Genomic DNA, 72089 nt, shown 5'->3' with positions numbered 1-72089 from the left:
AAGTAAGGCTGGAGGATATGCAAGTTAAAAACTACCTCACCTGGAAGGGCTGCTTAGGGTCTTGGGCTGGTGAGAGTAGGGATGGATGAGTGGACCAGGGAGGCAGAGAGTGTAGTCCCTGTGGAAAGGGGAAAGTATTGCTGATGTAGCCAGCGGAAGTGCTGGAGAATGACATTTTTGATGTGCAGGCTTGTGGAGTAATGGATAAGGACCATGGGAACTCTATCCCTGTTCTGACTGAGGGAAGAGGAAGGGGTAAGAGCAGACATGCAGAGCATAGAGGAGATGTGGGTGAGATGGACTGTTTTCAATAGGAGGGAAGAACCTGCAGAAATTGGAAATTAATGTGGAGAAGTATAAGATCATACATATTACTCTTTATAGATGGGAAGAGCATTGCATTTTTAAACTAAGCAATTGCTAGATTTGCACAGGTCAGATGGCAGAGTACTGTGTACAGTTTTAGTCCTCTGATTTTAAGAAAGCATGTCCTACAATTTGGAAGTAGAAAATGTGCTAATTTTCAGCTTGTGAGCATTGGCTTCTCACAAACACCTAAACAACTTGGACTAGCATTCCTTGGTGTTTGCATGAAGGATAATCTTACTGAAACGTACAAGGTTCTTAGAGGCAAAAACAAGGTGAATGTTGAGATATTTCCTCTTGAGGGAGAGTCTCAAAAGAGACTAGTTATAAGATGACGGAGGCAGTGGGTAGCTTGGCCAATATACTGCAGTGTGTGTTTGTAGGTGGGGAGCACACTCTTTTGCCTTGTCATGTTTTCTTCATCATGACTGATTTTCAGTAGAGGTTGCTATCCCTCCACCTCCTCCTATTAAAAACTGGAGGGAAGTTATGGAACATAGTGGTTAGCACAAGACTTTACAATACAGGCGATCTGGGTTCACCTCCCACTGCTGCCTGTACATTCTCCCTTTGACTGTATAGGTTTCGTCTGGGTGCTCCAGTTCCTTCACACAGTCCAGTGATGTAGGTTAATTGGTCATTATAAATTGTTGTGTCAGTAGCCTCAGACTGAACCAAGAACAGTTTGGCTTGAACAGCTGGGAAGGCCTATTCAGTGCTTTATCTCAATAAACAAACGAACAAACAAATTAATAAATAGCCCTGTTTATCAGGAAAGGAGCAGACATAGAAAGTAGGAGGCAGCTGCACAGTGTGCTGGTGAGATAGAAAGAGAATAAAGAACACTTTACACAGTCACAGGATAGGGAAACAGGATTCACATAACGTTTCCAACAACCCTTTCCGAAGTCTTCCAAGTTGTTTAAAACTTGTAAAGTTCAGTAAAGTGGTGAATTTTCTCCTAAGATAACAGATCAGTATCAGTTAAAAAGAGGAAACCTGCTTTTCTGATAACTAACATGTGCCTTATAATTGGCTGCAAAGCACTATAGGATTTAGTGTCCCATTTATTATTGGTTTAACCTAGTAGTAGTTTTCACAGTGGAATGGCCACATGTATCATAATGTCTAAGAAATACAGAGCAAAACTTGCAGGAGTCAGAGTGTACAGTACTGTGCAAATATCTTAGACAAATACAGAGCCTATAAAAAGTATTCACCCCACCCCCTTGGAAGTTTTCATGTTTTATTGTTTTACAACATTAAATCACAGTGGATTTAATTTGGCTTTTTTTTTACACACCGATCAACAATTTTGTGTCAAAGTGAAAACAGACCTCTACAAAATGGTCTAAATTAATTACAAATATAAAACACAAAATAATTGATCGCATAAATATTCATCCCCTTTAATATGACTGACCAAATCATCACCAGTGCAGCCAATTGGTTTTCGAAGTCACATAATTTATTAAATGGAGATCACCTGTGTGTAGCCAAGGTGTTTCAATTGACTAGTAAAAATACACCTGTACCTGGAAGGTCCATAACTTAAGAACATAAGAAATAGAAGCCGGAGTAGGTCATCCTGCCTGTCAAGCCTGCTCTGCCATTCAATAAGGTCATGATTGATCTGGCCAACTCCAACTACCTGCCTATCCCCATAACTCTTAATTCCCCAACTATGCAAATATCTATCCAACCTTGTCTTAGATATATTTACTGAGGTAGCCTCCACTGCTTCATGGGGCAGAGAGTTCCACAGGTTCACCACTCTCTGGGAAAAGCAGTTCCTCTTCATCTCCATCCTAAATCTATTCCCCCAAATCTTGACGCTACGTCCCCTAGTCCTAGTCTCACCTACCAATGGAAACAACTTTCCTGCCTCTATCTTATCTATCCCTTTCATAATTTTATGTTTCTATAAGATCTCCTCTCATTCTTCCAAATTCCAGCAAGAGCACCCCTAACCCTATGTATCCTTATCTTATGGATGTCTTTTATGTGGCACCTTATCTAATGCCTTCTGGAAATCCAAGTAAATAATGTCCATGTGTTCCCACTGCACTCATTATATCCTCAAGGAACTCCAGTAAGTTTGTCAAACAGGACCTGCCTTTGCTGAATCCATGCTGTGTCTGCCTGATGGGTCCATTTCTTTCCAGATGCCTTGCAATTTCTTCTTTAATGATAGCTTCAAGCATTTTCCCAACTACAGATGTTAAAATAACTGGCCTATACTTACTTGCCTTTTGCCTATATCTTTTTATGAACAGTGGCATGACATTCATCATCTTCCAGTCTGCCAGGACCTGCCCAGAGTCCAGAGAATTTTGGTAAATTATTACCAAAGCCTCTACTATAACTTCTGTCTTTTTTTTAGTATCCTGAGATGCATTCCATCAGGACCAGAGGACTTGTCTATCTTTAAGCCCACAGGTTTGTTCAGCACTACCTCTAGTGATAGCCAACGTATCGAGGTCCTCACCTTCCATTCCATCCATAACATCACTCTTTGGCATGTTAGACGTGTCCTCCACCATGAAGACCAGTACAAAATAGTCATTCAGAGCTTCTGCCGTTTCCTCATTACCCAATATCAATTCCCCCTTCTCATCCTCCAAAGGACCAACATTTACTTTAGCCACCCTTTTCTGCTTTATATAATTATAAAAATACTTACTGTCTGTTTTTATATTTTGTGCTAGCTTATTTTCATAATATATCTTTGCTTTCTTTATTGGTGCTTTGTTGCTTTTTAAAGTTTTCACAATCTTCCAGTTTCCCACTACTCTTGGCAACTTTGAATGCACGACCTTTTAGTTTGATGTCTTCTTTTATTTCCTTAGTTATCCAAGGCTGGCTCTCCCCACCCATACTGTCCTTGCCTTTAACTGGAATATACTGTTATTGAGCAAACAGCGCACATCAATAAAAACACTCCATCCCTACCGTGAAGCATGGTGGTTGCTTCAGTGCAGCAGGCCCTGGAAGGCTCGTGAAGGTAGAGGGTAAAATGAATGCAGTAAAATGCAGGGGAATCCTGGAGGAAAACCTGATGCAGTCTGCAAGAGAACTGCAACTTGGTAGAGGATTTATTTTCCAGCAAGACAATAACCCCAAGCACAAAGCCAAAGATATACAAGAATGGCTTTAAAACAAAGTTACTTTTGTGGCCCAGTCAGAGTCTAGATTTCAATTAATTGAGAATTTGTGGTTGGACTTGAAGAGTGCTGTTCACTCACGATCCCCATCCTGTATGACAGAGCTTGAGCAGTTTAGTAAAGAAGAATGGGGAAGCATTGCAGTGTCCAGATGTATAAAGCTGATAAAGACCTATCCACGCAGACTCAAGGCTAGAATTGCTTTGAAAGGTACAACTACTAAAAGCTGACTTGAACGGGGTGAATACTTCAAGTCAGTGCCTTTTTCACCTCAGAAGAAACATAGAATATTACAGCACAGAAACAGGCCTTTTGGCCCTTCTTGGCTGGGTCGAACCATTTTTCCGCCTAGTCCCACCAACCTGCACCTGGCCCATATCCCTCCATACACCTCTCATCCATGTACCTGTCCACGTTTTTCTTAAATGTTAAAAGTTAGCCCGCATTTACCACTTCATCTGGCAGCTCATTCCACACTCCCACCACTCTCTGTATGAAGGAGCCCCCACTAATGTTCCCTTTAAACTTTTCCCCCTTCACCCTTAACCCACGTCCTCTGGTTTTTCTCTCCCCAGCCTCAGTGGAAAAAAGCCTGCTTGCGTTCACTATACCCATCATAATTTTGCATACCTCTATCAAGTCTCCCCTCATTCTTCTACGCTCCAGGGAATAAAGTCCTAACCTATTCAACCTTCTTCTGTAACTCAGTTTCTCAAGTCCCAGCAACATCCTTGTAAACCTTCTCTGCAATCTTTCAAACTCATTAATATCCTTCCTGTAATTTGGTGACCAAAACTGCACACAATACTCCAAATTCAGTCTCACTAATGTTTTATACAACCTCACCATAACATTCCAACTCTTATACTCAATACTTTGATTTATAAAGGCAAATGTACCAAAAGCTCGCTTTATGACCCTATTTACCTGCGATGCCACTTTTAGGGAATTTTGTATCTGTATTCCCAGATTCCTGTGTTCTTCTGCACTCCTCAATGCCCTACCATTTACCTTGTATGTTCTACTTTGGTTTGTCCTTCCAAAGTGCAATACCTCACACTTGTCTGTATTAAACTCCATCTGCCATTTTTCAGCTCATTTTTCCAGCTGGTCCAAATTTCTTTACAAACTTTGAAAACCTTCCTCACTGTCCACTACTCCTCCAATCTTTGTATCATCAGCAAATTTGTGGATCCAGTTATCATCCAGATCATTGATATAGACTACAAATAACAATGGACCCAGCACTGATCCCTGTGGCAAACCACTAGTCACAGGCCTCCACTCAGAGAAGCAATCCTTCACTACCACTCTCTGACTTCTTCCTTTGAGCCAATGTCTAATCCAATTTACTACCTCTCCATGTATACCTAGTGACTGAATCTTCCTAACTAACCTCCCATGAGGGACCTTGTCAAAGGCCTTACTGAAGTCCATGTAGACAACATCCACTGCCTTCCCTTCATCTACTTTCCTGGTAACCTCCTTGAAAAACTCTAAAAGATTTGTTAAACATGACCTATCACGCACAAAGCCATGTTGACTCTCCCTAATAAGACCATAAGACAAAGGAGCAGAAGTCGGCCATTCAGCCCATCAAGTCTGCTCCGCCATTTCATCATGAGCTGATCCATTCTCCCATTTAGTCCCACACCTGCGCCTTCTCACCATAACCTTTGATGCCCTGGCTACTCAGATACCTATCAATCTCTGCCTTTAATACACCCAATGACTTGGCCTCCACTGCCGCCCGTGGCAACAAATTCCACAGATTCACCACCCTCTGGCTAAAAAAAATTTTTCGCATCTCTGTTCTGAATGGGTGCCCTGCAATTCTCAAGTCATGTCCTCTCGTACTAGACTCCCCCACCACGGGAAACAAGTTTGCCACATCCACTCTATCCATGCCTTTCAACATTCGAAATGTTTCTATGAGGTCCCCCCTCATTCTTCTAAACTCCAAAGAGTACAGTCCAAGAGCAGTCAAATGTTCCTCATATGTTAACCCTCTCACTCCCAGAATCATTCTAGTGAATCTTCTCTGAACCCTCTCCAATGTCAGCACGTCCTTTCTTAAATAAGGAGCCCAAAACTGCACACAGTATTCCAAGGGAGAACAGTGCCTTATAGAGCCTCAACATCACATCCCTGCTCCTATACTCTATTTCTCTAGAAATGAAGGCCAACATCACATTCACCTTCTTTGCCAACTCAACCTGGAGGTTAACCTTAAGGGAATCCTGCATGAGGACCCCCAAGTCCCGTTGCATCTCAGAACTTTGAATTCTCTCCCCATTTAAATAATAGTCTGCCTGTTTATTTCTTCTACCAAAGTGCATGACCATACACTTTCTGACATTGTAATTCATTTGCCACTTCTTTGCCCATTCCCCCAATCTATCCAAGTCTCTCTGCAGACTCTCCATTTTCTCAGTACTACCTATCTTTGTATCATCAGCAAACTTAGCCACAAAGCCAGCTATTCCATAATCCAACTCGTTGATATACAACATGAAAAGAAGCGGCCCCAACACAGACCCCTGTGAAACACCACTGGTAACCGGCAGCCAACCAGAATGGGATCCCTTTATTCCCACTCTCTGTTTCCTGCCAATCAGCCAAAGCTCTATCCACGTATGTAACTTTCCCATGGGCTCTTATTTTGTTTAGCAGCCTCATGTGCATTACCTTGTCAAAGGCCTTCTGAAAATCCAAATACGCAATGTCCACTACATCTCCCTTGTCTAGCCTACTTGTAATTACCTCAAAAAATTGCACTAGGTTTGTCAGGCAGGATTTTCCTTTAAGGAAACTATGCTGAGTTCTGCCTATTTTGTCATATACCCCCAGGTACTCCGTAACCTCATCCTTGACAACCGTCTCCAATAACTTCCCAACCACCAATGTCAAGCTAATAGGTCTATAATTTCCTTTTTGCTTCCTTGCCCCCTCCTTAAATAGCAGAGTGACATTTGCAATCTTCCAGTCCTCCAGAACCAGGCCAGAATCTATCGACTTTTGAAAGATCATTGCTAATGCCTCCACAATCTCCACTGCTACCTCCTTCAGAACACGAGGGTGCATTCCATCTGGTCCAGATTTATCTACCCTTAGACTATTCAGCTTCCTGAGTACTTTCTCTGTCGTAATTGTGACTGCACATATTTCTCTTCCCTGATACCCTTGAATGTCCGGTATATTGCTGATGTCTTCCTCAGTGAAGACTGATGCAAAATACTCGTTCAGTTCCTCTGCCATCTCCTTATCTCCCATTACAATTTCTCCAGCATCATTTTCTATCGGTCCTAAATCTACTCTCACCTGTCTTTTACTCTTTATACACTTGAAAAAGCTTTTAGTAAGTCCTTGTCTATCCAAATACTTGTAGATCCTATCTCTTAGTACTCCTTCCAATAATTTACCAACTACCAACGTCAAACTTACTGGCCTATAATTTCCCGGATTACTTTTAAAGCCTTTTTTAAACAACAGAACAACATGACCTATCACCTCACCCATAGATACCGACATTTTAAATATAACTGCCAGGGCCCCTGCAATTCCAACACTAGTCTCCTTCAAGGTCCGAGGGAATACCCTGTCAGGTCCTGGGGATTTATCTACTCTGATTTGCGTCAAGATAGCAAGCAACTCCTCCTCTTCAATCTGTATAGTTTTTCAAGACCTCACTACTTGTTTGCCTTATTTCCATAGACTCCATGCCAGTTTCCTTAGTAAATACAGACGTAAAAAACCCATTTAAGATCTCCCCCATTTATTTTGGTTCCATGCATAACCGACCACTCTGACCTTCAAGAGGACCAATTTTATCCCACACTATCCTTTTGCTCTTTAATATACCTTAAGAAGCTCTTTGTATTATCCTTCACCTTGACTGACAAAGCAACCTCATGTCTTCTTTTAGCCCTCCTGATTTCTTCCTTAAGTATTTTGTTGCACTTTTTATACTCCTCAAGCACCTTCTTTGCTCCCTGTTGCCTATACATGTTATACATCTCTTGCTTCTTCTTTATCAGAGTTCCAATATCCCTTGAGAACCAAGGATCCTTATTCTTATTCACTTTGCATTTAATCCTGACTGAAACATACAAACTCTTGCACTCTCAAACTTTCTCCTTTGAAGGCCTCCCACTTACCAACAACATCCTTGCCAGAGAACAACCTGTCCCAATCCACACTTTTTAGATCCTTTCTCATTTCTTCATATTTGGCCTTTTTCCAGTTTAGAACCTCAACCCGAGGACCAGATCTATCTTTATCCATGATCAAGTTGAAACTAATGATGTTATGATCACTGGAACCAAAGTGTTCTCTACACACACACCTCCATCACCTGTCCTAACTCGTTTCCTTATAGAAGATTTAATATTGCATCCTCTCTAGTCGGTACCTCTATATATTGATTTAGGAAACTTTCCTGAACACATTTTACAAACTCTAACCCGTCTAGACCTTTAACAGTATGGGAGTTCCAATCAATATGTGGAAAATTAAAATCCCCTTGATGAACCATCAATAACTCTCGGAGACAGGAGGCGAACAATAGGCTTTTATTAGCAGCAAAACGGAGCACAGCATCTCAGATTGAGGGGGGAGCAGTGCCTCCAATCGCCTTTATACAGAGGTCTGTGGGAGGAGCAACAGGAGCAGTCAGCAGAGGGGTGTGTCCAGACAGGTATACACATAGTTTACCTCATTCACCCCCTCCCCCTTTGTTTTAAAAGAGAGTCCCCACAGGGCAAAGCTTCTTGCAAGTATATTTACAGGTTAAGTCTATCAGGTGATCGAATCTGTCGCGATCTATGTAGCACCGGTGGTGATTGCACCAGTGACGGTGGTTGTGCTGGCTCCGGCCTGACTTGAGGTGCCAGCCCGTTAGGCATCAGTAATCCCTCATGCGTGTGTGTGGCGCCCAGTATGGGAGTGTCGTGAGGAGTCTGTGTAGGGCTTGGTGTGCGCGGTGTCTCGTGGGTATATACATCGGTGGGTACGGGGTTCATAGTCACCGTGGAGTGTTCAGGGTAGGGGTCTGGTGCTCCTGTGGGCGCCAGGTCGCGGACGGAGACCGTGTCCTCCCACCCATCAGGTAAGACCACGTAGGCATACTGGGGGTTCACATGAAGTAGGTGAACCCTCTCGACCATCAGGGAGTATTTTTGCTCTTCACACGTTTCCAGAGCAGCACTGGCCCTGGGAACATCAGCCAAGCCGGTAGGGTGGTCCCGGTGGCCTTGATAAAGTTGTGCCTTTTCAGGACGGTAGAAGTGCGGTTTGCACTCAGCGCAGACTTGACAGTCCCTGGTCATCATCCTGATTTCCTCAAGGGAGTAAGGCAGGTTCCGGGCTTTCACAAAATGGTAAAGTCGGGTGACCCCCGGGTGGCAAAGATCTGCATGGTCAGCCGGTCAGCTGCGCACTGGCACACTCTCCCCATGATAGGGCACAGGGGGCTCATTGAGCCTTCCAGGCCGGAACAGGATGTCATAGTTGTAGGTGGAGAGTTCTGTTCTCCACCTCAAAATTTTATCATTTTTGATTTTGCCCCACTGTTGGTTGCTGAACATGAACGCAACTGAGCGCTGGTCGGTCAGCAAGGTGAACCTTTTGCCGGCGAGATAGTGCCTCCAGTGCCTAATAGCTTCCACTATGGCCTGGGCTTCTTTCTCCACGGTGGAGTGCCGAATTTCAGAGCCTTGGAGGGTACGAGAAAAGAATGCTACCGGCCTTCCTGCCTGATTGAGGGTAGCAGCCAGCGCGAAGTCGGAGGCGTCACTCTCTAAGTGGAAGGGAATGGTCTCGTCCACCGCATGCATCGTTGCTTTGGCAATGTCCCCTTTAATGCGGCTGAAGGCCGCACGGGCCTCAGCTGAAAGGGGAAATGCGGTGGACTTGACCAGGGGGCAGGCCTTGTCTGCATAGTGAGGGACCCATTGGGCGTAATAGGAAAAGAAGCCCAGGCACCATTTGAGGGCTCTGAGGGTGGTGGGAAGAGGGAGTTCCAACAGGAGGCGCATACGGTCAGGGTCAGGGCCAATGACCCCATTCTCCACGACATACCCAAGGATAGCAAGTTGGGTGGTTCCGAACACACACTTGTCCCTGTTATAGGTGGGGTTAAGAGCTTTGGCCGCTTGGAAAAATTGTTGGAGGTTGATATCATGATCCTGCCAGTCGTGACCGCAGATGGTGATGTTATCCAGATATGGGAACGTGGCCTTCAGTTGGCACTGGTCCACCATCTGGTCCATTTCCCTCTGGAAGACAGAGACACCATTCATGACACTGGAGGGGACACGCAGGAAGTGATAGAGCCTGCCGCCGGCCTTGAAGGCAGTGTAGGGGCGGTCTTCTGGGCGGATGGGGAGCTGATGGTAAGCGGATTTCAGGTCTATGGTCAAGTACACCTTGTACTGAACTATCTGATTGACCATATCCGCGATGCGGGGTAGGGGGTACGTGTCAAGCTGCGTGAACCTATTGATGGTCTGGATATAGTCCACGACCATCCTATTTTTCTGCCCAGTCCGAACAACGACCACCTGGGCCCTCCAAGGACTTGTGCTTGGCTCAATGATCCCCTCCCTGAGCAGCCGCTGAACCTCTGACTGAATGAAGGCCCTGACCCCCCCGCGCTGTACCTCCTGCTTTTAGTTGCCACAGGTTTACAGTCGGGGATCAGGTTGGCGAACAGCGGTGGGGGAGGGATCTGGAGGGTGGAGAGGCTGCAAGTGGCGTCAGTAGCGCAGCCATTGGCATGGTGTTGGGTGGGATGTGCGGGCCGGTGTGTCTGTGTGTGTGGTCAGTAGCGGAGTATATGATGAAGTCCCACAAAACTAAGGATTTCTGACAGTGATTGGTGGGAGGGGCCCGTCATACTCCATTGTCACACTTTTCAGGTGGCTTTGGAAGTCGAGCTCCAATAGCACAGGGGCACACAGTTGAGGCATGACCAGTAATGCAAAGTCCCGATATTCTGTGCCCTGCACCACCAATGTCGCTACACAACCTCCCCCAGATGTCTGTGGAATGCGATCCAGAAGCCATGGTGACCCTCTGGCTTACCGGCTGTGTCACGAGTCCAGTGTTGCACTGTGTCCGGGTCAATAAAACTCTCAGTGCTGCCTGTGTCAAACAGGCAGCTAGTCCTGTGCCCCTCCACCAGGATGTCCATCATTGACCTTGCGAGCTGGTGTGGAGTCCTTTGGTCGAGGGTCACAGAGGCCAGAGTTGCATCTCTGTCTTGGTGCCCGGTAAGCACCCGTGGGTCGGAGGCGGAACGAGTTGGTGCCAACAAAGATGGCCGCCCCCATGCCTTGCACGCAGCGCTGCTCGACCCCGCTCGTGGTTTGGACTTACAGGCCTTGGCGAAGTGGCCCTTCTTTCCATAACTGGAGCAGGTAGCTTCTTGGGCCCGGTAGCATTTTCTGGGGTGCTTTTTGAGTCCTCAGAAGTAACACTGTGTGGACTCACGACTCGCAGCAGCCGAAGTCGATTTGCCAGCGGGTTGCGGGGACTTCACAGACTCGCGACTGGCAGCAGCCGAAGTCGATTTGCCGGCGGGTTGCAGGGACTTCACAGACCCGCGACTGGCAGCAGCCGAAGTCGATTTGCTGGCGGGTTGCGGGATCTGCTGCGTCCACGGAGACGCAGCATCATGCAGAGCGGCCTCCAGCGTGTCGGCCAGCTCGATCGCCGAAAGTAAGGTAAGATCAGCGTGTCCCAGCAGCCGCTGGTGCACGAACACTGACCTGATCCCTGTAACGAAGGCGTCTCTTACTAGCAGCTCCACATGCTGTTCCACAGTCAGTCCCCTGCAGTCGCAGGCCCGCACGAGTATTTGTAGGGCCCGGACAAACTCAGCGCTCGACTCTCCGGCCCGCTACTGCCCTGTCGCTAAGCAATGTCTGGCGTAGACGGTGTTCACCAGCTGCAGGTTTTGTCGTTTGAGGGCATCCAGTGCCCCTTGGTAGGTCGGCAGGTCCCTGATCAGGGAGTAGACCCGCGGACTGACCCTGGAGAGGAGAATTTTGTGCATCGTGGCTGGCTCAGTCACATGAATCTCCTCCAGGTACGATTGGAAGCATGCAAGCCAGAGTTCAAAAGCGATGCCGGCTTCTGGAGATTGAGGGTCAATATCCAATCTGTCGGGTCGTAAAATGCTCTTCATGTTTTAAAATTGCTGCTGATAAAATTGATGCACCATCAATAACTCTCGGAGATGGGAGGCGAACGATAAGCTGTTATTAGCAGCAAAACAGAGCACAGCATCTTGGAGACTGAGGGGGGAGCAGTGTCTCCAATTACCTTCATACAGGGGTCCGTGGGAGGAGCCACAGGAGCAGTCAGCAGAGGGGCGTGTCCAGACAGGTATACACATAGTTTACCACACCCCTACTATCACAACTTAATGTTTCCTGCAGTTGTCTGCTCTCTCTCTGCAGATTTGCTCCTCCAATTCTTGCTGACTATTGGATGGTCTATAATACTACCCCATTAATGTGGTCATACCTTTCCTGTTTCTCAGCTCCACCCATGTGGCCTCAGTAGACAAGCTCTCTAATCTGTCCTGCCTGAGCACTGCTGTAATATTTTCCCTGACTAGCAATGCCAACCCCCCCCCCCCCCCCACCCTTCATTCCTCTGCTTCTATCACGTCTGAAACATCAGAACCCTGGAACATTAAGCTGCCAGTACTGCCCCTCCTGTAGTCAAGTTTCACTAATAGCTATGTCGTAATTCTGTGTGTCAATCCACACTCTCAGCTCTTCAGCCTTCCCCACAATACTTGCATTGAAATAGACACACCTCAGAAGATTATTACCACACACACAACCCTTCTATTTGTGACTTTGAATGAACTTTTATCATTTATTTTCACCCCTGCTCTACTATATGCTCTTTGTTTGGTATGGGTTCCCAGGTACTAAGGACTTTCTACAGGGGCAAAGTTGAGAGTATCCTGACTGGCTGCATCACTGCCTGGTATAAAAACTGTACTTCCCACAATCACAGGACTCTGCAGAGTGGTGCAGACAGCCCAGCGCATCTGTAGACGTGAACCTCCCACTATTCAGGACATTTACAGAGACAGGTGCATAAAAAGGGCCTTAAGGATCATTGGAGACCTGAGTCACCCCAACCACAAACTGTTCCAGCTGATACCATCTGAGAAATGGTATCATAACATAAGCCAGGACCAACAGGCTCCGGGACAGCTTCTTCCACCAGGCCATCAGGCTGATTAATTAACACTGATACAGTTGTATTTCTATACTATGTTGACTATCCTGTTGTACATACTGATCATTACAAATTACTGTAAATTGCACATTTAGACAGAGATGTAACATATAACCATATAACAATTACTGCACGGGAACAGGCCATCTCAGCCCCTCTAGTCCATGCCAATTGCTTACTCTCACCTAGTCCGACCGACCTGCACTCTGCCCATAACCCTCCATTCCTTTCCTGTCCATATACCTATCCAATTTTACTTTAAATGACAATATTGAACCTGCCGTTACCACTTCTACTGGAAGCTCGTTCCACACAGCTACCACACTCTGAGTAAAGAAATTTCCCCTCGTGTTACCCTTAATCTGTTGCCCCCTAACTCTCAACTCACGTCCTGTTGTTTGAATCTCCCCTACTCTCAATGGAAAAAGCCTATCCACGTCAACTCTATCTATCCCTTTCATAATTTTAAATACCTTTATCAAGTCCCCCCTCAACTTTCAATGCTCCAAAGAATAAAGGCCTAACTTGTTCAATCTCTCTCTTTAACTTAGGTGCTGAAACCCAGGTAACATTCTACTAAATCACCTCTGTACTCTCTCTATTTTGCTGAAATCCTTCCTATAACTTGGTGACCAGAACTGTACACAATACTCCAAATTTGGCCTTACCAATGCCTTGGACAATTTTAACATTACATCCCCTCTTATACTCAATGCTCTGATTTATAAAGGCCAGCATACCAAAAGCTTTCTTCACCACCCTATCCACATGATATTCCACCTTCAGGGAACTACACACCATTATTCCTAGATCACTCTGTTCTACTGCATTCTTCAATGCCCTACCATTTACCATGTCCTATTTGGATTATTCCTACCAAAATGTAGCACCTCACACTTAACAGCATTAAACTCCATCTGCCATCTTTCAGTCCACTCTTCTAACTGGCCTAAATCTCTCTGCAATCTCTCTTTGAAAACCTACTTCATTATCCACAATGCCACCTATGTTAGTATCATCTGCATACTTACTAATCCAATTTACCACCCCATCATCCAGATCATTAATGTATATGGCAAACAACATTGGACCCAGTACAGATCCCTGAGGCACACCACTAGTCACCGGCCTCCAACCTGACAAACAGTTATCCACCACTACTCTCTGGCATCTCCCATCCAGCCACTGTTGAATCCATTTTACTACTTCAATATTAATACCTAATGATTGAACCTTCCTAACTAACCTTCTGTGTGGAACCTTGTCAAAGGCCTTACTGAAGTCCATATAGACAACATCCACTGCTTTACCCTTGTCAACTTTCCTAGTAACCTCTTCAAAAAATTCAATAATTTTTGTCAAACATGACCTTCCACACACAAATCCATGTTGACTGTTCCTAATCAGACCCTGTCTATCCAGATAATTATATATACCATCTCTAAGAGTACTTTCCATTAACTTACCCACCAGACGTCAAACTTACAGGCCGATAATTGCTAGGTTTACTCTTAGAACCCTTTTTAAACAATGGAACCACATGAGCAATATGCCAATCCTCAGGCACCATCCCCGACTCTAATGACATTTGAAATATTTCCGTCAGAGCCTGTTATTTCTACACCAACTTCCCTCAAGGTCCTAGGGAATATCCTGTCAGGACCCAGAGACTTTCAACTTTCATATTCTTTAAAGGAACTAGTACTTCCTCTTCTTTAATCACCATCATAGTTTCCATAACTACCCTACTTCTTTCCCTTACCTTACACAATTCAATATCCTTCTCCTTAGTGAAAACCGAAGAAATTGTTCAAAATCTCCATTTCTTTCGGCGCCACACATAGCTGTCCACTCTGATTCTCTAAGGGACCAACTTTATCCCTCACTATCCTTTTGCTATTAATATAACTATAGAAACCCTTTGGATCTATTTTCACCTTACTTGCCAAAGCAACCTCATCTTCTTTTAGCTTTTCCAATTTCTTTCTTAAGATTCTTTTTACATTCTTTATATTCCTCGAGCACCTCATTTACTTCATGCTGCCTATGTATTGTAGACCTCTCTCTTTTTCCAAACCAAGTTTCCAATATCCCTTGAAAACCATGGCTCTCTCAAACCTAACAGGAACATGAAGATTCTGTACCGTCAAAATTTCACCTTTAAATGACCTTCATTTCTCTATTACATCCTTCCCATAAAACAAATTGTCCCAATCCACTCCTTCTAAATCCTTTCGCATCCCCTCAAAGTTAGGCTTTCTCCAATCAAAAATCTCAACCCTGGGTCCAGTCCCATCCTTCTCCATAATTATATTGAAACTAATGGCATTATGATCACTGGACTCGAAGTGCTCCCCAACACATACCTCCGTCACCTGACCTATCTCATTCCCTAACAGATATTTACTCCTTATGTATATGAAGGATGTAAGTAATAAAGTCAACTCAATACTTATGCAATCAATTATTTTGTGTTTTGTATTTGTAATTAATTTAGATCACTTTAGAGATCTGTTTTCACTTTGACATGGAAGTCTCTTTGTTAATCAGCATAAAAAAAACAAATTAAATCCACTGATACAATGTTGTAAAACAATAGATCATGAAAATTTCCGAGGGGCGGGAGGGGATGAATACTTTTTATGGGCACGTACAGATAGCAAGGCTGCCTAAGACTGCACAGTACTGTACTTGTCAATGCAGAGTGGAAAGTGAGTTTGCAAATCTGGCAGGAGTAAAGGATGTTGGTGAGGGTGTGGGGCAGGTGGCAGAGAAGGTGTGCTGGGGGTGGGGGGGGGGGGTGTACAGAGTAGCACAAGTGCAAACATACCCAGCCCTGAGACACCAGGTAAGATCATTTGATTCCAAACAATTGGTTTATTGATCATTATAGAATGTTTCCCTAGTGCTTCCCATTCCCTCCCCTCTCCCTGTCTCCTTCCTACTAAGTCCACAATGGAGACCCACACCATAATCAGGTTATCATCACTCACATATCTCATGAAATTAGTTCTTTTTTGTTGTACAGTGCAATACATAAAATTTCTACACTACTGTGCTGTTTCTAAACAATACATACAGAGGTGAGCAAAAGTTTGGGCACCCTGGTCAAAATTTCTGTTACTGTGAATTGTTAAGTGAGTAGAAGATGAACTGATCTCCAAAAGTCATAAAGTTAAAGATAAAACATTCTTTTCAACATTTTAAGCAAGATTAGTGCATTAATTTTGTTTTGTACAATTTTAGAGTGGGAAAAAAAGGAAAGGAGCACCATGCAAAAGTTTGGGCACCCCAAGAGATTTGAGCTCTCAGATAACTTTTACCAAGGTCTCAGACCTCAATTAGCTTGTTAGGGCTGTGGCTTGTTCACAGTCATCATTAGGAAAGGCCAGGTGATGCAAATTTCAAAGCTTTATAATACCCTGACTCCTCAAATCTTGACCCAACAATCAGCAGCCATGGGTTCCTCTAAGCAACTGCCCAGCACTCTGAAAATTAAAATAAATAATGCCCCCAAAGCAGGAGAAGGCAGGAGGTAGCAAAGCATTTTCAGGTAGCCGTTTCCTCAGTCCATAATATAACTAAGAAATGGCAGTCAACATAAATGGTGGAGGTCAAGTTGAGGTCTGGAAGACCAAGAAAACTTTCTGAGAGAACTGCTCATAGGATTGCTGGAAATGCAAATCAAAACCCCCGTTTGACTGAAAAAGACCTTCAGGAAGATTTAGCAGACCCTGGAGTGGTGGTGCACTGTTCTACTATGCAGTGACACCAGCACATATATGAACTTCATGTAACAGTCATCAGAAGAAAACCTTTCCTGCATCCTCACCACAAAACTCAGTGTCAGAAGTTTGCAAAGGAACATCTAAACAAGCCTGATGCATTTTGGAAACAAGTCCTGTGGACTGATGAAGTTAAAATAGAACTTTTTGGCCACAATGAGCAAAGGTATGTTTGGAGAAAAAAGAAGAGTGCAGAATTTCATGAAAAGAACACCTCTCCAACTGTTAAGCAGTGTGATCGATCATGTTTTGGGCTTGTGTTGCAGTCTGTGGCACAGGGAACGTTTCACTGGTAGAGGGAAGAATGAATTCAATTAAATACCAGGATGGCTTCTACAACAGGATAATGATCCTAAACACACCTCAAAATCCACAATGGACTACCTCAAGATGTGCAAGCTGAAGGTTTTTCCATGACCCTCACAGTTCCCTGAACTAAACATCATTGAAAATCTGTGGATAGACCTCAAAAGAGCAGCACATGCAAGACGGCCCAAGAACCTCACAGAACTCGAAGTCTTTTGCAAGGAAGAATGGGTGAAAATCCCCCAAACAAGAATTAGCTGGCTTCAGAAAGCGTTTACAAGCTGTGATACTTGCCAAAGGGGGTGTTACTGACCATGTAGGGTGCCCAAACTTTTGCTTCAGGCCCTTTGCTTTTTGTTATTTTTGGAACTGTAAAAGATGGAAAAAAAAGTAACTTGCTTAAAATTAAAGAAATGTGTCATCTTTAACTTTATGCCTTTTGGAAATCAGGTAATCTGTTACTCTCCTAGCTATACACAGTAACAGAAATTTACATACATACATATATACATACACATATACACACACACACAAATACATACATATATATATATATACACACATATATATACATACATACATATATATATACACACACACACATATATATACACACATATATATATACATACATATATATACATACACATATATATATATATATATACACATGTGTATATATATATATATATATATATCCCAAGACTTTTGTGCAGTACTGTGTATTTAGGAAAAAATTGTGACTTCAAACAAGTAATTTATACTCAATGTTTTAGGCCACCAATTACTGACAACGAAATAACCATCTTTTCCCCCATGGATAGTGCAAAACATGAGGTCCTACAGAACTCTAGCATTCACTTTTAACCAACCACATGGCCTGTATCATGGAATCAAGTCATCATGTACCCAGTTGCTCAAACACTTAAACATTATGCAACTCTCTATTTTGTTGTAAAACAGCTGTCTACAATGCTATGTATAGGTATTGTATAGGTATATGCTATGCTATGTATAGGTATATGCATTGTTAAGGTATTTTAAGCAAAGGTAAGTGATTTTAATAGTTTCAACTAAGCTGGCTTGCATTTTTTCTGTAACAAAAATAAAACCGTAAAGAAATTAAATACATTTTTCATAATGCAAGAAGGTAAAGTCGCCCAGTGTGGATTAATATCTCTAACTGAATGAACTAAGGATATGAAGTTGATAAATATCACTGTATACATGGAAAACAGATGTAGTTGCTGTGTTTTGTACCTTACCGGGGTTCATGGGTATTTCAAACTATCCACTGAACATACAATGCAAGCTTTTGTAGTTGCCAATCAAGCATTTATTTTTAATTCTTTACACTTTATCAGATACTTTAAAATATAACTATTATGCAATGGTTCAGCTCCCACTTCTTTGCCAACATTGCTCTATTTATTTGTGTTGCATTTTAAATTTAATGGAAGTTACATTAAAATAAAAACAGGGATACAAAATAGGAGTGATATTTTATTCAGTGCAGTGTTGAGTAAACAGTAGCATTTTTAAAATATCAAAACCAAATCCTACTATTACGTTAGGATAGCCTGCAGAAAACTTTGCCTGTAATCAATCTCAGCACATGTTAAAAGAAAGAAAAGGTATCTATGCTGCAGTGAAACATGTCCCAAGAATACATACTTTAGTTTTTACTCTGCAACAGAATATCCACTGCAGACTATTGATTCTACCATCCAAACTGCATTACCTTAAAATAAAGTTAAAATGAAGATTCATTGCTTTCATTCTGTTTTAAAAAAGCAAGAAATTGATATTGTCCAATTTTCCATCATGATGCAAATTGGAAGACAATAAACTTATGTTAACAGTGCCAAGTACTTGTTGCCAAATGAGGTTTAGTAACCTCTGGGTAGAAGATTGGACTGAGTAAGTCAACCACACTGAGTGTCCTCTTTCATTAGCTGGCTCCAAGGATCTATGGATTTTTGATTTGTTTACAATCAAGATATGCTTCCAAACTGCAATAAAACAGAAATGCCAGGCTTTAAACAACCAAGAGCAAGGGTTGATAAAGCTAAGCACTTCCACAAATTACTACAAAATCTATTAAGAGGCACTAAAACACCATACATTCTTTCATTAACCTCTTTACATGAAGCTCCAATAAACAAAACACAATATTTCTCATTAAGTAATTGTCTGACTTGGTTAAATTTATGCAACTTTTCATTCCTATGTGTTCTACAGTGAGGCCCAAAGTAATTTGAATGATCTCGTCAGCCTCCCTCAAAACACCCAATCTCCATCTCATATCTAATATTAGGTAAACAAGTAAAAAAACCTTGCACATAGCATATCCATGCAGTTCAATTTTTCAGGCATGCCGGGATATTTTTCCCCCTTTCATTATAACTGAACCTTCATCTCAAACTGTTTCTAAACAAAGAGTGTTTTAGCCAACAGTGAAGAAAGAACTGATTAAATAAAAGCAGAAAACTGCTGAAACACTCATTTTGACGAAGTATTCAGCCGTTTCTCTTTCCACAGATGCTGTCCGATTTGCTCTGTTTTCAGCATTTTCCATTTGAGATTTCCAACAGCAGCAGATTTTTTTTGTTTTACCACATTCTGGAACATTCTTCCGAATGAAAACACATTAATCCAATATTTTAAGAAGACAGTATTTGCTCAAATGAATCAGAAACACCAAATTTAGATAGTGGCAAGAAAAATATTCAAGAAAAGGATGTAGAATTCACTTACTATGACACGCTTTTATACCAAAGAAATTATGTAAAGAAAATGAGTTACTTAGCGTTGATGGTTGTTCGGAGATATTGTGTAACATTTTGAGAACTTACATAATAGATACTAATGTTCTTCTTGATGCTACAAAATAACCATGTCACTTTGGTAGCAATAACTTAGGTCAAGCAAATTTAATGCAACAGTAAACCACTACTTTGAGTTTTACGAATGAAGAATGAAAATGAATTCTGCACAAAATTATCTTTTGAAATGAAAAGATAAAGACCTAGTACTACATTAACTATATAATAGTCAAAAATAATTCCAATTTTTAATATTTTTTAAATATAAATCCACAAACACAACTTCCTTTGTACAAAGACTCAACAATTAATAAAAGAAATAGAAAATAAGGTGATATTAGACCATAAGGGAGCCATAGCCCAGTGCAATGCAATACCATTCCCACCAGTAAAGAAAATTCAAATATGAATCTCCCCCTGAACTGAATGACACAATGACAACATTGCAGAAAATGCACAGTTCAAATCCAGTAATCAATTATAAAAATTATCAGTCTCCTTATTTACCCTCGGCAAGATCTACAAGACTAAAACACCCAAATGAAATGGGCCGACATTGTGGCATGCACTCAATATGACCAGACTAATTCAAGCACGATAGTTTTTAAGTAAAAAATCTTTAAGGCCACAATTAATTAGGCAGAACAAGAGAGTGCAAAGATGAGGTCCCTTTCCTTCCAATCTCCTGAATGTATGTATATTTCTGAAATATAATCAGCTGGCTCCCAAGGTACTATAAACATGGAAGCTGCAAGCAACTGTATAAATAAGATATCTAATCTTTCTCATTCATATCGTTACACACACATAGATTGAAAAAATAACTGGACAAGTTCTGCATTGGCCTATTCTGGTGCAAATTGCGCCTATTGTACAAACAGAGAATTAAATGTAAACTCTCAGTGGTGATAAATACACAATGGGTGTATTACTAGATTCGTTGGAAGGAAATAAAGGCTGCCTTCCAGCATGATGTCTTTTAAACCAGTAAAACTCAGCATGGATATTCAAGCTCTGAACACAAGTGGTGTTTGAAAGGCCCACAATTGTTTTGTGTCAGTCTGGCTGCGTCGCACACTGAAAATTCTTAGTCAAAACATTAGAGATCAGTAAGCATTTACTATGCATTTCTTACAAAAGTAATGTTTCAAATATTTCTGTTTGCAAAAACAGTACTGATGTTCAAAAACAGTACCGATGTTCAGTGATACAAATAGTTATACCAAATTTTGTATATTCAGATTTCACTTAACTGTCAAAACTGTTAAAACAATAATAGCAGACATTCTAAATGTAACTTTACATTGTTACAAAAGGTAAAAATATTTTCAACAATGAGACTTCTGCTTGGATTAACAAGCATAATGCAGATGACGCAAGCAGCATTAAGGCCAGAATGGCACAAACTGACACAATTACAATCATCCACTGCAATCCATCATATGCAAATTGATATTTATTGATTTCCCATGTAGTCCGTGATTGCTCATCACTGCTAACATTGCTGAAATTTAATTAAAAGATTAACATAAACAGCCAGTTCCTACATCAGTAAGGATGGACATAAGACCATTTATTATATTAACAATCATTGATGTAATAACACAAGTATTTGCATAGAGATGTCATTTGGCTAAAGGAAATCAATTTCCAGTCTCTAACCTATCACAACCAAAACACAACTCTCAAACTTGCTTAATGTCATGTTAGATCATCTTCTGAAGAACTGCTGTCTCCTGGATCCCTATATCCTTGATGTATTGGAGTAGCTTCATGTTCCAGATCAAAGGTCACTACTTTAATATTCGCTCTTTGTGTTAGTCTCTCTGCAGCAAACTTGGCCTGTGCAGACTGCAAAAGGGAAAATTTGTGTTAATTTGAAGATGAAACTAGGTGGCATCAACCAGCTTCCATCAAATACAGAACTTACTCACTGGACGCACTTGATGTAAAATTAATAAACCATGAAAACAAGAGCACCTTGTTGAAACTTGTAATTAGAAGCTCAAGAAGAAATACAGTTCATTTCAGTATTCGGTCTTAAAAACATTACTCCTAATCAGACTTTGCATGTCCTGTATCAGTTAGGAACCACAATTACTTCTTGAGAATTATTAAAGGAATTTAATTTCCACTGAGGTATATTAAGAGATTTATCAAAGAAGAGACAATTTATCTTTCCCTTTGTAGACGAAGTAATAAAAAAAATCTTCAGATGTACATTGAGCTCCACGCAACATGGAGTACTGTGCATTTTTCATCACAAGCAGAATTACCCTCCACCCTAGCCTAGTGCAAGTAGATCACATTACATCATTATTTTCAGACACACAATGGATATTTTAACCATTCATAATCAGCATTACAAGTTCTGTGGCAACAAAATAAAGGATGCAATACCAATTTTCAAAGTAGGTTTAAAAATACAACTATTTTTAAAGTAATTCAACTTTGCAAACACATTGATAAATAATGTATTGTGGTCATTAATTTTACCTCATATTTCTCCTTTTGAGCCATTTGCAATTTGGCAGATTCTTCAACAGACAATAGTTGAGCAGGAGAATGGTAAAGTGGGGGTAGTCTAGCTGCTGTGATGTCATCAAGGTGTTTCTGGTTTCTCAATCTCCGTTCTGCAGGAGAAAGCTTCAACTCAGATCTGCCAGGTGACTGGTCTGGAGATGAACCAGGGGATCCAGATAATGGGCTGAAGGAAAACAAAATACATATTCACACAAAGTCCACCTCTAACCCATGAAAAATCACTATCAAATTTATAATTCAATCCTACAGCATTTTACAGACTACCTTTCTAGGTAATTGTGGCCAATTCACAAGGAGTATCAGCAGATAGAGGAACTAAAGAATGCAGCATTTTAACATAAAACATGATTCCCCCCTCTCCTGCCCCCCCCCCCCCCCACCAGGCAACCGGAGTTCAATTCCTGCAGCTGTCTGTAAGTAAGCATGGGTTTCCTCCCACAGTCCAAAGATGTACCAGTTGGTACATTAATTGGTCAGTCAATTGTTCTGTGATTAGGCTTGGATTAAATTGGGAATTGATGGGTGGCATGGCTCGAAGGGCCTATTCTGCGCTGTATCTCAATAAAATAAAAAATGCTGCCTGACCCAGAGTTCCTCCACAGGCTGTTTGTTGCTCCAGATTACAATATCTTCACTGTTATGTTTCCTCTGATTTCACCCTTTCTAATTACCCGCTTACACAGATACAAGAGAGGATAAAATGCAACTTGTAAAACTCTTAAGTACACCTGTATTAGTTGGCAGTCTACTATGGATCCTTGACGTACATGTACAACGTTCTCATGACAGGATATTACAGCATAATTGCTTGTGCACCAAATGGTAAAATTTTAGGATCTAATAACATACCAGATCAAGATTTTAAGAATTAACAATGCTTAAATTTGGTCAAATGCAATTATCTAGAGCTTCCCAAAATCAAAATGACACACTTACCAGTTAGTTTTAAATTGTGCTTTCTTCACCACTGGATTTATAGCTCTTTGCTGCAGTACATCAATATAATGAGGAGTTTTCTTCATTTGGTGGTGTAGAGTCCAAAAGGGATTGTCGTTTAATTTCATATTGTCAGCTATGGTTGGTTCTTCAGGTATTTTCTTCTGCACCTTGCTGTGCTCATTTTCCATTAGGAAGATAGCACCAAATTTATCACTAATCAAATCAGCTGTTTTGTCAAAATCTGTTCCGATTACATTTGTGGCAATTTGCAGATCGGTGTGTTTGTTTACTTCCTGCTTGGTGTTCTGGTTGTCAAGAGAGTTCTCATTTTTCACAGCTGCCTTAGCCGTGTGACAGATTGCTTGCTCTCGCTCTAATGCTGTGGCTCTCTCAGGACTTGGTTCTTGATTCTCAATACATACTTCAGAAATCTCTTTCTTAACACCTCCTTTAACATCTATCTTTGACAAAGCACTCGTATCTTTCTGCACCGATTTATTGCTAACAACCTGCCCTGCAGTTTGAGTTGATGTTACACTCTCATTAGCAAAGATCTCTGCCACGTCCTGCTTCATCTGAAATTCCAGTTTAACTGCTGAAAGTGCTTCTGCCATCTGTTCCACTTCCTCATGGTAAGCAATTGCAGTCTCAAGTTTTTGTATGAACTCATTGATTCGTTTACCCTTGTCTGGCAAGTTCTGAATAAATTTCCTTAAAATAAAAGAAAATTAAATAGATTACAAACCTTTTGCTATTTAGAAAGTAGTTCATTTAAACTAGACATTTATTCTAAATCATAAATCAGTTGTGTTTACTTTTCCTATTCTATTTTCACTCACAATATATACAAACCCCTTTTCCAGAAAAGTTGGGATATTTTCCAAAATGCAATAAAAACAAAAATCTGTGATATGTTAATTCACATGAACCTTTATTTAACTGACAAAAGTACAAAGAAAAGATTTTCAATAGTATTACTGACCAACTTAATTGTATTTTGTAAATATACACAAATTTAGAATTTGATGGCTGCAACACACTCAACAAAAGTTGGAACAGAGGCATGTTTACCATTGTGTTACATCACCTTTCCTTTTAATAACACTTTTTAATCATTTTGGAACTGAGGATACTAATTGTAGTAGATTTGCAATTGGAAATTTTGTCCATTCTTGCTTGATATAAGACTTCAGCTGCTCAACAGTCCATGGTCTCCATTGTCTGATTCCCCTCTTCATGATGCGCCATACATTTTCAAAAGGAGATTGATCTGGACTAGCAGTAGGCCAGTCAAGCACATGCACTCTGTGTCTACAAAGCCACGCTGTTATAGTCCGTGCGGAATGTGGTCTGGCATTGTCCTCCTGAAATAAGCATGGGCGTCCCGGGAAGAGACGTCGCCCTGATGGCAACATATGTCTCTCTATTTTCCTAATATATGCATCAGTCAATGGTACCTTCACATACATGCAACTCACCCATGCCGTGGGCACTGATGCACCCCCATACTATCACAGATGCTGGCTTTTGCACCTTTGCTGATAACAATCAGGATGGTCGTTTTCATCTTTGGCACGGAGAACTTGACGCCCATTTTTTCCCGAAAACTAGCTGAAATGTGGACTCATCTGACCACAGCACATGGTTCCACAGTCTTTCAGTCCATCTGAGATGAGCTCAGGCCCAGAGAACCCGCCGGCGTTTCTGCATAGAGTTGATATATGGCTTCCTCCTTGCATAATACAGTTTCAAGTTGCATTTCTGGATGCAGTGACAATTGTGTTAAGTGACAATGATTTTCCGAAGTACTCCTGAGCACAGGTGGCTATAATTGTCACAGTAGCATGACGGTTTCTTAGGCAGAGCCGCCTGAGAGCTCGAAGATCACATGCATTCAACAGTGGTTTCTGACCTTGCCCTTTACGCACTGAGACATCTCTGAATTCTCTGAATCTTTTCACAATATTATGCAAAGTAGATGTTGGAAGACCTAAATTCTCTGCAATCTTGCGTTGGGAAATGTTCCTTTTGAACTGACTAACAGTTCTCTCACGAATTTTGGCACAAAGGGGTGAGCCACGACCCATCCTTGCTTGCAAAGACTGAGCCTTTGATGGATGCTACTTTTATACCTCACCTGCTACCAATTAGCCTGCTTAATGTGGAGTCTTCCAAACCGGTGTTACTTGAATATTCTGTGCACTTTTCAATCTTATTTTAACTCTGTCCCAACTTTTGTTGAGTGTGTTGCAGCCATCAAATTCTAAATTTGTGTATATTTACAAAATACAATTAAGTTGGTCAGTAATACTATTGAAAATATTTTCTTTGTACTTTTGTCAGTTAAATAAGGGTTCACGTGAATTAACGTATCACAGATTTTTGTTTTTATTGCATTTTGGAAAATATCCCAACTTTTCTGGAAATGGGGTTTGAATTTATTATGGACTGTTCTGCTGATTATTTTTGAGGATGATGCACATGTATGAATTAATGTCTATTCATGTTTTCCTCTACAATCTAAAGTATCAGCTGCACAGAAAGGTAATCAAGACATGCCACAAAATGAGGCTTTTGCAAAGTGACACAACCATACATAGTGACCTGTCCCTACCACCTTCTTTCTTACCACTATTCCCAGCCCCAAACAGTCCTTCCAGATGAGGCAACATTTCACTTATGAGTCTGTTGGGGTCACCTATTGCATCCAGTGCAGCCTCCTCTACACTGGCGAGACCCAACACAGATTGGGGGACCGCTTCGTTGAGCACCTCCATTCCGTCCGCCACAACAGACAGGATCTGTTGGTTGCCACCCACTTCAACTCTGCTTCACATTCCCATTCGGATACGTCCATACACAGCCTCCTCTACTGCCATGATGAGGCTGAACTCAGGTTGGAAGAGCAACACCTCATATACTCTCTGGGTAGTCTCCAGCCCCTTGGTACGAACATCGAATTCTCCAACTTCTGGTAATTCCCTCCCTCTCCCTTCCCCCATCCCAGTTTCACTCTGCCTCCTCCTCCAGCTGCCTATCACCTCGCTCATGACTCTGCCTTCTTCTACTACCCATAGTGCTTTCCCCGTAGATTCCTTCTTCACCTTTCCTGCCTATCCCCTCCCTGCTTCCCCTCTCCCATCCCTTGATCTTTCCTCCGATTGGTTTTTCACCTAGCACCTACCAGCCTTCTCAGAAAGACAGACATACTTTATTGATTCCGAGGGAAACTGGGTTTCATTACAGCCGCACCAACCATGAATAGTGAAGAAATATAGCAATATAAAACCAGAAATAATTAAATAATAATAAGTTAATTATGCCAAGTGGAAATAAGTCCAGGACCAGCCTATTGGCTCAGGGTGTCTGACACTCCGAGGGAAGAGTTGTAAAGTTTGATGGCCACAGGTTTGATGACTTCCTATGCCGCTCAGTGTTACATCTCAGTAGAATGAGTCTCTGGCTGAATGTACTCCTGTGCCTAATTATGGAGTGGATGGGAGTCATTGTTCAAGATGGTATGCAACTTGGACATAATCCTCTTTTCAGACACCACCGTCAGCGAGTCCACCCTTCCCACCCTCCCCCCACCTTCTTTATAGGGCCCCTGCCCCCTCCCACTTCAGTCCTGACGAAGGGTCTCGGCCCAAAACGTTGACTGTTCGTTTCCATGGATGCCCGACCTGCAGAGTTCCTCCAGCGTGTTGTGTGTGTTGCTTTGAGCCCAGCATCTGCAGAATATTTTGTGTTTATGTCCCTACATTTGTTGACTCTCTAGTTTGGAATTCAGATCGGCAACAATGTGTAGCTACAGAGACCTGTGAGCTCAGTCAGCTCTATCACGGCCTCGACGCTCCATGGCATCCAGGATATCTTCAAGGAGCAATGCCTCAAAAAAGCAACACACACTGACAGTAATTCAGTTTTTATTATGTATCGCATTGTACAGCTGCCTCAAAAACAACAAATTTCATGACATATGTCAGTGATATTAAACATGACTCTGATTCTTTTTACAGGGACTCCTCCGGGCTTTTTGAGCTAAGCCATTCGGCCAGCAATCCCACAACCCTGATTAACCCCAACATAATCGTGGGATCATTTACAATGAGTAATTAATCTACCGTTCCTCTTGGACTGAGTGAGGAAACTACAGCACGCTGGGAAAAGCCACACATTCCATGGGGAGGACGCACAGAGACTCCTTACAGAATGGCACTGGAATTGAACTCCGAACTCCAGAATGCCCAAGCTGTATTAGTGTTATGATAATCACTACATTACTGTGGCTTTCTTAGATATGAGGCTCAAAACTACTCACAACACACTAAGTGCACTTTTACAAATGCCCAGCATTATATCCCCATTTTTATATTCTAGTCCTCTCAAAAAGAATGCTAACATTTCATTGCCTTCTTTACTACCAACTCAACCTGCAAGTTGACCTTTAGGGAATCTTGCTTAGGACTCCAATTTCTGAATTTGCTTGCCACTTTGAAAAGGTTCTATACCTTTATTTCTACCAGTACACATTCCATGCTGTACTTCTCTATCATTATCCCTACACGGTATTCCACCTGCTATCTGTCTTTGTATTACTTCTGTGATCTTGATTGACTGATATCTTTTACTACTGCACCATTTACAACTGTAAAAGTGCAAGCTAAATTAGATGGATCTTGGACTTCTCATTTAGAGAAGTTTGCTGTCCAGGTTTTTTTATGGCCTCCAATTTTTTTCACCACCTTGCAAACCCATGCTGCAGAAATTCAGCTGCCTTTTAGTAATGCCTCATTTCTTTCAATTTTTTTTCTCCAGTGCTTAACAGAAAGTCCTTTCCATTAACTTGCTAATTTGGAACAGTGACCACAAATCCTTAAGTTTTAAGATAGCTACATACGGATAAGTATGGACCTTGCGGGAGAATATTGGAATTGGAGTAGGGCAAATTATGAGAGCATTATGGAGCAAATTATGAGAGCATTAATTGGGAACAGCTGTTCTTTGGGCAAGTCCACACCTGACATGTGGAGGGCCTTTAATGACCAACTGCACAGAGTACAGGACATGTTCCAGTCAGAAGGACAAGCAAAGATGGGAAGGTAAGAGAACCTTAAATACCGAGAGAGATGATGAATTTAGTCAAGTAATAAAAGGAAGTGTATGTAAAGTTTAGGACACCAAAATCAAAGAGCTCTTGAAGATTATAAAGAAGTTAGAAAAGGCCTCAAAGGAATTAGAAAAGCCAAGAGGGACCATGAAAAGTCTTCGGAAAGTAGAATTACGAAAAATCCCAAGGCCTTCTATATGTACATCAGGAGCAAGAAGGTAATTAGGGAAAGGGTGGGACCACTCAGAGATAAAGGGGGAACATTTGCTCGGATGCGAATGAGGTTCTTAATGAGTATTTTACATGAGTATTTTCCAAGGAGAAAGATGTGGAGCACAGGGAGATCAGTGCTGAGAGTATTAATATGCTAGGCATTTTGAAGCAAAGGAAGAGGTTGTATTGGGCCAATTAAAGAGCATTAAGGTGGATGTCCCCAGGGTCTGATGGGATATACCCCAGGTTGTTGAGAGAGCCAAGTATTGGGGCCTTGACCAATACCTTTGTGTCATCTCTAGCCACAGGGCAGGTTCTGGAGGACTGGAGAGTAGCTGGTATTGTTTCATTGTTCAAGAAAGGAACCAGGAATAATCATAGACCAGTGAGTTCATGTCAGTAGCAAGGAAGTTACTGCAGAGAATTCTTAGGGACATATTTAGGAGCATTTGGAAAACCACAGCCTAATTAGGGAGAGCCAGCGTGGCTTTGTATGGGGCAAGTCATAGATATTTGGATTCAGAACTGGCTTGTCCATAGAAGACAGAGGGAAGTGGTCAAAGGGACTTATTTGAGCTGGAGATCTGGGATAGTGGTGTTCTGCAGGGATCAGTACAGGGACCTCTGCTGTTTGTGACGTATATAAATGATATGTATGAAAATGTTAATGGGTAGGGTTGGGAATTTTGCAGATGATAAGAAGATTGGATCTGTTGTAGATAGCACAGAAGACTGGCAAGAATATAGTAGGATACAGGTCAGTTGCAAATATGGATGGAGAAATGGCAGATGGAGTTTAACTTATCCAAATGTGAAGTGTTGCACCTTGGTAGGTCAAACGTATGTAAGGGGTTTCTTATGTTTTTGCGTATGTTAATCAAAATGGCTTCTTTGTTAAGTAAAAGTAGGAATGCTTCCTTGTTATGGTAACTGGTGAGAGAGTGCTTTCTCTCGCAACTTGGTTGGGTTATAATTACTGATAATGACAATTGTATTCATTTTGTTAACCAATTGGGATAGGCGTTATTCTTTCTTGTGGATCTGTGAGCTGTTGTTGCACGGACTTTTGGGGAGTTGGAGAGGAGATCGCGAGGAAGGTGCTGGATGCGCTCTGGTCGACCACCGAGGTTGGTCCCAGGAGCGGGGGTCATGGAGGTCGGAGAAGATCAAATAGTGGACCAAAGACTTTGATGGTTGAGCTCCAACGATTGTGCACTAATTGACTGAACCCTGATAAGTTCTGCGCCTTTTCTTTCCCTTCTTTTCTTTCATATATATTGTATTGCTATTAATCACTTAGTTTTAGTAAGATTTATAAAGTGTATTCTGTAAATGTACATGGTGTGCGGTTTGATATTGTGTGTACGAGTTTGTACTAGTGTGCATTTCACAGCATCCACGTATATGGGAGGCATGGTTTGGCGGGTGGATGAATTTTCCCCTAGACATACACCAGCCAATCGTGTGAGCGTTACATGTAAACAGAATGGACACTGTTAAGGGCAAGACCCTTAACAATGTTGATGAGCAGAGGGATTTTGGGGTCCAAGTTCAGAGTTCCTTGAAAGTTGCTACACAGGTTGATAGGATGGTTAATGGGGCATGTAACATGTTTTGCCTTGATTAGTTGAGGCAGGGTTCAAAAGTCAGGAAGTTGAGTTGCAGTTTTATAAAACTCTAGTTAGACCGCATCTGGACTATTGCTTATAGCTCTGATCGCCCCATTATTGGAAGGATGTCGAGGCTTTGGAGCGGGGGCAGAAGAGGTTTACCAGGATGCTGTCTAGATTAGAGGGTCATGTGCTATGACAAGAGGCTGAACAAGCATTGTATTTTTCTGGAGCAGCATAGGTTGAGAGGAGTTTTGATAGAGGCTTATAACTATGAGAGGCATAGATAGAGCAGACAGACAGTATCTTTTTCCTGGAGATGAAATGTCTAATATTAGAAGGCATGCATTTGAGATGAGAGGGGTAATTTCAATGGAGATGTGAGAGGCTGCTTTTTCTTAAAAACACAGAGTGGTGGGAGCCTGGAATGTGCTTCCTGGTAGAGACAGATACATTAGGGACTTTTTAAAGGGATGTTCAGCTAGGCACATGTATGTGAGGAACATGGAAGGGCATGGACATGGTGTCAGCATAAGGGATTCTCTTGATTACTAATTTATTTGGTTCAGCACACTGTGGGCCATAGAACCTGTCCCTGCGCAATACTGTTCTATGTTCTCTGCTAGGTTTCCATATTTTAATGTGAATTCAGAGAATTATACAGTACATCAAATCACAATATAAGACTTATTGACTATTCACCTTATGAAATTCATAAATATGTCTCTGATAGGTGGAAGTCAAGGTTGTCCAAGAGACACAATTGATTTTGGTACTGAGTGAAGGAAATTAATACAATTAATCATAGCTGGTCTGTCTTGAGTATGAGGAATTAGGATAGTTAGAGGAAAAAAAATAACATGCTGTAATTGTGAGAAGCAGAAGACAGCAGCTGCCGGAAATTTAAAATAATAGACAAGTCAGTAAATACAAGCATGTATTATAAGTGGATGTTGTGCATTGGAACAGGAGAATAATTCAGATTTGATGAATTCTGTATTCTGTCCCTAGGGCTTCAAAGATGCGGTGCTGTTTCTCAGGCCTACATGAGGGCCTACTCTCACTGAAGATGTAGGATACCAAAAGACAGACAGGCAAGGGGTATGGAGAATCAAGGTGAGAGAAGGAAAGGGGGGGGGGGGCGGGAGAGGAATTGAAGTCAGAGACAGCGGCTGGTGGGTGATAGATAAGGAAAGAGGGGAAAAGATGAACTCAAATGGGGGGGGGGGGGAGGAATGGAATGGGAGGATGCCGGTAGAAACAGAGCTAGAAGGTGATGTGGAGACACAAGAGGCTGAAAACTGATCATCCCTTCTCACTTTTTTATCCTGGCTATCTTCCCCTGCACACTCAATCTTGCTGTAGGGTCTCAACCCGAAATAGCGACCACCCCTCTGCCTCCAGAGTTCCTCGAGCAGTTGTTTTTTTGCCCAGATTACAGCATCCAGATTTTGTTTGTATCTCCGAGTCACCCAATCTGTATTTGGTTCTTCACAAGCAACTGATGCAACTTATTAACTTGGAAATGGTGCAAAAGGCTTCACCTGGAAGGGCTGACTGTGGCCCTTGGTGGTTAAAAGGGATAAGAAAATCATATGTATTTTTACATGCTACAAATGCATGGGAAATTGTAGTGAAAAGAGGATTGGATGGGGGAAATGGAAAAGTGACCAAGGGTCTTAGAAAGAACAGCCCCTTCTGAATGCCGAAATGGGAGGAGAGAGAAAAAAATTACCTTGTGCTGGAATTGTGTTGCACAATATGTAGACTATGATTAGCTAACTATGGAGACTAGTGGGGTAGAAGGTCAGAATCTGAGGAATGTCAACCTTGATCTCTCTGGAAGGAAAGATGAAAATGATAGAATGAGAAATTAGATGCTCTGTCAACCATGGTAGATGGAAGCCACAGTTAAGGGAAAAGGAAAACACTTTGGGAAGGACTAGTGAATAAGATAAGATTGAATAGGTTAGGACTTTATTCCTTGGATCATAGAAGACTGAAGGAAGATTTGATAGAGGTATACAAAATTATGAGGGGTATTAAAAGGGTAAATGCAAGTAGGCTTTTTCCACTGAGGCTGGGTGAGACTACAACTAGAGGTCATGGGTTAAGAATAAAAGGAGAAACATTTCAGGGGTATATGAGGGCAAAATTTCTTCAGCCAGAGGGTCATGAGAGTGTAGATTGAGCTGCCAGCATAAGTGGTGCATGCGAGTTTGATTTCAACATTTAAGAGAAGCATGGATAGAGAGTGATGATGAGAATTAATCTTAGGGAATTGGGGGTGCAGGAATTCACATTAAAAGGGTTACTGGGCATGAGTGAGAGAGCACAAGTCAGGGTACTTTTAGCTTTCTTAAGGGATACAGGGTGTTTTTAAAAAAATAGGATATGATGGAAAGCAGGAATAGGGTACTAGGATGGCCAAAAGAAGGAAGGATAAAGTGTAGGGGTGTGAGGGTGAGAGTGAATGGGTGAAGGAATGTAGAATGTAAGTGTATGGTCTAATCTGGGGGTGGAGGGAGAGAAAAGAGAGAGACAGGGGGTAGGGGGGATGAGGAGGGGGAAGAGGGGGAGGAAGGGGAGGAAGAGGGGGAGGAAGAGGGGGAGAAAGAGGGGGAGAAAGAGGGGGAGGAAGAGGGGGAGGAAGAGGGGGAGGAAGAGGGGGAGGAAGAGGGGGAGGAAGAGGGGGAGGAAGAGGGGGAGGAAGAGGGGGAGGAAGAGGGGGAGGAAGAGGGGGAGGAAGAGGGGGAGGAAGAGGGGGAGGAAGAGGGGGAGGAAGAGGGGGAGGAAGAGGGGGAGGAAGAGGGGGAGGAAGAGGGGGAGGAAGAGGGGGAGGAAGAGGGGGAGGAAGAGGGGGAGGAAGAGGGGGAGGAAGAGGGGGAGGAAGAGGGGGAGGAAGAGGGGGAGGAAGAGGGGGAGGAAGAGGGGGAGGAAGAGGGGGAGGAAGAGGGGGAGGAAGAGGGGGAGGAAGAGGGGGAGGAAGAGGGGGAGGAAGAGGGGGAGGAAGAGGGGGAGGAAGAGGGGGAGGAAGAGGGGGAGGAAGAGGGGGAGGAAGAGGGGGAGGAAGAGGGGGAGGAAGAGGGGGAGGAAGAGGGGGAGGAAGAGGGGGAGGAAGAGGGGGAGGAAGAGGGGGAGGAAGAGGGGGAGGAAGAGGGGGAGGAAGAGGGGGAGGAAGAGGGGGAGGAAGAGGGGGAGGAAGAGGGGGAGGAAGAGGGGGAGGAAGAGGGGGAGGAAGAGGGGGAGGAAGAGGGGGAGGAAGAGGGGGAGGAGGAGGAGGAGCTTGGATAGGTACTTGGATGGTAGGGGTATGGAGGACTGTGTTTCTAGTGCAGATTGATGGGAGTAGGCAGCTTAAGTGGTTTGACATGGACTGGATGGGCCGAAGAAAGGCACAGAAAAGGGCCCTAAGACCATGATTCTTACAAAGCAGGTACAATAAGATGTTCCGAGAATGGAACGGTCCCTACCGGAAACTCTAGCTTGGCTATATTTGGCTTACTGAATTCAATTCTGGTTGCCACATTATAGGAAGGATGGAGGGTCCCGGCCTGAAACATTGACTCTTTATTTCCTTTCACAGATGCTGCCTGACCTGCTGAATACCTCCAGCATTTTGTGTTTGTTACGTAGCAAAGATGTAGAGGCTTTGGAAAGGAGAGAATTAACAGGATGCTGCCTGGATTGGAGAGCATTTTCTCTAAGGGGTTGGACTTGGGGTTGATTTCCCTGGAGTAGCAGAGGCTGAAGGGATACCTGGTAGAGGTTTATAAGATTATTAGAGGCATAGATATGGTAGACAATCGGAAGCTTTCCCCCAGATTTATAATGTCCAAGATTAGGGGGCATGCATTTAAGGTGAGAGGGATTAAGTGTGGGTGGAAAGTTTTGTTTTTAAACATAGTACAAACTCCATTTCCAGAAAAGTTGGGATATTTTCCAAAATGCAATAAAAACAAAAATCTGTGATATGTTAATTCACATGAACCTTTATTTAACTGACAAAAGTACAAAGAAAAGATTTTCAATAGTATTACTGACCAACTTAATTGTATTTTGTAAATATACACAAATTTAGAATTTGATGGCTGCAACACACTCAACAAAAGTTGGGATAGAGGTATGTTTACCATTGTGTTACATCACCTTTCCTTTTAATAACACTTTTTAATCATTTTGGAACTGAGGATACTAATTGTAGTAGATTTGCAATTGGAAATTTTGTCCATTCTTGCTTGATATAAGACTTCAGCTGCTCAACAGTCCATGGTCTCCATTGTCTGATTCCCCTCTTCATGATGCGCCATACATTTTCAAAAGGAGATAGATCTGGACTAGCAGTAGGCCAGTCAAGCACATGCACTCTGTGTCTACAAAGCCACTATGTTGTAGCCCGTGCAGAATGTGGTCTGGCACTGTCCTGCTGAAATAAGCATAGACGTTCCAGGAAGAGACGTCGCCTTGATGGCAACATATGTCTATTTTCCTAATATACGCCTCAGAGTCAATGGTATCTTCACATACATGCAACTCACCCATGCCGTGGGCACTGATGCACCCCCATACTATCACAGATGCTGGCTTTTGCACCTTTGCTGATAACAATCAGGATGGTCATTTTCATCTTTGGCACGGAGAACTCGACACCCGTTTTTTCTAAAAACTAGCTGAAATGTGGACTCATCTGACCACAGCACACGGTTCCAGTCTTTCGGTCCATCTGAGATGAGCTTGGGCCCAGAGAACTCACCAGCGTTTCTGCATAGAGTATGGCTTCCTCCTTGCATAATACAGTTTCAAGTTGCATTTCTGGATGCAGCAATGGACTGTGTTAAGTGACAATGGTTTTCCGAAGTACTCCCGAGCACAGGTGGCTATAATTGTCATTGTAGCATGATGGTTTCTTAGGCAGAGCCGCCTGAGGGCTCGAAGATCACGTGCATTCAACAGTGGTTTCTGACCTTGCCCTTTACGCACTGAGACATCTCTGAATTCTCTGAATCTTTTCACAATATTATGCAAAGTAGATGTTGGAAGACCTAAATTCTCTGCAATCTTGCGTTGGGAAATGTTCCTTTTGAACTGACTAACAATTCTCTCACAAATTTTGGCACAAAAAGGTGAGCCATGAACCATCCTTGCTTGCAAAGACTGAGTCTTTGATGGATGCTACTTTTATACCCAGTCATGATACCTCACCTGCTACCAATTAGCCTGCTTAACGTGGAGTCTTCCAAAACGGTGTTACTTGAATATTCTGTGCACTTTTCAATCTTATTTTAAACTCTGTCCCAACTTTTGTTGAATGTGTTGCAGCCATCAAATTCTAAATTTGTGTACATTTACAAAATACAATTAAGTTAGTCAGTAAAACTATTGAAATTCTTTTCTTTGTACTTTTGTCAGTTAAATAAAGGTTCACGTGAATTAACATATCACAGATTTTTGTTTTTATTGCATTTTGGAAAACAGCCCAACTTTTCTGGAAATGGGGTTTGTATATGGTGGGTGCTTGAAAAGTTCTGCCAGGGGTTGTGGTGGAGGCAAATATGATAGAGGTGCTTAAGAGGCTCTTAGGCTGCATCCACACTACACCGGATAAATCCATAACTGAAGCTTTTTCTCTTCGTTTTTACCCTCCATCCACAATAAAATGGTGTTTTCATCCCCCGAAACCAGAGCTTTTCAGAAACGCTCTCCAGGGTGTGTAATTTTGAAAATGCTGTTTGGACAGAGCAGTGTGGACGGGGTAACCAGAAAAATCTAAAAACACTGTCATGACGTGCCGGAACAAATGGTGATGGCAGCGCACCATTTCATTGTTTTCTTGAACGTAACCTAACAATTTCAGAACAGATGGCAACGAGACTAAAGCCAGAAGAGTTAGAAATGGACTCACCAAATACTTTGACCCATAACTTACTGAATAAATAAGTATACTCACTTTGCCCTGTTTTCTGTCCTTGCTCGTATGAAGGTGGTTTACCTATTTATGCAAGTACTTCTCTGACAATAGATGTGTAACAGCCTAATGTAACATTGTATGGAAATACAAGATAATACTGATGCAGACATGTTTTATATATTAAACAAGGAGCCTTATTAATGCAACAGATTTCATCAGTTTTTCAACGTTTGTCGTCAGGCGGGTCATACTGTCCATGAACTCCCTGTCAGTTGCCTCCATACGCTCCAGTATTTGTTTTTTTTAAACTTTTAAGTCCTCCTGCGTGAGAGCCAACAGCTATCCATCGTTTAAGTTTTTCTAGTCTGTAACTGGACAAACACGCAGCAAGTCTTTCACGGCGAGATTCAACACCAAACATGTTGCTTGTTTTCGGTAGATGTGTCCTGCGCATGCACATTAGGAGATTCGCTGAAATATCCATTTTAATGTGGACAGAAATATTTTTTAAAACGCATAGTGTGGACGCCTATCGTTTTTTACGCGAAACCAGTGTTTTCAAAATTATCCGATATAGTGTGGACTTAGCCTTAGATAGGCACATGAATATGCAGAAAAATAAAGGGTATGGGAATTGCATAGGCAGAAGAGATTAGTTCAGTTAGGCATTTAAATACTAAAGTAATTACTTCAGCACAACATCATGGACCAGAAGGCCTGTTTCTGTGTTGTACTGTTCAACATCCTATCAAACAAGATGGAAGAAAGAGTGATCTAAGTAGTTGAGGGAGCCTGTGGGCTTGTAATGGAGTTTCTTCAGGTCCCTTCCTATACTGGCGAATCCAATCCACCTATTCTCCAGCCACATAATATTCCCTTTCAAACCAAGTATGCGCAGCAAGGAGGAGGTGGACTACTATTACATTTTCCTTGATTTCTGAGCATTACCTCAGGTAAATTGTGGATACTGTAGAAGGTTGTGGTAGGTTACAACAGGACATTGACATGATGCAGAGCTGGGACGAGAAGAGACAGATGGTGTTCAACCCAGAAGAGCGTGAAGTGGTTTACTTTGGAAGGTCGAATTTAAAGGCAGAATACAGTGTTAGTGGCAGCGTTCTTAACAGTGTGGAGGAACAGACGGATCTTGGGATTGACATCCTCAGACCCCTCAAAGTTCCCATGCACATTGATAGGGTTGTCAGGGGAATAAGTTCAAGAGCCACGAGGTATTGTCGCAGTTCTATAAAACCCTTGTTAGACCATACTTGGAATATGGTGTTCAGTCCTGGTCACCTCATTATAGAAGGATGCAGAAGCTTCAGAGAGGGTGCAGAGGAGGTTTACCAGGATATCGTCTGAATTTGAGAGCATGCTTTTTGAAGATAGGTTGAGCGAGCTAGGGCTCTTCTCTTTGGAGCGAAAGAGAATGAGAAGTGACGTGATAGAGGTGTACAAGATGAATCAGAGGCATAGATCAAGTGGATAGCTGGAGAGGTTTTTCCCAGGGCGGAGATGGCTAATACGAGGGGACATAATTTTAAGGTGACGGAAGGAAATATGGAGTGAAAATAAGAGTGAAATCAGGAATATATATATTTTTTTTTAAACACAGAAAGTGATGGGTGCGTGGAACACCCTGCCAGAAGTGGTGCAGAGCCAGATACATTAGGTACACTTAAGAAACTCTTAGATAAGCACATGGATGAAAGAAAAATGGAGGTCTGTACAAGAAGGAAGGGTTAGATTGATCTGAGAGTATCTCAGCACAAAATTGTACGCCAAAGAGCAGGTAATGAATTGAACTGAATTGAATTGACTTTATTTCTTACATCCTTCACATACATGAGTAAGAATCTTTACGTTATGTTTCCATCTAAATGTGCAATCATAGTAATTTGTAATTATTTATAATAAATAGAACAATTTATGTAATATAGAGTACACTCAAATCAGTGTGAATTAATCATTCTGATGGCCTGGTGGAAGAAGCTGTCCCTGAGCCTGTTGGTCCTGGCTTTTATACTGTGGTACAGCTTCCTGGATGGTAGCAACTTGAAAAAATTGTGGCTTGGGTCCCCAATGATTCTACGGATCCTTTTTACACACCTGTCCTTGTAAATGTCCTGAATCATGGGAAGTTCACAACTACAGATGTGCTGAGCTGTCTGCACCACTCTCTGCAGGATCCTGTGATTAATGGAGGTACAGTTCCCATACCAGGTAGTGATGCAGCCAGTCAGGATGCTCTCAATTCTGCCCCTGTAGAAAGTTCCTAGGATATGGGGGCCCACATCAAACTTTCTCAACCGTCTGAGGTGAAAGAGGCGCTGTTGTGCCTGTTTCACCACACAGCTGGTGTGTACAGACCACGAGAGGTCCTCGGTGATGTGGATGCTGAGGAACTTGAAGTTGTTTGCCCTCTCAACCCCAGATCCATTGATGTCAATAGGAGTTAGTCAGTCTCCATTCCTCCTTTAATCCACAACCAGCTCCTTTGTTTTTGCGACTTTGAGGGAGAGGTGTTTTCTTGACACCACTGTGTCAGAGAGGTAACTTCTTCCCTGTAGGCCACCTTGTTAATATTTGAGATAAGGCCAATCAATGTAGTGTCGTCGGCAAATTTAATTAGCAGATTGGAGCTGTGAATGGTGATACAGTCATAGGTATACAGGGAATCAAGGAGGGGACTCAGTATATTCGTGCTCAGTGTACCGTGTGGTTCTTGAATTTAAAATGAAACTAGGATGATCACACAATGAATTGTGTCAAGTTAATTAGGCAAGTAATTAAACACCTAGATAACTAATCTCTTCTACTCACACGATGTCTGTATCCCTCCGTTCTTTGTGAATTCATGTACCTATCCAAGAGCCTCTTAAGAACCTTTATCTTCTCTGTCTCCACTACCACTTTGACAGCACATTCCAGTCACTCATTCCATTTAATAAAATACTAGCCCTACACATCTCCTTGCCCTCCTCATCTTAAATGTATGCCCTCAAGTATTAGAAATTTTGACCCTGGAGAAAAAGATAGCAACTGTCTACCTATGCCCCTCATACTCTTATAAACCTCTATTAGATCTCCCCTCAGCTTCTGCTAATTCTAGAGAAAACAACCTATGTTTGTCCAACCTCACCTCATAGCGCATACCTTCTAATCCAGGCAGTTGCCCAGTAAATGCATCTCCACAGCCTCTACATCCTTCTATAATAGGGGTTCAGAACTGAACACAATGTAGCCTAAACAGAGTTTTATAAAGCTGCAACAGAACTTGACTCTTGAGCTCATAAGCATGCCATTGCCTTCTAAACCACTATACCTACCTGTGTAGCCAGCTTCTGAGAGCTATAAACTTGGACTCCAAGATACATCTGTACCTGTTAAGCATATTGCCATTAACAGTTCATGCCTTTACATTTGATCTCCCAAAGGGCAACATCTCACACTTGGCCAAATTAAAGTTCATCTGCCATTTCTCTGCCCATACCTGCAACTGATCTCTGAACTACTGTATCCTTGGCAAACCCACAGAAGGGTCAACCCACGGAAGGCTGCTGGACCAGACAATATTCTTGGTAGAGTGTTTAGAGGATGTGCAGACCAGGTAGCAGATGTTCTCACTGACATCTTCAACATCCCCCTGAGTAGCACCACCGTTCCAACGTGTTTCAAGGCCACCACTGTCATCCCCGTGCCGAAGAAATCTTCAATGTCCTGCCTCAATGACTATCGTCCCGTTGCACTCACAACCATCATGAAGTGTTGCGAGAGGCTCATCATGAGGCACAGCCAGACCCTGCTGCCCCCCTCACTGGATCCCCTGCAGTTTATGTACCGTCCCAACTGTTCAACAGATGATGTCATTGCCATCACCCTCCACCTGGCCCTAACCCACCTGGACAAAAAAAGACACATACGTTCGGATGCTGTTTATAGACTTCAGTTCAGCATTCAACACAATCATCCCTCAGAAACTGATTGCAAAGCTGAGCCTACTGAGGCTGAACACCTCCCTCTGCAACTGGATACTAGACTTCCTGACTGGGAGACCTCAGTCAGACCGGAGCGGAGGCAGCATCTTCAACATCAGCACACTGAGCACGGGGGCCCTCCAGGGTTGCGTGCTCAATCCACTGCTGTTCACTCTGCTGACCCATGACTGTGCTGTAACACACAGCTCGAACCATATCATCAAGTTCGCTGATGCAACGACCATGGTGGGTCTCATCAGCAAGAACAACGAGTCAGCTTACAGAGAGGAGGTGCAGTGACTAACGGACTGGTGCAGAGTCAACAATCTGTCTCTGAATGTGAACAAAAGAGATGGTTGTTGACTTCAGGAGGGCACAGCTCGACCACTCCCCACTGAACATTGATGGCTCCTCAGTAGAGATAGTTAACAGTACCAAATTTCTTGGTGTTCACCTGGAGAATCTCACCTGGTCCCTCAAAACCAGCTCCATAGCAAAGAAAGCCCAGCAGCGTCTCTACTTTCTGAAAAGGCTGAGGAAAGTCCATATCCCACCCCCCATCCTCATCACATTCTACAGCGGTTGCATTGAGAGCATCCTGAGCAGCTGCATTACTGCCTGGTTCAGAAACTGCACCATCTCGGATCGCAAGACCCTGCAGCGGATAGTGAGGTCAGCTGAGATCATCAAGGTCTCTCTTCCCGCCATTACAGACATTTACACTACACGCTGCATCCGCAAATCAAACAGCATTATGAAGGACCCCATGTACCCCCCATACAAACTCTTCCTCCTGCCATCTGGGAAAAGGCACCAAAGCATTCAGGCTCTCACGACCAGACTATGTAAGTTTCTTCCCACAAGCTATCAGAGTCCTCATTACCCAGAGCCTGGGCTGACACCAACTTACTGCCCTCTACTGTGGCTGTTGTCTTGTTTATTATTTATTGTAATGCCTGCACTGTTTTGTGCACTTTATGCAGTCCTGGGTAGGTCTGTAGTATAGTGTAGCTTTTTACTATGTTGTTTTTACATAGTTCAGTGTAATTTTTGTACTGTTTCATGTAGCACCATGGTCCTGAAAAACATTGTCTCGTTTTTACTGTGTACTGTACCAGCAGTTATGGTCAAAATGACAATAAAAAGTGACTAGACTTGACTTGAAATATTCTACCCTATCTACAATTCTTTGTATCTTATGCAAATTCACTAACCCACCCATCGACATTTTCCATCTAAGTTATTTACATACTATCAAAAACAGAGAGCCCAGTACAGATCTCTGTGGTACACTAGCAGTACAATGGACAATAGCCAAAGGAAATCCCATGGACCACTACCTTGCCTTCTGCAGGCAAACCAATTCTGAATCCTAACACCCAATCCACTGTGGATGCCATTCTGCTTAATATTCTAGATGAACCTCCCACAAAACACCGCGCCAAACGTCTTCTATTTATACAGCATTCAAATTACAGCCACAAGAACCTGTAGCGGATGTCTGAAGGCCACCTCCAAACAGCAGATGTTACACGGTCATATCACTCCATAACCAGGCTCACTTGAGGTCCACTGGCCGTCACTTACTCCCCCTTCTCCCCACCTCCGTTTCCCTCCCCTACCTCCCACCCCGGTCCCACTCCATCACGAAACCCTCCCCAATACTTCCCCTCCACATGCACCCGACTCCCCTTCCCCACTCCCTAGTCCCTCCATCCGTTTACTCCCTCCCCTTCCCCAGGCCCGGGTACGTACTTGTTCGCCTTCAGCTTCAGCTGCCGCCTCAGCAGCTCCTCGAGCTCCCCTTTGGACATGCCGCCCAGCTCGCCACGACCCCGACCGAGCGGCCTGCCCCACATGATGCCCCAAGACCCGCCGCTCGCAGCCCGCCAGAGCGAGCCGCCATCACACCGGAAGTAGCCGGTTTCAATACAACCAACTTTATTGTACCGGCGGCAGCCGGCGAGCGGGTAAACACTGCCCGTGTCGCTCTGGGGGAACGGGGCGGGGAGAGGAGCAAGGCCTGGGGGTATTAACTGCTGAACACCGTGGCCCTCACAAGCTTCTAGCGAGCGGGGCTGCAGAACTTTAGCTGGAGCTCAAATGCTCAGTTGCCGACTATCACATTTTAGTCTGAGTGAACAAATAGTGGAAAACACGCAGTCAGAACCAACTGTGTTATCGGGAAATATTTTATAGCAGCAATACAGCACAAGACGTGCAGTACAAATGACTGTAAGTTAAAACCAAAAAAAATGATGTGAAAGAGGAAAGTCAGGAGGTGTTCATGGACCTTTCAGAAATCTGATGGCAAAGGGGAAGTTCCTAAAACCTTGAGTGTGGTTCTCGTACTTCTTCCCTGATGGTAGTAACCAGAGGAGGGTCCTTAATACCACCTTCAGAAGATGTCCTCAATGATGGGGAAGGTTGTTCCCTTGATGGAGTTGGCTGAGTCTACAACTTTTCACAGCCTCTTTTGATCCTGAGCGTTGGAGACTGTTGCAACCAGTCAGAATGTTCTCAACGGTACAGACGTAGAAATTTGCTAGAGTCTGGTGACATACCAAATCTCCTCAAACTCCTAATGAGGTATAGCAGCTGGCATGTCTTCTTCACGATTGCCCAGGATAGATCCTTTGGGATGCTGATGCCCAGGAACTTGAAGCTGCTCATCCTTTTCACTGCAGACTCCTCAATAACACTGACAATATTGCTTGTGCCAACTTTCATTCATAAACCATTTCTGACAGCAGAGTGTGCAAATACAAAAAGAAAGAAATAATAATAAATAAATAGTCAAGAACATGAGATGAAAAGTCCTTGAAAGTGGGAAGAGTTCAGTAATGAGGCGAGTGAAGTTATCCCCTCTGGTTCAAGAGCCTGATGTTTGAGGGGTAATAATTATTCCTGAACTTGTAGGTATGAGTCCTGAGACTCCTGTGCCTTCTTCCTGATGGCAGTAATGAGAAGAGAGCATGACCTGGGTGGTGGTGGTTCTTGATGAATGTTGCTTTCCTGCGACAATGCTTCATGTAGATGGGCTCAGTGGTGGAGAGAGTTTTACCCATGATAGACCAGGCCATATTTACTTCTTTTTGTAAGTTTTTCTGTGCAAGGGCATTGGTATTTGCATACCAAGTCAGGATGCAACCAACTAATATGCGCTCCATCACACATCTATAGAAGGTTGTCAAAGTAGTTAAGTTGTTCACCGATCTTGGCAACTTACTTGCAAACGTTTCACCATCATGTGAGGAGATATTGTCAGTGCACTGTTAATTGTGTTGTGTCCTCCGAATGCTTGACCTTTGTGTACATACTTTTCAATCAGCTGACTGGTTGTCATTTCAGAAACTCAATTGTGATATGAAGAGGAAATAAGACCATAAGACATAGGAGCAGAATTAGTCCATTTGGCCCATCAAGTCTGCTCCACCAACCAATCATGGCCGATACTTTTTCCCCTCCTCAACCCAGATCCCCGGCCTTCTCCCCGTAATCTTCAATGCCATGTCCAATCAAGAACCTATCAACCTCTGCCTTAAATACACCCAACAATGTGGCCTCTACAGCTGCCTGCAGTAACAAATTCCACAAATTCACCACCCTCTGACTAAAGAAATTTCTCCACATCTCTGTTTTTAATGGACTCCCCTCTATCCTGAGGCTGCATCCTCTTGTCCTAGACTCCCCCACCATGGGAAACATCCTTATCACATCTACTCTGTCTAGGCCTTTTAACATTCAAAACCTCATTGTTGATTGGCTGTGTGGCCTGCATTGTGCTCTGGAATTTGGCCTGCATCAGCTCATAAGTAGGATTGAGGTCTATGCGTTTGTTTACAGAATTGTTTGTGAAAAAGCCACGCTTCTAGAAATTCTCTTACATGCTGCAAGTTTGTGCCATGACTTTCAGTGATGCCCAATCTTCATAGGTAGAGAGCAAGGAGAGTTGGTCATGCCGCTTTACAGCCAGTTGATATTCATGGATCCTTTGGATCCTTGCTAAGAAGATTTCCTCCCCGTATCGCAATTGAGTTTCTGAAATGATGACCAATCAGCAGATTGAGAAGTGTATAAAGTCCAAGCATTCAGAGCACACACCACAATCAGCAATGCACTGACGATATCTCCTCACATGGTGATGAAACGTTTGCAAGTAAATTGCCAAAATCGGAGAACAACTCAACCCAACCATCAACCACCCGAGCTTCACATCTTCTGAATTATTTCCAGAGTCTGTCAAAGTTTTGTTTTTTCCCTTCAATGAACTGTTGTAATGAGGTGAACTATGTGGATGAAATGCAAAACAAAGTCTTTCACTATCTCTTGGTACATGGGACAATAACAAACTGATTTACCATTTACTCAGTTTTCCAAACCAAGACTAAGCAATCTGCATCAAAGATTAACCACTAACCTGTAATTAAGACTATAAGTCATGCACCAACCACTCTATATTCAGAGACACAACTTAAAGTTGAACACACACTTACATGCAATCGGTAATCTTGCTCTTAATCAGCAAATAAATAATGAACAAAGTTGATAGAGCATCAGGCAAATGATACAACGTATACTATTAAATAGTACCATTGAAGTAACAGTAATAACTGTACCTGGTTACTGAGCATTTTTTTAAGCAAATGCAATGTGATTTTTTTTTGCAGAGTTTAGTCATTTTAATTCCCATGGATTGACTTACTCCAAGTATTCCTAGTGTGATCTCCTATGCTTGATTGTGTCTGTTGAGCTTGGTATGTGGTGCGTCGCTGCGGAGAGCGGAACGGGAGTAAGGAGTGCTCGTGATCGAAAGATGACTGGAGATCGGAGGATCAGCCGTTGTAGGTAGGCCGAGACCCTCAGACCTACCTGGAGAGTACCTGAGGTGGAAGGTAAAGCTGCGCAAGCGCGGGTGACGTCAGCGGCGAGCGCGGGCTTTAAAAAGCGGCCCACTTTCAGGAGCGGGCAGCATCGGTGCGGGCAGCGGAGTGCTGGGCTTTGGCTTAGCGGGCTTCAGCGCAAGAGGACTTCGACAAGAAGCCTGCTTTTCATTTATTCTGACTAATCTGGGATCAGGTAATGGGGGAGACAGTTAGAACAGTGGTGTGTTCCATATGCAGTATGTGTGAGGTCAGGGTCAACACAGTTGTTCCTGATGACCACACCTACAATAGGTGCATCCAGCTGCAGCTCCTATCAGACCAAGTTAGGGAATTGGAGCAGGAGCTGGATGAACTACGGATCATTCGGGAGGCAGAGGCAGAGCTAGATAAGAGTTATCGGGAGGTAGTCACACCGAAGAGACAGGAGGTAGGCAAATGGGTGACAGTCAAGAGAGGCAGGGGGTGCAGACAGAGAGAGAAGAGCACCCCTGTGGCCGTTCTCATCAAAAATAAGTATACCGTTTTGGATACTGTTGGTGGGGATGACCTACCAGCAACAAGTTGCAGTGGTCCTATCTCTGGCACTGAGATTGGACCCTCGACTAGAAAGGGGAGGAGGGAAGAGAAGAGAGCGGTAGTGATAGGGGATTCTATAGTCAGGGGGGCGGATAGGAGATTTTGTGGGGAACATCGGGAGTCTCGGATGGTATGTTGCTTCCCTGGTGCCGGGGTCCGAGACATCTCAGATCGGGTGCAGGTTATTCTCGAGAGGGAGGGCAAGAATCCAGATGTTGTGGTCCATGTAGGGACCAATGACATGGGTAGGATGAGTGAGGGGGTCCTGCGTAGGGAGTTCAGGGAGTTAGGTGCGAAGCTGAAGAGCAGGGCCTCGAGGGTAACAATCTCAGGATTGCTACCTGTGCCACGTGCGAGTGAGGCAAGGAACAGAAAGATTATAAAGATTAATACATGGCTGACAGGATGGTGCAGGAGGGAGGGCTTCAGGTTTGTAGATAATTGGGCTTTGTCCCAGGGAAGGTGGGATCTGTTCCGATGGGACGGTTTACACCTGAACTGGAGCGGTACTAACATTCTTGCAGGGAAGTTTGCTAGTGCTTCTTGGGTGGGGGGGTTAAACTAAATTTGCAGGGGGTGGGGATCCAGAATGTGAGAGAGGATAGCGAGAGGAAGAATAAATGACAGGTGGGGACTACACGGTTCCGGAATATTAAGTGTGCAGTAGAGAAAGGTGAGGCGGAACAAGCGATAAGGAGGACACATGTACAGAGGGATGGTCTGACGGAACATGGAGTTAAATGTGTTGAAAGAATAAGTAAATTTAGGAAGGACAACAAAATTCAAGGGGCATATAGCCCGATGGGAGTTCCAGGAGCTGGGTTAAGCACAATAGGCAGCGATTCAAACAGAGAGAGGAGAAATGGGCTAAAAATTCTATATCTGAATGCACGAAGTGTCAGAAATAAGGCAGATGAGTTTGAAGCTCAGGTGCGAATGGGTAACTGTGATGTTGTTGGGATAACGGAGATATGGCTGCAGGGAGATCAGACCTGGGAAATGAATGTACAAGGGTATACGTGCTATCGTAGGGACAGAAATGTGGGCAGAGGGGGTAGGGTGGCCCTGTTGGTGAGGAATGAGATTCAGTCCTTTGCAAGGGGGGGCATAGGGTCAGGAGAAGGAGAGTCTGTGTGGATAGAACTGAGGAACAGTAAGGGCAAAAGGACCCAAATGGGTGTTGTCTACAGACCACCAAACAGTAGCATGGATATTGGATGCAAGTTGAATAGGGAGTTAACATTGGTATGTGGCAAAGGTAATGTCGCAGTAGTTATGGGGGATTTCAACATGCAGGTGAACTGGGAGAATCAGGTTAGTGCTGAACCCCAGGATAAGGAGTTTGTAGAGTGCTTACGAGATGCATTCTTGGAACAGCTTGTATGAGAGCCGACCAGGGACAAGACTATTCTGGATTTAGTGTTATGTAATGAACAGGATTTGATAAGCGATCTTGCAGAAAAGGAGCCATTAGGAGGTAGTGATCACAATATGATAAGCTTTTATCTGCAATTTGAGAAGGATAAGGGAAGCTCGGAGGTGTCAGTGTTGCAGTTGAACAGGGGAAACTATGGAGCCATGAGGGAGGAGCTGGCCAAAGTTGACTGGACAGATAGCCTAGCAGAAAAGACAGTGGAACAGCAATGGCAGGTATTCTTGGGAATAATGCACAAGGTGCAAAATCAGTTCATCCCCCAGAGAAGGAAGGATTCAAAGGGGGGAAAGGGGCCATAGTGGTTGACAAAGGAAGTCAGAGATTGCATAGCATTAAAAAAAAGGAAGTATGACAGAGCTAAGGTGAGTGGGAGGACAGATGATTGGGAAATTTCTAAGGAACAACAGAACTTAACTAAAAAGGCAATACGGGGAGAAAAAATGAGGTACGAACGCAAGCTAGCTAGGAATATAAAGGAAGATAGCAAAACCTTTTTTAGGTATGTGAAGAGAAAGAAGATAGTTAAGGACAATGTTGGGCCCTTACAGAATGAATTGGGTGAAATTGTTATGGGCAACAGAGAAATGGCAGAAGAATTTAATGAGTACTTTAGATCTGTTTTCACTAAGAAAGACACAAGCAATCTCCCAAATGTATGGATGGGCCAAGGACATAGGGTAACAGAGGAAATGAAACAGATTGACATTAGGAAGGAAACGGTGATGAGTAGACTGATGGGACTGAAGGCTGACAAATCCCCAGGTCCAGATGGTCTGCATCCTAGGGTACGAAAGGAGGTGGCCCTGGAAATTGCGGACGCATTGGTAATCATTTTCCAATGTTCCTTAGATTCAGGATCAGTTTCTGAGGATTGGAGAATGGCTAATGTTATCCCACTTTTTAAGAAAGGAGGGAGGGAGGAAACAGAGAACTATCGTCCTGTCAGCCTGACATCGGTGGTGGGGAAGATGCTAGAGTCCATTATTAAAGATGAAATAGTGGCATATCTAGATAGCAGTGATAGGATTGGGCCGAGCCAGCATGGATTTACCAAGGGTAAATCATGCTTGACTAATGTATTGGAGTTTTTCGAGGATGTAACCAGGAAGTTAGACGGGGGAGATCCAGTGGATGTAGTGTACCTCGATTTTCAGAAGGCATTTGATAAGGTCCCACATAGGAGATTGGTGGGTAAAATTGGTGGGTAAGATTGGGGGTGAATGGGTGTTTCTCAGAATGGCAGGTGATGACTAGTGGGGTGCCACAGGGCTCGATATTGGGACCACAGCTGTTTACAATTTACGTCAACGATTTAGATGAAGGCATTGAGAATGACATCAGCAAGTTTGCTGATGATACTAAGCTGGGTGGCAGTGTGACATATGATGAGGATGTTAGAATTCAGGGTGACTTGGATAGGCTGGGTGAGTGGGCAGATACTTGGCAGATGACATTTAATGTGAATAAGTGTGAGGTTATCCACTTTGGGAGTAAGAACAGGAAGGCAGATTATTATCTGAATGGTGTAGAGTTAGGTAAGGGAGAAATACAAAGAGATCTAGGAGTCCTTGTTCATCAGTCACTGAAGGTGAATGAGCAAGTGCAGCAGGCAGTGAAGAAGGCTAATGGAATGTTGGCCTTTATTACAAAGGGAATTGAGTACAAGAGCAAGGAAATCCTCTTGCATTTGTACAGAGCCCTGGTGAGACCACACCTGGAGTATTGTGTGCAGTTTTGGTCTCCGGGGTTAAGGAAGGACATCCTGGCTATAGAAGAATTGCAGCGTAGATTCACAAGCTTAATTCCTGGGATGTCTGGACTGTCTTATGCAGAGAGGTTAGAGAGACTCGGCTTGTACACACTGGAATTAAGGAGGTTGAGAGGGGATCTGATTGAAACATATAAGATTATTAAGGGATTGGACAAGATAGAGGCAGGAAATATGTTCCAGGTGCTGGGAGAGTCCAGTACCAGAGGGCATGGTTTGAGAATAAGGGGTAGGTCATTTAGGACAGAGTTAAGGAAAAACTTCTTCTCCCAGAGAGTTGTGGGGGTCTGGAATGCACTGCCTCGGAAGGTAGTGGAGGCCAATTCTCTGGATGCTTTCAAGAAGGAGCTAGATAGGTATCTTATGGATAGGGGAATCAAGGGATATGGGGACAAGGCAGGAACCGGGTATTGATAGTAGATGATCAGCCATGATCTCAGAATGGCGGTGCAGGCTCGAAGGGCTGAATGGTCTACTTCTGCGCCTATTGTCTATTGTGACAAAAGCATTGCTTCCCATTGAGGCTAGGAATTACAGTGATTACTTTAAGAGTGAGATATTAAACCAATTCACAGCTACCAGCTGGTGCAAGGTTACCTGTGAGTTTAACAATTCAGATATTACACAAACTCTACCCTCCATTGAGGTGTAAGCATTAATGCAGCTAACACCCTTGCAGCAGGTAATCTATCACCTTATGATTTTATGACTTACATTCCACAGAGTCCTTCTGTTTAACACTTAAAGTTGGGAGGATCTGTGCCTCTGACCATGAGGGAAGTGGGTTCTTTTAAGGGAGGATCTGAATCTAAGTGAGGGAGGGAATTATATACATTTTTCATTCTTCAAAGATTGTTAATTCTAGCTTCCTGATTGCACTAACAGCAGATAAAGTAATATATCATCTGAAATCTGAAAAACACCTGAAATCTGAAGTTACAGCATAAGATCAGATCACCTATAAAGGTCAGCTTTTACCAATGGGCATCCAAATTGGGATTTACCGTTTTGTTATTTCACTTTGTGAAACCATGTGTTTCATTTCTTTTCTGTCTTGAGTGTGGTCCTGAGACTGTTGGAGCCTGTGATTTGCAGTTTGGAGATTGTATAGGTGTTTCGGCTCTCGGCGTTCTCTGAGAGGACTCCGGGAGGCAGACACTGCCTCTTTATCACTGGTGAGTTCGCTCTGCTGCAGAGAGAGGAGACTGACTCTTTATCAATGGTGAGTTCAGACTGCGACAGAGAGAGGAGACTGCCTCTTTATCAATGGTGAGTTCAGACTGCGACAGAGAGAGGAGACTGCCTCTTAATCACTGGTGAGTTCACTCTGCTGCAGAGAGAGGAGACTGCCTCTTAATCACTGGTGAGTTCACTCTGCTACAGAGAGAGGAGACTGCATCTTTATCACTGGTGAGTTCACTCTGCTACAGAGAGAGGAGACTGCCTCTTTATCACTGGTGAGTTCACTCTGCTACAGAGAGAGGAGACTGCCCCTTTATCTCTGGTGAAATCTCTCTGCTGCAGAGAGAGGAGACTGCCTCTTTAGACAATACACAATAGACAATAGGTGCAGAAGTAGACCATTCGGCCCCTCGAGTCTGCACCACCATTCTGAGATCATGGCTGATCATTCACTATCAATACCCAGTCCCTGCCTTGTCCCCATATCCCTTGATTCCCCTATCCATCAGATATCTATCTAGCTCCTTCTTGAAAGCATCCAGAGAATTGGCCTCCACCGTCTTCCGAGGCAGTGCATTCCACACCTCCACAACTCTCTGGGAGATGAAGCTCTTCCTCAACTCTGTTTTAAATAACTGACCTCTTATTCTCAATCCATGCCCTCTGGTACTGGACTCTCCCAACATCTGGAACATATTTCCTGCCTCAATCCGATCAAATCCTTTAATTATCTTAAACGCTTCAATCAGATCCCCTCTCAATCTCCTCAATTCCAGCGTGTACAAGCCCAATCTCTCCAATCTCTCTGCGTAAGACAGCCCTGCCATCCCAGGAATCAACCTAGTGAATCTACGCTGCACTTCCTCAATTGCCAGAATGTCCTTCCTTAAACCTGGAGACCAAAACTGTACACAATATTCCAGGTGTGGTCTCACCAGGGCCCTGTACAAATGTAAAAGGACATCCTTGCTCTTGTACTCAATTCCCCTTGTAACAAAGGCCAACATTCCATTTGCCCTCTTCACTGCCTGTTGCACTTGCTCATTCACCTTCATTGACTGGTGAACTAGGACTCCTAGGTCTCTTTGCATTTCTCCCTTACCTAACTCTACACCGTTCAGACAATACTCTGCCCTCTTGTTCCTGCTTCCAAAGTGGATAACTTCACATTTATTCACATTGAATGACATCTGCCAAGTATCTGCCCACTCACCCAGCCTATCCAAGTCTCCCTGTATTCTCCTAACGTCCTCTTCGCATGTCACACTGCCACCCAGTTTAGTATCGTCAGCAAACTTGCTGATATAGTTTTCAATGCCCTCATCTAAATCATTGACATAAATCATAAAGAGCTGTGGTCCCAATACAAAGCCCTGTGGTACCCCACTAGTCACCTCCAGCCAGTCCGAGAAACACCCATTCACTGCTACCCTTTGCTTTCAATCTGCCAACCAGTTTTCTATCCATGTTGAAACCCTGCCCCCAATGCCATGAGCTCTGATTTTACTCACCAATCTCCTATGTGGCACCTTATCGAATGCCTTCTGAAGATCTAGGTACACAACGTCCACTGGCTTACCCTCGTCTAACATCCTTGTTACACCCTCAAAAAACTCCAACAGATTAGTCAAGCATGATTTGCCCTTGGTAAATCCATGCTGGCTCGGCCTAATCCTATTTCTGCCATCAAGATGTGCCACTATTTCGTCCTTAATAATGGACTCAAGCATCTTCCCCACGACTGACGTTAGGCTAACAGGGCAATAGTTCTCCATTTTCTCCTTCCCTCCCTTCTTGAAAAGTGGGATAACATTAGCCACTCTTCAATCTTCAGGAACTGATCCTGAATCTAAGGAACATTGGAAAATGATTACCAATGCATCCGCAATTTCCTGAGCCACCTCTTTTTGAACCCTCGGATGCAGACCATCTCGACCCGGGGATTTATTAGCCTTCAGTCCTACCAATCTACTCATCACAGTTTCTTTCCTAATGTCAATCTGTCTCAATTCCTCTGATATCTTATGACCCTGGCCCATCCATACATCTGGGAGATTGCTTGTGTCCTCCCTGGTGAAGACAGATCTAAAGTACGCATTAAATTCTGTTGCCATTTCCCATTTTCCCATAACAATTTCTCCCAATTCATTCTTCAAGGGGCCAACATTGTTCTTAACTATCTTCTTTCTCTTCACATAGCTAAAAAAGCTTTTGCTATCCCCTTTTATATTCCTGGCTAGACTGAGCTCATACCTGATTTTTTCTCTCCGTCTTGCTTTTTTAGTTAAGATCTACTGTTCCTTAAAACTTTCCCAATCATCTGTATTCCCACTCATCTTAGCCCTGTCATACTTCTTTTTCTTTACTGCTATACAATCTCTGACTTCCTTTGTCAACCACTGTGGCCCCTTCCCCTCTTTGAATCCTTCCTTCTCATTGGAATGAACTGCTTTTGCTTCTTTTGTATTATGCCCAAGAATATCTGCCACTGCTGATCCACTGTCTTTCCTGCTAGGGCATCCGCCCATTTAACTTTGGCCAGCTCTTCCCTCATGGCTCCGTAGTCTCCTTTATTTAATTGCAACACTGACACCTCTGATCTGCCCTTATCCCTCTCAAATTGTAGATAAAAACTTATCATGTTATGATCACTACTTCCTAATGGCTCCTTTACTTCAAGATCACTTATCAATTCCTGTTCATTACACATCACCAAGTCCAAAATAGCCTCGTTCCTGGTTGGCTCAAGCACAAGCTGTTCCAAAAATACATCCCTTAGACACTCCACAAACTCCCTATCCTGGGGTCCAGCACCTACCTGATTCTCCCAGTTCACCTGCATGTTGAAATCTCCCATAACGTCTGCATTACCTTCAGCACATGCCAATTTAAACTCCCTAATCAACTTGTTCCCAATATCCACGCTACTGTTTGGGGGCCTGTACACAACACCCATTTGGGTCTTTTTACCCTTACTGTTCCTCAGCTCAATCCACACAGACTCTACTTCCCCTGTTCCCAAGTCACCTCTTGCTGAGGACTGAATCTCATTCCTCACCAACAGGGCCACCCCACCCTCTCTTCCCATATTTCTGTCTCTACGATAGCACGTATACCCTGGTACACTCAATTCCCAGGCCTGATCCCCTTGCAGCCATGTCTCCGTTATCCCAACAATATTGTAGTTCCCCATTTTCATCTGAGCTTCAAGCTCATCTGTCTTATTTCTGACACTATGCGCATTCAAGTATAGAATTCTTAGCCCATTCCTGCTCTTTGCTTAAAACACTGTCTACTGTACCTAACCCAGCTCCTTGAACTTCCATCGGGCTAATTGCACCCTGAATTTTGATGACCTTCTCAAGATCACCCAAACCTTGTACACATTTAACCCCATGCTCCTTCTGACCAACCCTCTGGATCTGGATCCCTGCCCCCTGCACATCTAGTTTAAACCACCCCGAGCAGCACTGGCAAACACTCCTGCAAGAATGTTAGTACCCCACCGGTTCAGATGTAGACCGTCCCTTCGAAACAGATCCCAATGTCCCTGGAACAAAGACCAATTATCCAAAAACCTGAACCCTTCCTTCCTGCACCATGCTCTCAGCCTCGTATTAATGTGCATAATCATTCTATTCTTCGCCTCACTCGCACGTGGCACAGGTAGCAATCCTGAGATTGTCACCCTGGAGGTCCTACCATTCAGCTTCACTCCTAACTCCCTGAACTCTCTAAGCAGGACCCCCTCACTCACCTTACCTACATCATTGGTCCCTACATGGACCACTACATCTGGGTTCATGCCCTCATTCTCAGAATAGCCTGCACCCGATCTGAGATGTCCCAGCCCCTGGCACCAGGGAGGCAACATACCATCCGAGACTCCCGATCTGCCCCACAAAATCTCCTATCTGCCCCCCTAACTATAGAATCCCCTAAACCTATCGCTGTCTTCTCTTCCCTACCCCCGTTCAAGTTGCGGGTCCAACCTCTGTGCCAGAGGCAGGACTACTACAACTCATTCCTGGTAGGTCATCCCCATCAACAGTATCCAGTACGGTATACTTATCACTGGAGAGTTCACTCTGCTGCAGAGAGAGGAGACTGCCTCTTTATCGCTGGTAGAATCTCTCCGCTGCGGAGAGATGGGACTGCCTATTTATCACTGGTGGAATTTGTCTGCTAAAGAGGGAGGAGACTGCCTCTTTATCACTGGTGGAATTTCTCTGCTGCAGAGAGAGGAGACTGCCTCTTTATCACCGAGTTCACTCTGCCACAGCAAGAGGAGACTGCCTCTTTATCACTGAGTTTGTTCTGCTACAGAGAGAGGAGACTGCCTCTTTATCACTGGTAGAATCTCTCTACTACAGTGAGAGGAGACTGCCACTTAATCACTGGTGAGTTCACTCTGCTACAGACAGAAGAGACTGCCCCTTTATCTCTGGTGAAATCTCTCTGCTGCAGAGAGAGGAGACTGCCTGTTTATCACTGAGTTCACTCTGCAACAGAGAGTGGAGTCTTCCTCTTTATCACTGGTGAGTTCTCTCTGCTACAGAGAGAGGAGACTGCCTCTTTATCACTGGAGAGTTCACTGCTACAGAGAGCGCAGACTGCCTGTTTATCACTGGTGATTTCTCTCTGCTGCAGAGAGAGGAGACTGCCTCTTTATCACAGGTGAGTTCACACTGCTACAGAGAGAGGGGACTGCCTCTTTATCACTGGTAGAATCTCTCTGCTACAGAGAGAGGAGACTGCCTCTTTATCACTGGTGAGTTCGCTCTGCTACAGAGGGAGGAGTCTGCCTCTTTATCACAGGTGGAATCTCTCTGCTGCAGAGAGAGGAGACTGCCTCTTTATCACTGGTAGAATCTCTCTGCTACAGAGAGAGGATACTGCCTCTTTATCACTGGTGAGTTCATTCTGCAACCGAGAGAGGAGACTGCCTCTTTATCACTGGTGAGTTCATTCTGCAACCAAGAGAGGAGACTGCCTCTTTATCACTGAGTTCACTCTGCAACAGAGAGTGAAGACTTCCTCTTTATCACTGGTAGAATCTCTCTGCTGCAGAGAGATGAATCCGCCTCTTTATCACTGAGTTCGCTCTGCTACAGAGAGAGGAGACTGCCTCTTTATCACTGCTGAGTTCGCTCTGCTACCTAGAGAGGAGACTGCCACTTAATCACTGGTGAGTTCACTCTGCTACAGACAGAAGAGACTGCCCCTTTATCTCTGGTGAAATCTCTCTGCTGCAGAGAGAGGAGACTGCCTGTTTATCACTGAGTTCACTCTGCAACAGAGAGTGGAGTCTTCCTCTTTATCACTGGTAGAATCCCTCTGCTGCAGAGAGAGGAATCCGCCTCTTTATCACTGAGTTCGCTCTGCTACAGAGAGAGGAGACTGCCTCTTTATCACTGAGTTCGCTCTGCTACAGAGAGAGGAGACTGCCTCTTTATCATAGGTGGAATCTCTCTGCTGCAGAGAGAGGAGACTGCCTCTTTATCACTGGTGAGTTCGCTCTACTACAGAGAGAGGAGAGTACCTCTTTATCAAAGGTGAGTTCACACTGCTACAGAGAGTGGAGACTACCTCTTTATCACTGGTGAGTTCACTCTGCTGCAGAGGGAGGAGACTGCCTCTTTATCGCTGGTAGAATCTCTCTGCTGCGGAGAGAGGAGACTGCCTCTTTATCACTGGTGAGTTCACTCTGCTACAGAGAAAAGAGACTGCCCTTTTATCTCTGGTGAAATCTCTCTGCTGCAGAGAGAGGAGACTGCCTCTTTATCACTGGTGGAATCTCTCGGCTGCAGAGAGAGGAGACTGCCTCTTTATCACTGGTGAGTTCGCTCTGCTACCTAGAGAGGAGACTGCCGCTTAATCACTGGTGAGTTCACTCTGCTACAGAGAGAAGAGACTGCCCCTTTATCTCTGGTGAAATCTCCCTGCTGCAGAGAGAGGAGATTTCCTGTTTATCACTGAGATCACTCTGCAACAGAGAGTGGAGACTTCCTCTTTATCACTGGTAGAATCCCTCTGCTGCAGAGAGAGGAATCCGCCTCTTTATCACTGAGTTCGCTCTGCTACAGACGGAGGAGACTGCCTCTTTATCACAGGTGAGTTCACACTGCTACAGAGAGTGGAGACTGCCTCTTTATCACTGGTGAGTTCGCTCTGCTACAGAGGGAGGAGTCTGTATCTTTATCACAGGTGGAATCTCTCTGCAGCAGAGAGAGGATACTGCCTCTTTATCAATGGTGAGTTCATTCCGCAACCGAGAGAAGAGACTGCCTCTTTATCACTGGTGCGTTCGCTCTGCAACAGAGAGAGGAGACTGCCTCTTTATCACTGGTAGAATCTCTCTGCTACAGAGAGAGGATACTGCCTCTTTATCAATGGTGAGTTCATTCCGCAACCGAGAGAAGAGACTGCCTCTTTATCACTGGTGCGTTCGCTCTGCAACAGAGAGAGGAGACTGCCTCTTTATCGCTGGTAGAATCTCTCTGCCACAGAAAGATTAGACTGCCTCCTTATCACTGGTGAGTTCGCTCTGCGACAGAGAGAGGAGACTGCCTCTTTATCACTGGTGGAATCTCTCTGCTGCAGAGAGAGGAGACTGCCTCTTTATCACTGGTGAGTTCGCTCTGCTACCTAGAGAGGAGACTGCCGCTTAATCACAGGTGAGTTCACACTGCTACAGAGAGTGGAGACTGCCTCTTTATCACTGGTGAGTTCGCTCTGCTACAGAGGGAGGAGTCTGTATCTTTATCACAGGTGGAATCTCTCTGCAGCAGAGAGAGGGGACTGCCTCTTTATCACTGGTAGAATCTCTCTGCTACAGAGAGAGGATACTGCCTCTTTATCACTGGTGAGTTCATTCTGCAACCGAGAGAAGAGACTGCCTCTTTATCACTGGTGCGTTCGCTCTGCAACAGAGAGAGGAGACTGCCTCTTTATCGCTGGTAGAATCTCTCTGCTGCGGAGAGAGGAGACTGCCTCTTTATCACTGGTGAGTTCACTCTGCTACAGAGAAAAGAGACTGCCCTTTTATCTCTGGTGAAATCTCTCTGCTGCAGAGAGAGGAGACTGCCTCTTTATCACTGGTGGAATCTCTCTGCTGCAGAGAGAGGAGACTGCCTCTTTATCACTGGTGAGTTCGCTCTGCTACCTAGAGAGGAGACTGCCGCTTAATCACTGGTGAGTTCACTCTGCTACAGAGAGAAGAGACTGCCCCTTTATCTCTGGTGAAATCTCCCTGCTGCAGAGAGAGGAGATTTCCTGTTTATCACTGAGATCACTCTGCAACAGAGAGTGGAGACTTCCTCTTTATCACTGGTAGAATCCCTCTGCTGCAGAGAGAGGAATCCGCCTCTTTATCACTGAGTTCGCTCTGCTACAGACGGAGGAGACTGCCTCTTTATCACAGGTGAGTTCACACTGCTACAGAGAGAGGGGACTGCCTCTTTATCACTGGTAGAATCTCTCTGCTACAGAGAGAGGAGACTGCCTCTTTATCACTGGTGAGTTCGCTCTGCTACAGAGGGAGGAGTCTGCCTCTTTATCACAGGTGGAATCTCTCTGCTGCAGAGAGAGGAGACTGCCTCTTTATCACTGGTAGAATCTCTCTGCTACAGAGAGAGGATACTGCCTCTTTATCACTGGTGAGTTCATTCTGCAACCGAGAGAGGAGACTGCCTCTTTATCACTGGTGAGTTCATTCTGCAACCAAGAGAGGAGACTGCCTCTTTATCACTGAGTTCACTCTGCAACAGAGAGTGAAGACTTCCTCTTTATCACTGGTAGAATCTCTCTGCTGCAGAGAGAGGAATCCGCCTCTTTATCACTGAGTTCGCTCTGCTACAGAGAGAGGAGACTGCCTCTTTATCACTGCTGAGTTCGCTCTGCTACCTAGAGAGGAGACTGCCACTTAATCACTGGTGAGTTCACTCTGCTACAGACAGAAGAGACTGCCCCTTTATCTCTGGTGAAATCTCTCTGCTGCAGAGAGAGGAGACTGCCTGTTTATCACTGAGTTCACTCTGCAACAGAGAGTGGAGTCTTCCTCTTTATCACTGGTAGAATCCCTCTGCTGCAGAGAGAGGAATCCGCCTCTTTATCACTGAGTTCGCTCTGCTACAGAGAGAGGAGACTGCCTCTTTATCACTGAGTTCGCTCTGCTACAGAGAGAGGAGACTGCCTCTTTATCATAGGTGGAATCTCTCTGCTGCAGAGAGAGGAGACTGCCTCTTTATCACTGGTGAGTTCGCTCTACTACAGAGAGAGGAGAGTACCTCTTTATCAAAGGTGAGTTCACACTGCTACAGAGAGTGGAGACTACCTCTTTATCACTGGTGAGTTCACTCTGCTGCAGAGGGAGGAGACTGCCTCTTTATCGCTGGTAGAATCTCTCTGCTGCGGAGAGAGGAGACTGCCTCTTTATCACTGGTGAGTTCACTCTGCTACAGAGAAAAGAGACTGCCCTTTTATCTCTGGTGAAATCTCTCTGCTGCAGAGAGAGGAGACTGCCTCTTTATCACTGGTGGAATCTCTCGGCTGCAGAGAGAGGAGACTGCCTCTTTATCACTGGTGAGTTCGCTCTGCTACCTAGAGAGGAGACTGCCGCTTAATCACTGGTGAGTTCACTCTGCTACAGAGAGAAGAGACTGCCCCTTTATCTCTGGTGAAATCTCCCTGCTGCAGAGAGAGGAGATTTCCTGTTTATCACTGAGATCACTCTGCAACAGAGAGTGGAGACTTCCTCTTTATCACTGGTAGAATCCCTCTGCTGCAGAGAGAGGAATCCGCCTCTTTATCACTGAGTTCGCTCTGCTACAGACGGAGGAGACTGCCTCTTTATCACAGGTGAGTTCACACTGCTACAGAGAGTGGAGACTGCCTCTTTATCACTGGTGAGTTCGCTCTGCTACAGAGGGAGGAGTCTGTATCTTTATCACAGGTGGAATCTCTCTGCAGCAGAGAGAGGATACTGCCTCTTTATCAATGGTGAGTTCATTCCGCAACCGAGAGAAGAGACTGCCTCTTTATCACTGGTGCGTTCGCTCTGCAACAGAGAGAGGAGACTGCCTCTTTATCACTGGTAGAATCTCTCTGCTACAGAGAGAGGATACTGCCTCTTTATCAATGGTGAGTTCATTCCGCAACCGAGAGAAGAGACTGCCTCTTTATCACTGGTGCGTTCGCTCTGCAACAGAGAGAGGAGACTGCCTCTTTATCGCTGGTAGAATCTCTCTGCCACAGAAAGATTAGACTGCCTCCTTATCACTGGTGAGTTCGCTCTGCGACAGAGAGAGGAGACTGCCTCTTTATCACTGGTGGAATCTCTCTGCTGCAGAGAGAGGAGACTGCCTCTTTATCACTGGTGAGTTCGCTCTGCTACCTAGAGAGGAGACTGCCGCTTAATCACAGGTGAGTTCACACTGCTACAGAGAGTGGAGACTGCCTCTTTATCACTGGTGAGTTCGCTCTGCTACAGAGGGAGGAGTCTGTATCTTTATCACAGGTGGAATCTCTCTGCAGCAGAGAGAGGGGACTGCCTCTTTATCACTGGTAGAATCTCTCTGCTACAGAGAGAGGATACTGCCTCTTTATCACTGGTGAGTTCATTCTGCAACCGAGAGAAGAGACTGCCTCTTTATCACTGGTGCGTTCGCTCTGCAACAGAGAGAGGAGACTGCCTCTTTATCGCTGGTAGAATCTCTCTGCTGCGGAGAGAGGAGACTGCCTCTTTATCACTGGTGAGTTCACTCTGCTACAGAGAAAAGAGACTGCCCTTTTATCTCTGGTGAAATCTCTCTGCTGCAGAGAGAGGAGACTGCCTCTTTATCACTGGTGGAATCTCTCTGCTGCAGAGAGAGGAGACTGCCTCTTTATCACTGGTGAGTTCGCTCTGCTACCTAGAGAGGAGACTGCCGCTTAATCACTGGTGAGTTCACTCTGCTACAGAGAGAAGAGACTGCCCCTTTATCTCTGGTGAAATCTCCCTGCTGCAGAGAGAGGAGATTTCCTGTTTATCACTGAGATCACTCTGCAACAGAGAGTGGAGACTTCCTCTTTATCACTGGTAGAATCCCTCTGCTGCAGAGAGAGGAATCCGCCTCTTTATCACTGAGTTCGCTCTGCTACAGACGGAGGAGACTGCCTCTTTATCACAGGTGAGTTCACACTGCTACAGAGAGAGGGGACTGCCTCTTTATCACTGGTAGAATCTCTCTGCTACAGAGAGAGGATACTGCCTCTTTATCACTGGTGCGTTCGCTCTGCAACAGAGAGAGGAGACTGCCTCTTTATCGCTGGTAGAATCTCTCTGCCACAGAAAGATTAGACTGCCTCCTTATCACTGGTGAGTTCGCTCTGCTACAGAGAGAGGAGACTGCCTCTTTATCTCTGGTGAAATCTCTTTTCTGCAAAGCGAGGAGACTACCTCTTTATCACTGGTGAGTTCGCTCAGCTGCAGCGAGAGGAGACTGCCTCTTTATCACTGGTAGAATCTCTCTGCTACAGAGAGAGGATACTGCCTCTTTATCACTGGTGAGTTCGCTCTACAGCAGAGAGGATACTGCCTCTTTATCGTTGGTGAAATCTCTGCTGCAGAGAGAGGAGACTGCCTCTTTAGCACAGGTGGAATACCTGCTGCAGAGACAGGAGACTGCCTCTTTATCACTGGTGGAATTTCTCTGTTGCAGAGAGAGGAGACTGCCTCGTTATCAATGGTGAGTTCACTCTGCCACAGGGAGAGGAGACTGCCTCTTTATCACTGAGTTTGTTCTGCTACAGAGAGAGGAGACTGCCTCTTTATCACTGGTGGAATTTCCCTGCTGCAGAGAGAGGAATCCGCCTCTTTATCACTGAGTTCGCTCTGCTACAGAGAGAGGAGACTGCCTCTTTATCACTGGTGAGTTCACTGCTACAGAGAGAGGAGACTGCCTCTTTATCACTGAGTTCACTCTGCAACAGAGAGTGAAGACTTCCTCTTTATCACTGGTAGAATCTCTCTGCTGCAGAGAGAGGAATCCGCCTCTTTATCACTGAGTTCGCTCTGCTACAGAGAGAGGAGACTGCCTCTTTATCACTGCTGAGTTCGCTCTGCTACCTAGAGAGGAGACTGCCACTTAATCACTGGTGAGTTCACTCTGCTACAGACAGAAGAGACTGCCCCTTTTTCTCTGGTGAAATCTCTCTGCTGCAGAGAGAGGAGACTGCCTCTTTATCACTGAGTTCACTCTGCAACAGAGAGTGGAGACTTCCTCTTTATCACTGGTAGAATCCCTCTGCTGCAGAGACAGGAATCCGCCTCTTTATCACTGAGTTCGCTCTGCTACAGAGAGAGGAGACTGCCTCTTTATCACTGAGTTCGCTCTGCTACAGAGAGAGGAGACTGCCTCTTTATCATAGGTGGAATCACTCTGCTGCAGAGAGAGGAGACTGCCTCTTTATCACTGGTGAGTTCACTGCTACAGAGAGAAGAGACTGCCTCTTTATCACTGGTGAGTTCGCTCTACTACCTAGAGAGGAGACTGCCGCTTAATCACTGGTGAGTTCACTCTGCTACAGAGAGAAGAGACTGCCCCTTTATCTCTGGTGAAATCTCCCTGCTGCAGAGAGAGGAGATTTCCTGTTTATCACTGAGATCACTCTGCAACAGAGAGTGGAGACTTCCTCTTTATCACTGGTAGAATCTCTCTGCTGCAGAGAGAGGAATCCGCCTCTTTATCACTGAGTTCGCTCTGCTACAGACAGAGGAGACTGCCTCTTTATCACAGGTGAGTTCACACTGCTACAGAGAGTGGAGACTGCCTCTTTATCACTGGTGAGTTCGCTCTGCTACAGAGGGAGGAGTCTGTATCTTTATCACAGGTGGAATCTCTCTGCAGCAGAGAGAGGAGACTGCCTCTTTATCACTGGTAGAATCTCTCTGCTACAGAGAGAGGATACTGCCTCTTTATCAATGGTGAGTTCATTCCGCAACCGAGAGAAGAGACTGCCTCTTTATCATTGGTGCGTTCGCTCTGCAACAGAGAGAGGAGACTGCCTCTTTATCACTGGTGCGTTCGCTCTGCAACAGAGAGAGGAGACTGCCTCTTTATCGCTGGTAGAATCTCTCTGCCACAGAAAGATTAGACTGCCTCCTTATCACTGGTGAGTTCGCTCTGCTACAGAGAGAGGAGACTGCCTCTTTATCTCTGGTGAAATCTCTTTTCTGCAAAGCGAGGAGACTACCTCTTTATCACTGGTGAGTTCGCTCAGCTGCAGCGAGAGGAGACTGCCTCTTTATCACTGGTAGAATCTCTCTGCTACAGAGAGAGGATACTGCCTCTTTATCACTGGTGAGTTCGCTCTACAGCAGAGAGGATACTGCCTCTTTATCGTTGGTGAAATCTCTGCTGCAGAGAGAGGAGACTGCCTCTTTAGCACAGGTGGAATACCTGCTGCAGAGACAGGAGACTGCCTCTTTATCACTGGTGGAATTTCTCTGTTGCAGAGAGAGGAGACTGCCTCGCTATCAATGGTGAGTTCACTCTGCCACAGGGAGAGGAGACTGCCTCTTTATCACTGAGTTTGTTCTGCTACAGAGAGAGGAGACTGCCTCTTTATCACTGGTGGAATTTCCCTGCTGCAGAGAGAGGAATCCGCCTCTTTATCACTGAGTTCGCTCTGCTACAGAGAGAGGAGACTGCCTCTTTATCACTGGTGAGTTCACTGCTACAGAGAGAGGAGACTGCCTCTTTATCACTGAGTTCACTCTGCAACAGAGAGTGAAGACTTCCTCTTTATCACTGGTAGAATCTCTCTGCTGCAGAGAGAGGAATCCGCCTCTTTATCACTGAGTTCGCTCTGCTACAGAGAGAGGAGACTGCCTCTTTATCACTGCTGAGTTCGCTCTGCTACCTAGAGAGGAGACTGCCACTTAATCACTGGTGAGTTCACTCTGCTACAGACAGAAGAGACTGCCCCTTTTTCTCTGGTGAAATCTCTCTGCTGCAGAGAGAGGAGACTGCCTCTTTATCACTGAGTTCACTCTGCAACAGAGAGTGGAGACTTCCTCTTTATCACTGGTAGAATCCCTCTGCTGCAGAGACAGGAATCCGCCTCTTTATCACTGAGTTCGCTCTGCTACAGAGAGAGGAGACTGCCTCTTTATCACTGAGTTCGCTCTGCTACAGAGAGAGGAGACTGCCTCTTTATCATAGGTGGAATCACTCTGCTGCAGAGAGAGGAGACGGCCTCTTTATCACTGGTGAGTTCACTGCTACAGAGAGAAGAGACTGCCTCTTTATCACTGGTGAGTTCGCTCTACTACCTAGAGAGGAGACTGCCGCTTAATCACTGGTGAGTTCACTCTGCTACAGAGAGAAGAGACTGCCCCTTTATCTCTGGTGAAATCTCCCTGCTGCAGAGAGAGGAGATTTCCTGTTTATCACTGAGATCACTCTGCAACAGAGAGTGGAGACTTCCTCTTTATCACTGGTAGAATCTCTCTGCTGCAGAGAGAGGAATCCGCCTCTTTATCACTGAGTTCGCTCTGCTACAGACAGAGGAGACTGCCTCTTTATCACAGGTGAGTTCACACTGCTACAGAGAGTGGAGACTGCCTCTTTATCACTGGTGAGTTCGCTCTGCTACAGAGGGAGGAGTCTGTATCTTTATCACAGGTGGAATCTCTCTGCAGCAGAGAGAGGAGACTGCCTCTTTATCACTGGTAGAATCTCTCTGCTACAGAGAGAGGATACTGCCTCTTTATCAATGGTGAGTTCATTCCGCAACCGAGAGAAGAGACTGCCTCTTTATCACTGGTGCGTTCGCTCTGCAACAGAGAGAGGAGACTGCCTCTTTATCGCTGGTAGAATCTCTCTGCCACAGAAAGATTAGACTGCCTCCTTATGACTGGTGAGTTCGCTCTGCGACAGAGAGAGGAGACTGCCTCTTTATCACTGGTGGAATCTCTCTGCTGCAGAGAGAGGAGACTGCCTCTTTATCACTGGTGAGTTCGCTCTGCTACCTAGAGAGGAGACTGCCGCTTAATCACTGGTGAGTTCACTCTGCTACAGAGAGAAGAGACTGCCTCTTTATCTCTGGTGAAATCTCCCTGCTGCAGAGAGAGGAGATTTCCTGTTTATCACTGAGATCACTCTGCAACAGAGAGTGGAGTCTTCCTCTTTATCACTGGTAGAATCCCTCTGCTGCAGAGAGAGGAATCCGCCTCTTTATCACTGAGTTCGCTCTGCTACAGACAGAGGAGACTGCCTCTTTATCACAGGTGAGTTCACACTGCTACAGAGAGTGGAGACTGCCTCTTTATCACTGGTGAGTTCGCTCTGCTACAGAGGGAGGAGTCTGTATCTTTATCACAGGTGGAATCTCTCTGCAGCAGAGAGAGGGGACTGCCTCTTTATCACTGGTAGAATCTCTCTGCTACAGAGAGAGGATACTGCCTCTTTATCACTGGTGAGTTCATTCTGCAACCGAGAGAAGAGACTGCCTCTTTATCACTGGTGCGTTCGCTCTGCAACAGAGAGAGGAGACTGCCTCTTTATCGCTGGTAGAATCTCTCTGCCACAGAAAGATTAGACTGCCTCCTTATCACTGGTGAGTTCGCTCTGCTACAGAGAGAGGAGACTGCCTCTTTATCTCTGGTGAAATCTCTTTTCTGCAAAGCGAGGAGACTACCTCTTTATCACTGGTGAGTTCGCTCAGCTGCAGCGAGAGGAGACTGCCTCTTTATCACTGGTAGAATCTCTCTGCTACAGAGAGAGGATACTGCCTCTTTATCACTGGTGAGTTCATTCTGCAACCGAGAGAGGAGACTGCCTCTTTATCACTGGTGAGTTCGCTCTACAGCAGAGAGGATACTGCCTCTTTATCGTTGGTGAAATCTCTGCTGCAGAGAGAGGAGACTGCCTCTTTAGCACAGGTGGAATACCTGCTGCAGAGACAGGAGACTGCCTCTTTATCACTGGTGGAATTTCTCTGTTGCAGAGAGAGGAGACTGCCTCGTTATCAATGGTGAGTTCACTCTGCCACAGGGAGAGGAGACTGCCTCTTTATCACTGAGTTCACTCTGCCACAGCGAGAGGAGACTGCCTCTTTATCACTGAGTTTGTTCTGCTACAGAGAGAGGAGACTGCCTCTTTATCACTGGTGGAATTTCCCTGCTGCAGAGAGAGGAATCCGCCTCTTTATCACTGAGTTCGCTCTGCTACAGAGAGAGGAGACTGCCTCTTTATCACTGGTGAGTTCACTGCTACAGAGAGAGGAGACTGCCTCTTTATCACTGAGTTCACTCTGCAACAGAGAGTGAAGACTTCCTCTTTATCACTGGTAGAATCTCTCTGCTGCAGAGAGAGGAATCCGCCTCTTTATCACTGAGTTCGCTCTGCTACAGAGAGAGGAGACTGCCTCTTTATCACTGCTGAGTTCGCTCTGCTACCTAGAGAGGAGACTGCCACTTAATCACTGGTGAGTTCACTCTGCTACAGACAGAAGAGACTGCCCCTTTTTCTCTGGTGAAATCTCTCTGCTGCAGAGAGAGGAGACTGCCTCTTTATCACTGAGTTCACTCTGCAACAGAGAGTGGAGACTTCCTCTTTATCACTGGTAGAATCCCTCTGCTGCAGAGACAGGAATCCGCCTCTTTATCACTGAGTTCGCTCTGCTACAGAGAGAGGAGACTGCCTCTTTATCATAGGTGGAATCACTCTGCTGCAGAGAGAGGAGACTGCCTCTTTATCACTGGTGAGTTCACTGCTACAGAGAGAGGAGACTGCCTCTTTATCACTGCTGAGTTCGCTCTGCTACCTAGAGAGGAGACTGCCACTTAATCACTGGTGAGTTCACTCTGCTACAGACAGAAGAGACTGCCCCTTTTTCTCTGGTGAAATCTCTCTGCTGCAGAGAGAGGAGACTGCCTCTTTATCACTGAGTTCACTCTGCAACAGAGAGTGGAGACTTCCTCTTTATCACTGGTAGAATCCCTCTGCTGCAGAGAGAGGAATCCGCCTTTTTATCACTGAGTTCGCTCTGCTACAGAGAGAGGAGACTGCCTCTTTATCACTGAGTTCGCTCTGCTACAGAGAGAGGAGACTGCATCTTTATCAAAGGTGAGTTCACACTGCTACAGAGAGTGGAGACTGCCTCTTTATCACTGGTGAGTTCGCTCTGCTACAGAGGGAGGAGTCTGTATCTTTATCACAGGTGGAATCTCTCTGCAGCAGAGAGAGGAGACTGCCTCTTTATCACTGGTAGAATCTCTCTGCTACAGAGAGAGGATACTGCCTCTTTATCAATGGTGAGTTCATTCCGCAACCGAGAGAAGAGACTGCCTCTTTATCATTGGTGCGTTCGCTCTGCAACAGAGAGAGGAGACTGCCTCTTTATCACTGGTGCGTTCGCTCTGCAACAGAGAGAGGAGACTGCCTCTTTATCGCTGGTAGAATCTCTCTGCCACAGAAAGATTAGACTGCCTCCTTATCACTGGTGAGTTCGCTCTGCTACAGAGAGAGGAGACTGCCTCTTTATCTCTGGTGAAATCTCTTTTCTGCAAAGCGAGGAGACTACCTCTTTATCACTGGTGAGTTCGCTCAGCTGCAGCGAGAGGAGACTGCCTCTTTATCACTGGTAGAATCTCTCTGCTACAGAGAGAGGATACTGCCTCTTTATCACTGGTGAGTTCGCTCTACAGCAGAGAGGATACTGCCTCTTTATCGTTGGTGAAATCTCTGCTGCAGAGAGAGGAGACTGCCTCTTTAGCACAGGTGGAATACCTGCTGCAGAGACAGGAGACTGCCTCTTTATCACTGGTGGAATTTCTCTGTTGCAGAGAGAGGAGACTGCCTCGCTATCAATGGTGAGTTCACTCTGCCACAGGGAGAGGAGACTGCCTCTTTATCACTGAGTTTGTTCTGCTACAGAGAGAGGAGACTGCCTCTTTATCACTGGTGGAATTTCCCTGCTGCAGAGAGAGGAATCCGCCTCTTTATCACTGAGTTCGCTCTGCTACAGAGAGAGGAGACTGCCTCTTTATCACTGGTGAGTTCACTGCTACAGAGAGAGGAGACTGCCTCTTTATCACTGAGTTCACTCTGCAACAGAGAGTGAAGACTTCCTCTTTATCACTGGTAGAATCTCTCTGCTGCAGAGAGAGGAATCCGCCTCTTTATCACTGAGTTCGCTCTGCTACAGAGAGAGGAGACTGCCTCTTTATCACTGCTGAGTTCGCTCTGCTACCTAGAGAGGAGACTGCCACTTAATCACTGGTGAGTTCACTCTGCTACAGACAGAAGAGACTGCCCCTTTTTCTCTGGTGAAATCTCTCTGCTGCAGAGAGAGGAGACTGCCTCTTTATCACTGAGTTCACTCTGCAACAGAGAGTGGAGACTTCCTCTTTATCACTGGTAGAATCCCTCTGCTGCAGAGACAGGAATCCGCCTCTTTATCACTGAGTTCGCTCTGCTACAGAGAGAGGAGACTGCCTCTTTATCACTGAGTTCGCTCTGCTACAGAGAGAGGAGACTGCCTCTTTATCATAGGTGGAATCACTCTGCTGCAGAGAGAGGAGACGGCCTCTTTATCACTGGTGAGTTCACTGCTACAGAGAGAAGAGACTGCCTCTTTATCACTGGTGAGTTCGCTCTACTACCTAGAGAGGAGACTGCCGCTTAATCACTGGTGAGTTCACTCTGCTACAGAGAGAAGAGACTGCCCCTTTATCTCTGGTGAAATCTCCCTGCTGCAGAGAGAGGAGATTTCCTGTTTATCACTGAGATCACTCTGCAACAGAGAGTGGAGACTTCCTCTTTATCACTGGTAGAATCTCTCTGCTGCAGAGAGAGGAATCCGCCTCTTTATCACTGAGTTCGCTCTGCTACAGACAGAGGAGACTGCCTCTTTATCACAGGTGAGTTCACACTGCTACAGAGAGTGGAGACTGCCTCTTTATCACTGGTGAGTTCGCTCTGCTACAGAGGGAGGAGTCTGTATCTTTATCACAGGTGGAATCTCTCTGCAGCAGAGAGAGGAGACTGCCTCTTTATCACTGGTAGAATCTCTCTGCTACAGAGAGAGGATACTGCCTCTTTATCAATGGTGAGTTCATTCCGCAACCGAGAGAAGAGACTGCCTCTTTATCACTGGTGCGTTCGCTCTGCAACAGAGAGAGGAGACTGCCTCTTTATCGCTGGTAGAATCTCTCTGCCACAGAAAGATTAGACTGCCTCCTTATGACTGGTGAGTTCGCTCTGCGACAGAGAGAGGAGACTGCCTCTTTATCACTGGTGGAATCTCTCTGCTGCAGAGAGAGGAGACTGCCTCTTTATCACTGGTGAGTTCGCTCTGCTACCTAGAGAGGAGACTGCCGCTTAATCACTGGTGAGTTCACTCTGCTACAGAGAGAAGAGACTGCCTCTTTATCTCTGGTGAAATCTCCCTGCTGCAGAGAGAGGAGATTTCCTGTTTATCACTGAGATCACTCTGCAACAGAGAGTGGAGTCTTCCTCTTTATCACTGGTAGAATCCCTCTGCTGCAGAGAGAGGAATCCGCCTCTTTATCACTGAGTTCGCTCTGCTACAGACAGAGGAGACTGCCTCTTTATCACAGGTGAGTTCACACTGCTACAGAGAGTGGAGACTGCCTCTTTATCACTGGTGAGTTCGCTCTGCTACAGAGGGAGGAGTCTGTATCTTTATCACAGGTGGAATCTCTCTGCAGCAGAGAGAGGGGACTGCCTCTTTATCACTGGTAGAATCTCTCTGCTACAGAGAGAGGATACTGCCTCTTTATCACTGGTGAGTTCATTCTGCAACCGAGAGAAGAGACTGCCTCTTTATCACTGGTGCGTTCGCTCTGCAACAGAGAGAGGAGACTGCCTCTTTATCGCTGGTAGAATCTCTCTGCCACAGAAAGATTAGACTGCCTCCTTATCACTGGTGAGTTCGCTCTGCTACAGAGAGAGGAGACTGCCTCTTTATCTCTGGTGAAATCTCTTTTCTGCAAAGCGAGGAGACTACCTCTTTATCACTGGTGAGTTCGCTCAGCTGCAGCGAGAGGAGACTGCCTCTTTATCACTGGTAGAATCTCTCTGCTACAGAGAGAGGATACTGCCTCTTTATCACTGGTGAGTTCATTCTGCAACCGAGAGAGGAGACTGCCTCTTTATCACTGGTGAGTTCGCTCTACAGCAGAGAGGATACTGCCTCTTTATCGTTGGTGAAATCTCTGCTGCAGAGAGAGGAGACTGCCTCTTTAGCACAGGTGGAATACCTGCTGCAGAGACAGGAGACTGCCTCTTTATCACTGGTGGAATTTCTCTGTTGCAGAGAGAGGAGACTGCCTCGTTATCAATGGTGAGTTCACTCTGCCACAGGGAGAGGAGACTGCCTCTTTATCACTGAGTTCACTCTGCCACAGCGAGAGGAGACTGCCTCTTTATCACTGAGTTTGTTCTGCTACAGAGAGAGGAGACTGCCTCTTTATCACTGGTGGAATTTCCCTGCTGCAGAGAGAGGAATCCGCCTCTTTATCACTGAGTTCGCTCTGCTACAGAGAGAGGAGACTGCCTCTTTATCACTGGTGAGTTCACTGCTACAGAGAGAGGAGACTGCCTCTTTATCACTGAGTTCACTCTGCAACAGAGAGTGAAGACTTCCTCTTTATCACTGGTAGAATCTCTCTGCTGCAGAGAGAGGAATCCGCCTCTTTATCACTGAGTTCGCTCTGCTACAGAGAGAGGAGACTGCCTCTTTATCACTGCTGAGTTCGCTCTGCTACCTAGAGAGGAGACTGCCACTTAATCACTGGTGAGTTCACTCTGCTACAGACAGAAGAGACTGCCCCTTTTTCTCTGGTGAAATCTCTCTGCTGCAGAGAGAGGAGACTGCCTCTTTATCACTGAGTTCACTCTGCAACAGAGAGTGGAGACTTCCTCTTTATCACTGGTAGAATCCCTCTGCTGCAGAGACAGGAATCCGCCTCTTTATCACTGAGTTCGCTCTGCTACAGAGAGAGGAGACTGCCTCTTTATCATAGGTGGAATCACTCTGCTGCAGAGAGAGGAGACTGCCTCTTTATCACTGGTGAGTTCACTGCTACAGAGAGAGGAGACTGCCTCTTTATCACTGCTGAGTTCGCTCTGCTACCTAGAGAGGAGACTGCCACTTAATCACTGGTGAGTTCACTCTGCTACAGACAGAAGAGACTGCCCCTTTTTCTCTGGTGAAATCTCTCTGCTGCAGAGAGAGGAGACTGCCTCTTTATCACTGAGTTCACTCTGCAACAGAGAGTGGAGACTTCCTCTTTATCACTGGTAGAATCTCTCTGCTACAGAGAGAGGATACTGCCTCTTTATCACTGGTGAGTTCATTCTGCAACCGAGAGAGGAGACTGCCTCTTTATCACTGGTGAGTTCGCTCTACAGCAGAGAGGATACTGCCTCTTTATCGTTGGTGAAATCTCTGCTGCAGAGAGAGGAGACTGCCTCTTTAGCACAGGTGGAATACCTGCTGCAGAGACAGGAGACTGCCTCTTTATCACTGGTGGAATTTCTCTGTTGCAGAGAGAGGAGACTGCCTCGTTATCAATGGTGAGTTCACTCTGCCACAGGGAGAGGAGACTGCCTCTTTATCACTGAGTTCACTCTGCCACAGCGAGAGGAGACTGCCTCTTTATCACTGAGTTTGTTCTGCTACAGAGAGAGGAGACTGCCTCTTTATCACTGGTGGAATTTCCCTGCTGCAGAGAGAGGAATCCGCCTCTTTATCACTGAGTTCGCTCTGCTACAGAGAGAGGAGACTGCCTCTTTATCACTGGTGAGTTCACTGCTACAGAGAGAGGAGACTGCCTCTTTATCACTGAGTTCACTCTGCAACAGAGAGTGAAGACTTCCTCTTTATCACTGGTAGAATCTCTCTGCTGCAGAGAGAGGAATCCGCCTCTTTATCACTGAGTTCGCTCTGCTACAGAGAGAGGAGACTGCCTCTTTATCACTGCTGAGTTCGCTCTGCTACCTAGAGAGGAGACTGCCACTTAATCACTGGTGAGTTCACTCTGCTACAGACAGAAGAGACTGCCCCTTTTTCTCTGGTGAAATCTCTCTGCTGCAGAGAGAGGAGACTGCCTCTTTATCACTGAGTTCACTCTGCAACAGAGAGTGGAGACTTCCTCTTTATCACTGGTAGAATCCCTCTGCTGCAGAGACAGGAATCCGCCTCTTTATCACTGAGTTCGCTCTGCTACAGAGAGAGGAGACTGCCTCTTTATCATAGGTGGAATCACTCTGCTGCAGAGAGAGGAGACTGCCTCTTTATCACTGGTGAGTTCACTGCTACAGAGAGAGGAGACTGCCTCTTTATCACTGCTGAGTTCGCTCTGCTACCTAGAGAGGAGACTGCCACTTAATCACTGGTGAGTTCACTCTGCTACAGACAGAAGAGACTGCCCCTTTTTCTCTGGTGAAATCTCTCTGCTGCAGAGAGAGGAGACTGCCTCTTTATCACTGAGTTCACTCTGCAACAGAGAGTGGAGACTTCCTCTTTATCACTGGTAGAATCCCTCTGCTGCAGAGAGAGGAATCCGCCTTTTTATCACTGAGTTCGCTCTGCTACAGAGAGAGGAGACTGCCTCTTTATCACTGAGTTCGCTCTGCTACAGAGAGAGGAGACTGCATCTTTATCAAAGGTGAGTTCACACTGCTACAGAGAGTGGAGACTACCTCTTTATCACTGGTGAGTTCACTCTGCTGCAGAGGGAGGATACTGCCTCTTTATCGCTGGTGAGTTCACTCTGCTACAGAGAGAAGAGACTGCCCTTATATCTCTGGTGAAATCTCTCTGCTGCAGAGAGAGGAGACTGCCTCTTTATCACTGGTGGAATCTCTCTGCTGCAGAGAGAGGAGACTGCCTCTTTATCACTGGTGGAATCTCTCTGCTGCAGAGAGAGGAGACTGCCTCTTTATCACTGGTGAGTTCGCTCTGCTACCTAGAGAGGAGACAGCCGCTTAATAACTGGTGAGTTCACTCTGCTACAGAGAAAAGAGACTGCCCTTTTATCTCTGGTGAAATCTCTCTGCTGCAGAGAGAGGAGACTGCCTCTTTATCACTGGTGGAATCTCTCTGCTGCAGAGAGAGGAGACTGCCTCTTTATCACTGGTGAGTTCGCTCTGCAACAGAGAGAAGAGACTGCCTCTTTATCACTGGTAGAATCTCTCTGCTACAGAGAGAGGATACTGCC

At 44.8% G+C, this 72089-nt stretch overlaps 1 protein-coding gene across 1 annotated transcript; it reads right to left on the bottom strand.

Annotated features, from left to right (window-relative positions):
- Nucleotides 1–18259: 18259 nt before the first annotated feature.
- On the bottom strand, nucleotides 18260–42026 carry polr2m (RNA polymerase II subunit M). Its single transcript, XM_059952557.1, has 4 exons — nucleotides 41764–42026; nucleotides 23188–23901; nucleotides 22204–22414; nucleotides 18260–21558 (listed from the first exon to the last, which is right to left on the bottom strand). The coding sequence occupies exons 1-4, from the start codon at nucleotides 41865–41867 to the stop codon at nucleotides 21409–21411; spliced, it is 1179 nt and encodes a 392-aa protein (XP_059808540.1). The 5' UTR covers nucleotides 41868–42026; the 3' UTR covers nucleotides 18260–21408.
- Nucleotides 42027–72089: the final 30063 nt, after the last annotated feature.

The sequence above is a fragment of the Hypanus sabinus genome, chromosome 28 (genome assembly GCF_030144855.1).
Source record: "Hypanus sabinus isolate sHypSab1 chromosome 28, sHypSab1.hap1, whole genome shotgun sequence".
Lineage (NCBI taxonomy): Eukaryota > Metazoa > Chordata > Chondrichthyes > Myliobatiformes > Dasyatidae > Hypanus > Hypanus sabinus.
This window is presented reverse-complemented; position numbering and strand designations above follow the sequence as displayed.

Coding starts and splice junctions, on each gene's coding strand:
- polr2m (XM_059952557.1), bottom strand. CDS start 41,867: ATGTGGGGCAGGCCGCTCGGTCGGGGTCGTGGCGAGCTGGGCGGCATG. Junction 22,415..23,187: donor GCACAATTTAAAACTAACTG/GTAAGTGTGTCA, acceptor GTTTTCCTTCAG/CCCATTATCTGGATCCCCTG. Junction 21,559..22,203: donor CTCAAAAGGAGAAATATGAG/GTAAAATTAATG, acceptor TCCCTTTTGCAG/TCTGCACAGGCCAAGTTTGC.